Here is a 71,522-nt window from a genome sequence, read left to right as displayed (position 1 = left end):
TCACACATTCCAAGCACTTTGAAGAAATGAAAATCCTTTAAAATTATTTTTACAATTCCTGTCAGCTGCACGGCGATATAAATTATTCAGTAATTACAGTAAATATAAGCTTAATATATATCATTGTAATTCCTTGTCCAAATAACTAGTAGTAATGTATTTCTCTCTTAATTCTCTTTTGATTTCGTGGCTTCAAGAGTTGTTCTTTGCTTGAGTCCCTACACCTCTCTCACAGTAGACAGCACATGATGTTTAGGTGTTTAGGTGCTTAGATGTTTAGATGTTTAGAATTTTGATGTTTAGTTGTTTAGATGTTTAGTTGTTTAGTTGTTTAGAAGTTTAGGATTACTGTTGTGAGGGGTTTCAGTTCTGGCTGTAAAAGGAGCCTGAGTCTTTGAGTGCACAGTCAGCCAGTTTTGCTTGGCCTGTTCTGATACCTCAGTGCTACAGGCCTTATATCAGGTGTTTTCCCCCCAAATGTGGCTCACAGAGGGTCTGAGATGGTTCTGGAGCACAAAAAAACCCTTAACAAAGGGTCTGAGATGGTTCTGGAGCACAAAAAAACCCTTAACAAAGGGTCTGAGATGGTTCTGGAGCACTGTACTGTGCTGGGATGGTGGGTCTGTGTTGCCTTTGTGCCCAGTGTGAACAGAAGCAGTTGGAGAGCTTGGTGGTGAAGAACAGCATGAGATGCCATCTGCAGAGCAACCCAAACAAGAGGTATGACAGAAATGCCCACCAGGAAAAGGGAATTGCCAGCCCTCCACCTGTCTGGGCAGCATTCCCCAGCTCCAACCTGTCTGTCTGAGACAGCCCATATCAGCATAAACCTGTGTGTAACAGCAAAAAAATCGAGGTCATCAAACACCCCTTGGGCACACTGGTAATTAACTCTCATTCCTTGGTCTGTGTCAGCTGGGCTCAGTTTTTATTTTGCAGTGGGAAAAAATCACATGCATAGAGCTTGGGATTTCTATCTACCCTGCAAAGGGTGTGTTCTTGTCCCTCCCTTCCAATGTCCTCCTGTGGCTCTGTAAGGAAGCAGGATGGTAGTATGCTCTTTGCTTACCCTTTAAACTTCCCCTTTAATTGGAAGGAAGAGCATTTGGATGGTGACAGGACCACCCCCTCGGTTCTGGGAAAGTATTTCCTGAATTTTGCTGCCAGACAATACCAACTGTCCTCTGCTGGAACAAAGCACACCTTGGGAGCTTTGTGGTGTCCTGGGGATGGCTCGTGTGGGGTGCACGTGGTGTCTGTGGGGTCCACACTGGAGAACTCAAGGCTGGCTGTGAGCTGACAGTGGGGTCCTGCCTGGGAGCCCCAAAACACAAACCAGGATGGGAGGAATTTGCAGCCAGAACATAGAGGGGAGATGTTGGTGGGGCAGCACAAGTCCTGGGAGCACTGCAGAGTAGTGGAGATGTGTAAGAAAAACAATAATAATGTTAAATCCATCACAGGCTGCCAAGAGGTTTTGTTGGGTTTTTTTTAAATTTGATGGAAGAGGGAGGGAGAGGGGGCTTCTGATACTTTTATTCAACTGACTAAAGAGCTCATGTTAACATTCCCTTTTTAAAATACAGCGTCGGCCTGTGTGTAAAATGAGCTTTGAAGTGCAGAGCTGACAAAGCCCAGGGGAAAACATGTCTTTTATTAACAACTGCTGGTACACTGCAGGAACCACATTGGAATGTTTAGTGAAAACCTTTTCTGTGTGAGCAAGAGGAATCACTGGGCTGGGACATCCACTGGCCATGACAGGAGGTTTTGGTGACCATTTGCCACCCTTCTCCTCCTCTGTACAGTGCCTTGAACCCACAGGTGGGGTGGGAGAACCAGCCTGTGATGACAATCACTTCTGAGGCCCCATGAATGAGTCCCTGTGCATGGGAGCTCTTTGTCTTTTTAGACCAGTGACAAGGAAGTTGGTTTGGGTTTTTTTGTGTTTTGGTTTGTGGCTTTTTTTTTTTTTTAATTTTATTTTTATTTTTAGTTGTTTGGGGGGGGGGGTGGCTTTTTTGGGTGGTGTTGTTTTGGGTTTTGGTTTTCTTTTTAGTGCTGAGGTGCCTTAGGGCCCAAGGATGCCCTTGGGTTTCAGTGGCACGCCGAGTTCTGGTTCTTCAGAACGGGCTCAGGGGCTGTTAGAAAATATTTTAAAAAAGAAGCCACATTAGTGTGTTATACACATATACCTCTGCAGATTTACTATATATATATATATATATATATGAATGCAGGAGGTGGACCCATTCTTTCCTGTCTTTAGTCTGCCTTGCACAAATGGAGATTGACCTGGGAGATATGAGCCTGTAGCTCCCTTCTCCCTCTCTTTCCATCCTTGCTCCCACGTGCTTCCTTTGCTTCACAGAGCCCCAAAATACACCCCCATCCACGGATGAGCCTGTGCTGAGCACAGGTGGTTGGAGGAAAGCTCCCACCTCCTGCAGATGGTTATTCCTGCCAGTAGGGCTGGAAGCTGGGGACTGATAGAGAAGGGTCACAGACCTTAATGTTTTGGGCTTCAAATCCAATCCTGCTGAGGATGGCAGTGATATGACAGGGATGTCACATGTAAAAATCCTTCCCTGTGTGGGTGGTGGGGCCCAGAGAAGCTGTGGCTGCCCCATCCCTGGGAGTGTCCAAGGCCAGGCTGGATGGGGCTTGGAGCAACCTGGGCTAGTGGAAGGTGTCCCTGCCCATGGCAGGGGGTGGAATGAGATGAGCTTTAAGGTCCCTTCCAACCCAAACCATTCTATGATTCCCTTAGGGACATCCTTGTCTCAAAACCAGGTCCAGACTTGTCCAGGGCCAGAGGAAGATGTTGGTATTAGTGCTGCTTTTAGACATTTGCAGTTCTTGGCTTTGGGATTTGAGGATCTGAGACTGGCTGATACAGAATGAAATACGAGCATCCTGAATTTTTTATGTTGCAGTTCAAGTATATTTGGGCTGGATTCATCAAAGGAATAACCGGGAGAGATATTTTTCATTTGTAGAATCTTAATGAATACATGACACTGCTATTCATTATTTATCTGCTTTCGTATTTTAATTAATAGTTCTACTGGCCATTTCTGATTTATTTCCCCCCCCCATATTTATAGAAAGCCATCACTTAAAAAATATTGAACCGTGCTGCTGTTTGTTACCTTCCATAACTTTTCTGCACTATTAGGACAGAGTGAATTTTGCTATAACTTTTAAGTACATAAATGGAGGAGAAGAATGTCATTTATCTTCTGTTCCTTTGAGTCCTGTCAAAAGTTTGTGGGTTTTTTTCCCCCAGATGCTTTCACAATGCAGCTGAGATGATTTAGCTGGGGAAGGTGGTGTTTCTGGTGCAGGAAGGAACCACTAGAGGACACCACCAGACGGCACATGAAGCGAACAGGCACAGCTGTAAACAGAGAAACTGGGGGAAAAAATTAGTAGGGATAGGGAAATACTGGTTCCTGATGTTCCCTGGGGATGGATGGAGCTCATACAGCACCTCTTTTGTGCCAGCCAGCAGACACAGGCTGGGAATGCACAAATCCTTGCAGCACCTCTTCATTCTTGGTGTGCTCCCGTGCAGGGCCAGGAGCTGGACTTTGATGATCCTCGTGGGTCCCTTTCAGCTCAGGGTAATTTATGATTTTATTCTGTGAGCTTTATATCTCATGGTTCTAGAGCAGATCTGTTTGGAGGAGCCTCTCCCAGAAGCTCTGCAGAGCTGCTCTCACGGAGCTGGAGAAATTCCAGGACCCTACAGCAGGGCAGGGATGTGGGTGAGGTGACATTTCTCATCATGAAAACCCTTCAGTGATTTCTGCAGGACAGTCTTTCCAGAATGACCCACACAGGCCAGTAGAACAGCAGGGACATGATGCACAGAGAGTTTACCAGGGCAGGAAGGAGGAAAAACCTCTTGATGTGCTGGAGATGATGGCAAAGATGATGGAATACAAAACAGACCCCTCTTCAAGTTCCCCTTAGAAGAAGTTGCTTCAAGCACAATGAAAGGCTTAGAAAATTTTCAAATTACAGATTTAATGACAAACCCAACAAATAGCACAACAAACCCAAACATATTATTTGGTTATTGACTGCAAAATTTTGTCACAAAAATGTATCTACACAGGTTTTTTGTTGTTAAACTGCCAGGATTTTTCAGGCCAAAAGCTAAAAGTGTACTAGAAGATTTAAAAAATTGTCACACTTCCTTATTTCCAAGATGGAACTTTTCTACTCTCTCCTTTAATTCTTTCAAAAATTTGAAACTTTTCTTATTGGAATTAAGAGATTTTGGAGAACATTTAGGTGGATTCCTAATTAATCTGCTGGAATAATGTGGGATTTTTTGAAAAGTTGTCTATTCCTTTCCTTATTCTCAGTAGGTGAAATGATTTTTATTTTTCAAGTTGCATCAAGTTGACAAGGGGTCCCCTCAGTAAATCCTTCCTCCACTAATGTTCACATCTCCAGTGGGATTTATGTGGATTAAAAGATGGATTGGTCAAAAAAGATTCATATAAAACTTTCTTTAATGGAAAACAGAGGGGTTTACCTTTCCCTGGTATTTACTCTCAGTGAAAACATCCCTGCCTTTCTTTGGCTTGGATCAGGAGTGGGATAAAGCTCGTCCTGCAGATGAGGAGCAGCAGTAACTTCCCTTCAAGGCTGGTGAGTGGTGTCTTGCTCTGCAGGTACAAACCTTCATGGATACAGTTTGTCCCTGGAGGAGCAGAGCATCACCTGCTTCCCACGGGGATTTTCAGCCTGGGAGCAGCATCACTGTTTATGGTCCCCCTGGGAAATGGGCAAACCCAGCCTCGGAATGGCCCCTGCCCAAGGGGGTTACATGGCACTGAGCTGCTTTTTAAAATATTTTGCACTGAGTTTTCTCTTCTCTTCTCTTCTCTTCTCTTCTCTTCTCTTCTCTTCTCTTCTCTTCTCTTCTCTTCTCTTCTCTTCTCTTCTCTTCTCTTCTCTTCTCTTCTCTTCTCTTCTCTTCTCTTCTCTTCTCTTCTCTTCTCTTCTCTTCTCTTCTCCTTTTTCTCCTCTTTTCTCTTCTTCTCTTTTTTTTTCCTTTTCCCTTTTTCCCTTTTCCCATTTCTGTTTTCCCTTTTTTTCCTTTTCCCTTTTTCCCTTTTCCCTTTTTTTTCCTTTTTCCCTTTTTTTCCTTTTTCCCTTTTTTTCCTTTTTCCCTTTTTTTCCTTTTCCCCTTTTTTTCCTTTTTCCCTTTTTTTCCTTTTCCCCTTTTTTCCTTTCCCCCTTTTTTCCTTTTTCCCTTTTTTCCTTTTGTTTCCTTTTTTCCTTTTTTTTTTTGATTTTTTCTTTATTTCCCTTTGTTTACTTTTTTCCTTTTTCCCTTTTTCCTTTACTCTTTTTTCCTTTTCCCTTTTTCCTTTTCCCTTTTTCCTTTTCCCTTTTTCCTTTTCCCTTTTCCCTTTTTCCTTTTCCCTTTTTTCCTTTTTCCCTTTTTTCCCTTTTTTCCTTTTCCCCTTTTTTCCTTTTGTTTCCTTTTCCCCTTTTTTCCTTTTGTTTCCTTTTCCCCTTTTTTCCTTTTGTTTCCTTTTTTCCTTTTTTTATTTTTTTTCTTTATTTCCTTTTGTTTGCTTTTTTCCTTCCCCCCCCCCTTTTTTCCATTTTTTCCCTTTTTTCCCTTTTTTCCTTTTGTTTCCTTTTTTCCTTTTGTTTCCTTTTTTCCTTTTGTTTCCTTTTTTTCTTTTGTTTCCTTTTTTCCTTTTTTTTATTTTTATTTTTTCTTTATTTCCTTTTGTTTACCTTTTTCCTTTCTCCCCCCTTTTTTCCACCTTTTTTTCCCATTTTTCCTTTCTGTCTCCTTTTTCTCTTTTCTCTCCTGTTTTCCTCTCCTGTTTTCTTTCCCTTCTCCGTGCAGTGACCACGTCTCTCTCCTGCCTTGCCAGCCCAGCCCATCCCGGGGGGTGGCAGCCCCAGGTCCCCTCGGAGCCCCCCCGGCCGGCTCCGCTCTGTCCTTCCGTGCGCCGGTCACCAGAGGGGGACAGAGCCCCACGCACGGCACCTTAGGAGGGAACACTCCTTCCCCCACCCAAAAGCTCCTGCCAGGAGCGTGCCAGGCTGGGAGACGGGTTTTGGGGTGGCAGGTCCCCAACTGCACCCCTGGGTGCCCCAATCTCAGCGCCAGGGGTGACGCTGGTGGCAGGTGGATGCCTGGGGTCCCTTTGGCATCACATATCACCACTGTCCCTTTAGCCTGGCAAAGGTGTGTGTGCTTAAAAATAAACACCCCCCCAACCCTTAAAAGAGCTGTACATTTGCTGGGGGTTAAGTAGAAGGTAGAGCTGTGTTGTAAACTCGGAACTGCTGGTTTTTTCCTGCCTGTCGTTGTAACAAAAACGCTGTTTACAAATTACTGTTCCTGTGTTTAAAGGTACCTGTTGCCCCCCTAGTTTTGATCTGATTCACTGAAAACTGGAAAACACGGCTGATGCCCAAGTATTTTAGTTGACACCACCCCTCCAGGAGAAAAATTTGCAAGTGGCAGCATTGAAATGAGAGGAGAGGGAAATCTGATGAGTATTTGGCTTTTTCGATGGCTGGCTATGCCTGATTGGAACCCGTGGGGAAAACAAACACAATTATTTGCGTGAGATTGAATTTCATCTCCAGCAGAAAACACCAAATCTGTCACCTGCACTCTTGCTGTGTCTGGCTGTGGGCTGGAAGATGCTCCAGCAGCGGTGCTGTTGGGGACCAGCAGTAGCAGCCAGCCCTGAGCCAAGGCTCAGTGCTCAGGTGTCTGTGCCTTCCTGTCCCACTGCCCTTTGTGATGCCTAAAATGTGGGTCACCCACGTGGCAAGGCTCAGCTTCCTCCCAAAAATCATGCAGAAGGCAAAGCAGGTCCCCGGTATTGAGGACCAGGGGTATTTCCTTCAGGCTTCAGGCCTGGCTTTGGTTGCTTGGCCAGCCAAGCTTGACAGAGCAGAATGTGTGAGACCTAAAGACATATAAATAATGTTTGGCTTGAGTCCATTTCCTCAGCACAGACAGCTTGCTGCTGAAGGCATGTTTCCTCCTCCAGATCCTCAGTGTCAGACCCTCGCCCGAATCCAGCTGTCCCTGGTAATTAAATTTTAATGCCTCAGGCTGGGAGTTTGCGTTGGTGTTTGAAGTGAAGCATGTTAGTGACCCCAGCGTGGTCACCCCCAGGCTTTGAAGCCCCCTGTCTGCCACCAAGGAGGGTGGGGGATGCTCCTGTCTCACTGAGCTTGGTCCCAGCTGAACCTACACACCAGTTGTCCACTGATTTAGGGAATCAAGGAGCCTTCTCTTGTGCAGATGGGAGAGACTGGAAAGCTAATGAGAGTTTGTTCTGGTGGATCTGAAGAACTCACTAGATATTCTTGAGGCAGCCACGAAGGGCTGTTTGGGCAGCTGATGGCACCTTTGGAGCCTGTGGGGTGGCACCTGCAGATGTGGCCCTGGTGTCAGTGGTGGGGTGTGAGGCACTGAGCTCCCCACAGCCCATCCTGGGCAGTGACATCCCACAGACCTGGAGCCAGGTCCCCGTGGTCACAGGCAGGGGAAGTCACGAGCCCAAATGTCTCCTTTGCTGCAGAGGGAAGAGGAATTGAAGATGGAAGCAGTGACTAGAAAACCAGCCATGATGGTTTCTGAGACTTTCTTCCTCCCCCTTAAACTGTTTAATTGTAATTACTGTGCAAACAGAAGGCCTGGGTAATTATTACATGGAGTGATGGGTGTAAATTTAACATGTTGTTCCCATGCAGCCACACTGTGAAGGAAGATTTTTCCTTGGGTTTTTCCTCCTTAACTCCCTGCTTTCAGTTTTTCCCTGGACTCAGCATAGCCAGTCAATGGTCACCTGAGTGGGAAATAGCTCTGAACCCTGGTCAGCTGCAGGGGCTGGCACTGCCATCAGGCAAACCTGGCTGGCAGGAGGATACAGCAAATCTGGAGATGCAGGTTGTGATCCAGCCCAAAACCCAGGGAAAGGGATGCAAAGTGCAGTTGGTAGGTGTCACAAGGCTTCTGGGAGCCCCCTTGTCCCCACTCAAACCTTGGTGGAGGGCATAGCATGAAGCTGTGTCAGGGTAGGGTCAGGTTGGATCTCAGGCAAAGGTTCTTCCCCCAGAGGGTGGTTGGCACTGACCAGGCTCCCCAGGGCAGTGGGCACAGCACCAAGGCTGCCAGAGCTCCAGGAGTGTCTGGATAATGCTCTCAGGGACAGGATGGGATTGTTGGGGTGCCAGAGTTGATCTGGATGATCCTAGTGGGTCCCTTCCAGCCCAGGTTATTCTATGGTTCTCTGGTGATTAATGAGTTCCAACAGGACACTCGAGCTAACAAATCCCATGTTTAGGTGCTGGGATTTATTTAAGGGTGTTGGGAAATGGCAGCATTGTGTTTCACTTCTCCAGAGCTCTGGTGGCCAGAGCTTGTTGAGATGAAGCACCAGTGTCTCTCTCTCTCTCTCTCTCAAGTCAGCACAGAACAAAGGTGCAGATGTATCTCAGGGATGGTGTTTTGCATTTTTATTTCTGACTTTGCCATATTGCACAAAAAACCATGAATCTCAGCTCATATTATCATTTATTGTAAGAGAAATTTCCATGGGATTAGAGCAGTTTCCCCTTTCAGCTGGTCATAACAAAGTGAATTTTGTCACCATCTATGTTCAGCTCTAAGCACAAAACAAATCAGCACAAATGTGGCTTGTTGAAACATTCCCATAGCCCAGGATGAAAGAGGTGGCTGCAAACAACTGGGAATGTACGTGTGCTTTTGTGTCTGGGTGTGATATAGTCAGACAAACCTGCACTGCTGTCTGAGCTGCAGAACAGATGACTGGGAAAAGATTCTCAAGTAAGTTATAAATTGTTTCCTGTCACCCCTGCTGCTGTCTCAGTCTGCTGCTCCACACCTTCCTATTACATTTGTTTCCTTCCTCCTTCCCTTTCCCTACATGAAAACAAAGCAGAAAGTGCTGCTGCTGAAGGCACCCATGCTTGTGCCCTGCTCAGAGGATTTTTAGAAGAATCCCCTGGGTTTGGGTTGCCCAGCTCTCACAAATAAACTACTCAGTGAAGCCCATTGCTGAGCAGTTGGTTTTCTGCTGGTTGGCTAAAGATGCTGTTGGAAGCAGTTTCATCTTTTCAGTTTCTCTTTTATTTCCCACACATACATTCTGTAGCATGACACGTCCTGCTGGGAGCTAAACCTGTCTGTGCTTTTGGACTCACCTCCACTGCTTGTTCCAAGTCCCACAACACCCAAAATCTGTTGGGCTTGTCCTTCCTGTGCACAACCCCTCTGTGGTCCATGTGGAAAGCTGGGGGTCTATATTTGTTCCCACAAAGACCCAGGTGTCCTCCAGAGTGTCCAAGGGGCCCTGGCTTGCTCTTGGTGTGTGTGCAAGCACCATGGGAATAATGAGGTTGAGTAGGTTTGGGAACAACAAAGGTGAAAGGGGTTATACTTTCCTTCCTCCTCTTTTCCTTCTTGAAGAACACTGGATCCATTTTGCCTCCAGACTGTAAAGGAGACAAGTGGAAAATTAAGATATAGAAGAGAAAGAGCCAAACCTTCATGTTTCCAACATGAAAAGCCCTTTATTGTGCTGAAGTTTTCCATAGTATCCCCACAGGTCTTGGGGGTCCTTTGTGTACTTTGTCACTACAACACTCCTTCAGCTGCTGGTGCTTTGGCCACAGGAGAGGGGTGTTTTTAAGATGTGATGAATTCATGCCCAAACCTTGCCTTGTGGCAACAAGACCAAGGTGATTTCCTACTTTATGTAGGTACTTTTAGTCACTCCAGGCTGCTTTTCTAAGTATAAAGGGCTTCTTACTCACAGCTGAGAGAAGCACAGGGAACCTCTCTTACAGAAAACACAGATCAGGAAGAGCATCCTGAGGATTTGCTCTGCTGTCCACTTGTCACTCCCCTGGTGTGAGTGGAAAGGGAACATGTCAATTAATTTTGTTTAGTTGAATGGAATTAATGTTTTCCTGCATTTTTAAAAACATACTTCATCTAACTTTGAGCATTTTTTTATTTGAACTGTAAAAATAATTTTCTGACCTTTTTTTTTATCAAAAACAAGAGAACATATGAAAGGGAATCTTTCTTCTGATCAGCTTCCACTTAATAGATGTATATTTTTCAAAGGGATGTTTGCATCAAACTTTTCTAATGAGCTCCATAGACTGGACATGGCCAAGAAAAATGCCTGGCTTAAGGTGGTGCTTGTTTTGACTTCTCCCATCTGTGGAATAAGTGGAGAAGCAATTTTGTAGGTCACAGGATGGGATGGTGAAGAGAACAGATGAGATAAAAGTCCCTTATACCTGAATATTTTTTGACAAAGATCTAAATAAAGCTCTTGGTCTTGTACAACAGGGTTACATCCTGCCAGTGTGACCAGTCCTGGGTTTTGACCTGGCCTGATAAGTCTGGAAAATTACTTTGTGATGTTTAGATACTGCCATTATTTCTGTAGTTTTGGAGTTTCATTCTGGGTTTGCACTTCCCCAAGGTTGTCAGAAGTCTGGGCTGGGCTAATTCCCTGTGAAGGAAGCTGAAGGGCTCTGTTGTTTCTGTTTCTTTTAAATATAAATTCAGAGCTCTCTTGTTCAGTGCCTTGGAAAGTAACTGATGACAAAAGAGATTTGGAGTTTGGATAAGATAAGAATCAAATTGAATATTTATCCTGAACCAGCAGTGCACTCTATCTATTCAGGAGATGCCATGGGTTGCACTTGTTTTAAAATAGTTCTGTTTTCTTCATCCCCTAAAATTCTCTGTACTGGTGTTGGACTCAAGCACTAAATCTATCAACAGTCACAAACACCGCAGGGCAACGGTAAATTTGTCTCTTAAATTTGGTGATGGTGAACTTCCCCATCCCTTTTTTGTCCTGGCGAAGTACCACAGGAGTTAAAAATACCTGGAGATATTTTTATAATTTGTCAAGAAAAGGAGAACTCCCCAGAGCTGCTGATTTCAGAGACAGACCTGAGCTGACGTGCCTGTGTTGCCCCAGCTCCTAAAATCACTGCAGCTCAGCTTTAACATCTGCTTCCCTTTCCCAGATTGGGCAGGACACTTACAGTCAGGATAATTAACCATGTGCAAGAGCACCCTCGAGCAGGAATTCCACCCTGCAGCCCCCAGGCTGATATCTCTGAGCCTTCCTGCTTTGGTGAATTGCAGTTTATTCCTCTTGGACCGAGGCCTGGTGCCTCCCTCCTTGGAGACCATTCCCATAATTCCTGTGTAATTAGATTAGCTCTAACTAGACCTACCTACAACAGGCAGAATAAATTTTTCTGGCCTCCCCAGATCCTGTTGAAAATGATGCCTGTGGTCCCTCCCAGTAGGAGCTTGTGCTGAACAGAGACACAGTGAGGGAAAATAGCCTTTTAAAAGTGAAGATTTATCCAGCACTAATAGCAGGACTAATGAAGTTTAAGAAGTGTTAAGTGATGTTTCTGGTTTTGCTTTTATTATCTGAATCCAGTGAACTGGAGTCCAGGAACCAGGTGATATATCAGGAGGTTGATGTAGGCATTGAGATGGCTGGTCCTTCACTGCCTCTTGATATTTATTTAGAAGGCACTAGAAAAAACATTGCTTTTTCTGACAAACCTGCCAATAAATTTACTCAGTAGGCACAAATAATGAGCAGCATGGGGACATAGCTGGCAGATGATAGTCTTGACATGTTTGTAAGCAACTCAAAATCCATTACCATGTGATCAAAATTGCACAAGAGTCTAAGGCAACACTGAATCAGGGTCTAAAATCTAATATATCAATTGTGATGTGCTACCTAGTAATCAGCTACAAGAAAACTTATCTTGCTCAGGTTGTATTTCTAGCTAGCATAGAGACTGAAAATTAAAGAATTAGCATATTTGTGGCAAATAAAATATTATGCTTCCAAGCAAGTGACTGTCCTTATTTAATGCCCTGCTTTGTATTTAGAGTAGCTGCAGAGGCACATCCTATATGTGCTCAGTACAACCAGCTGAATTATGTGTTTGGAATAATTCAGCAGAGAAATTCATGTCCATGAATAATCTGCATTCAGATCATGACCTTTACCAAGCTGTGCTTTTTCCAGGGCTCGGGGCTTTCAGCTGACACTGGGAAGAGACAAGAACACAGAGGAAGTTTTCTCCCATCTCCTCCCCTCTGGTAGGATTCCTCATTTTGGGAGCGGGACAGGAAAGCCTCAGCCCAGGGGATGTTTCAAAGTGGGAAGAAGGATTTTCTGAGCTTGTTGCTGGAGCTGGGGAAGCAGGGATGTTTTAAGGACACATGAGGGGTTGGGACCTCAGGAGCTGAGGGATCAGAGCTGTGAGAACCGTGTGTGGCAGCAGCAAGTGCACCTTTGCTGTCACTAACCATGGACTGAGAGCAGGAGTGCAGTCTCCAGAGCTGAGCTGATGTGTAGCATCTTCCCGAGCCACAGTCACTGACTCCTCTGAGCCCTGGAGGGGTCAGATGGGTGGGAGCAGCTCCGGGTGCTGCCGGTGGCTCTCATCCCTCAGCCAGGGCTGCAGAGGGAATCCATGCAGGCAGTGGGCAGTGCTGGAGTGTGGTAACTCCTGTCTCATGGTTGTTGGACTCTGGGAAATGAGGCAGGGCAGTCTGTCCAGGTGATATGTTTATTCACTGAAACAGCTGGATGCACACCCCAGCACTAACCTGATGGGAAAACACTAGTGAAGCAGCTCTCACTGTGTGAGCTGAGCTCACTCTGCACACCTTAGTGCGTTAGAGAGAAGAGAACAAAATCAAAACAGCGTCAGCACCATGGACAGGCACTCCGAGAAGTGCAGGTTACAGCTCCGAGTGCTTGTAAGCCTTGGTAGGTTTTACTCAGCGTGCCAAAAACTAATAGGAAATAAAATAGCCAGAAAGCAACAGGGCAATAAAGTGTCAGGAGTGAAAACTGAGCCAGAGATTTCCACTTAGCAAATATTATGTCTTGATATTGGGTGATTCTGACTAGTGATTTTAGGAGTGAACTTTAGCATTTTTATTATGAAACATTTACATTCTCCCTCATTTGCTTTCAGCAGTTGAACAGAGCTTTGTGCTGCCCTCACACAGAAATGTCTCATGAATTCTGTGACGTTCTTTATTTGCTTCTTGCGCTTGAGAGGGTAAGTAAAGTTCTGTATAACCTGCTGCTGTGGGAGTGAGGCTCCCCTTTGGCATGTTCCTCACATCCTCTGGATTTTCTGGGTGAAGGAAAACATCACAGGCTACAAGTCCTGGTGTTGCTGTGGCAGGGGCACCGTGTTCAGCTCAGCAGACTTTGGTGGTTCGATACACCAGGTCACCCAAGGAGCTGGTTCTCCTGCAAAATGAGCAGGAAAACTCAGTCTTGGGGTTGGACCAGGTAGGCTGCAGTCCTGACTTTGCTGTTTCTGCCATGGATAAGAGCAGTGCCTCTTTTTCCCTGCCTGTAACACGGGGGACTGGTAATGCTGTCTCACCGTAAGGGTTTGGAGAGTGGCTGAGAAGCTCAAAGCAGATGATGCTGTTCCCTAGAAAATGTGCATGAAGCAAGATTGAAAGGGTTTGAGCATTCAGCACTCTGAAGTTTATTTGCTGTTTCAGCTTGTTTGTTGTTTCATCAGGCCATTGAACAATAGCTAATGAAAGGGGATGACATGATATTTTTTTTACAGGATATTACTGTTCCTGTGTCTTTGAACCAATTAACAAGCAGCAGCTTTGTGTGTGGAATGCAGCAGCATTGGGTTCTCCCTGTCAGGGCTTTGATGACTGCTGCAAAAGCAAAAACGTGACTGGATGGGGCTTTCATTATTTCATTATTCTCTAAATTTATCTTAGGCTGCTAAAGAATTAACGTGAATAATTTTCCCATTTCACCATCTGCTTTAGACTCCATCTCAAAGGGTTCCCAATGAGCATGGCATGCAAAACCCTTTAAAAATGATCCTCTCCATATTTCCTGCACTCAGCAGTCTGCTAATGTGGCCAATAGATCTGGGTGAAGGGCCTGCATGATTTAGAGGGGATCATTAGGGTTATGATGAGCTGTGCAACTGTCTTGTTTATTCACAGTTAGCAATTTCAGAGCAGTGCCTTTTGTCTCAGAAAAATTTTTGCATTCAAGCTTTTACAGAGAGAGAGTAGTGCCAGGATCTCTCAGCCAGAGACATCCACCTTGGGCTCAGGAGCACAAGCTGCTCCACTGCTTTCCATCTTATTTCCCTCATGGGTTGGGCTGGGAACGCTGAGGGGCTCTGGTGAGCTCTCCATAACTGACATGAGGGTAGGTGCTGGTCTTCCACTGGCATTCAAAGGGTTATTCACAAAGAGTTTACATTTCTTGACTGTTCAGTCTCTGTCTCTGTGCATTCCCCACTCCCATCTCTCGAGTCCAGGGTTTTATTCAGTCTTTGCCTACCAGGGTTGAACTGCACCAGAGCCTCTATCAAACATCCTCGCTGTGATGCCTCTCAGGGCAGCCCACAATGCCCTCCTTCCTTGCGAGGAGGAGGAGGAGGAGGATTAGGAAGCTAAAGCATTTAACCTGCCTGTCAAACAAAATTATTCGCGGCAGGTGAGCAGCCGAGCAACGTTTTGCGAGGTTCCCGTGAATAATACATGAGATGGCCACTCTTGGCACGGGAGTGTTGCTCCAACTTTGGAATAATTCACACGCCTGAAAGGAAAAAGGTGCACACCCCAGTGTTTTTTATTTTCTGTGGTAGGAGTGATGGGGCTGCAGCTCTGCCCTGTGGGGCTGTGGGTGCGCTGGGAGTGTGGGGCAGGGTAGGGGAGCACAGACACTCCTCTGTGTGGGTGTGCTGGGGGTGTGGGGCAGGGCAGGGGAGCACAGACACTCCTCTGTGTGGGTGTGCTGGGCTGGCTCTGAGGGCTCTGACTCATGCCAGAGCCCCGGCTGTGCCCGTGTCACCGTGTGACTGTGCCCACAGTGTGACTGTGCCCACAGTGTGACTGTGCCCACAGTGTGACTGTGCCCACAGTGTGACTGTGCCCACAGTGTGACTGTGCCCACAGTGTGACTGTGCCCACAGTGTGACTGTGCCCACAGTGTGACTGTGCCCACAGTGTGACTGTGCCCACAGAACAGGGCAAAAAGAGATTTATCACTGTGGGTAAAGCTGGCTCATAACGAGGTTACACAGCTCTGGGACTGCACCTAACTCAGCTCCTGCCATCCTTGGGCCAGGGGGAGAGAAATGTGCAGCCGCCCTCGTCTCTCCCCACTAGGTTTTGTTTGCAGTTCAGATTTCTCCCCAAAGTATGATGTCGTTCTGGTTTTTTTTTATTCAGTGAAAAATATTATAATGGCACCATTTCCTTCCTTCAAGTAAAAAAAAATTGTAGAGCAGATCCTCTATTCTTATGAAAAGCCTCTGAGTCCATTACTTTGCTGGGAATTGGATTTTTCTTTTATTCTTGAAAGGAACTCCTCTCCTCACCTAAAAAAATATTATATTTTGGCTGAAAAAAAATTTTTACCATGTTTTGTAATAGAATACATAAAGGACTGTCCTAGTTAGGACAGCTGAGATCAGTTCATCATGGTGGGTGTAACCCAAAACTGTATTCTATAGCCTTCCATGTCATTTCCCAGAAACTAGACTATTGTTGTCAATAGACTATTCGCACCCTCTGCCCATAGAGCATGGTGGGTGTAACCCAAAACTGTATTCTATAGCATTCCATGTCATTTCCCAGAAACTAGACTATTGTTGTCAATAGACTATTCGCACCCTCTACCCATAGAGCCTGACTCCTCAGGCTATAAACTAGGTGTTAAGAGGCCTGTGAGATAGAAGGATGTTTCTGTCCTCACACCCTTTGTGAACTCCCCGCCCTGAGGGGAGTACCAAGCATTCCTGCCTGAACTGGAGGATATATAATCTTGGAGTTTTGGAACATTTTTTGGAACCCACTCGTGGGATCCAGAGGACGGCTGCATCTCATCGCTCTCAACCAGACTTAGACCACCACTGGACTGCGATCACCAGTTCTGGCCAGACTGCAGCAGCTCTCCCACCAGCAGGTTCTTCCCCTCTCCCTTTACTTTGGACTCAAACAGGGCCCAAGGAACACCACTTTGTTCAGGCCCCAGGGTACTGGGTTATACATTTGGGTTTTTGTGGGTTGAGACCAATTGTTTGTTTGTATTATTGTACTTACTGTATTATTTTAATAAATTGTTATTCTGACTTATAATCTCTCCTTTGAGTTGGGTTCATTCCCCCTGCTGGTTAACTTTTAAACCAGCACAAGGACTCTGAATATTTTAATTTTTTATTATATACAGAAAATCTTAACTTTATATTTTGAAGTACTGCCACCGTATAAATTAAAACAAACAAACAGTAAAACCTCCAAATTGTTGGGTTTTTATAAACTTTTATTTTCTCTTACTCTTTCATCAGTTAACCTGTCTTGGCTTTTTATTCACCCTGTCAGTGCACGTGATAATAAAAGGGAATACAAATGTACTGGAAAACTGTGTTGTCCAGCACTTCACAAACACACACACATCCCTCTCGGTTTGAAAACTGTATTTTGATTACTGATTTGCCAGTGCCAACATAAACAAGTCAAAAAAATCTTGGTACAAACTCTGTAGGTCAAAGAGAGCCTGTGACTTATTGACTTTGGCTCAAGCGTTTGATGTACAGACACAAAAGAGATGGAGAGACGTGGCTGACCTGCAGAGATCCCATTTCCAGGAGCCATCCATGGGAGGGATCAGGAAGCTGTGGTGGACAGGGAGGTAAATAGGGTGGGTGTTACAGATTTAACATATGGCTGCAAGGGCACTGGAGTGAGGCCTTTAATTTCACATTGGGATTCTTCTCCTATTTGTTAGATAGAACAATATTAACCTTTTGAATTTATTTAGAAACTCATTAGTGCTTTTTTTCTATAGTCCATTCTTTTCCTGATTAGCTCTCCTCATTACAATTCAAATTTCTTTCTGCTACATTTACCACATTGTCCTGCTTTCTCTCATCTCTATTGTTGCTCAGCTTAATTTATGAAAGCAATGAAAAGGGAAGGGGGGGATCGGGTGACACAGCAGAGCCTTTGGTGCTCAGGGAGGGAGGGAGAAGAAGGGAGACACCCCTGAGTTTGCCTTTTCCCCAGGAAAAGGGGTGGGAGGACATGGCAGCAGCTTCTGTAGGAGCGTGGGATGCCAGCATGGCTCAGAGTGGCAGCAGCAGGAGATAAAAGACCTTCTGGATCTGCCTTAGCCGTGCCCAAAGCTGCCAGCCATGCACTGAGGTGCCAGGTGAAGGCAGCTGCCTTCCCACATTCCCACAGTGACCCTCCCCTGCTGTGCTGCTGCAGCCTTGGCTTTCCTGCTTTCTCCTTTCAGCTGTTGCTCAATCCCACAGTTTTTAAATGGAATTCACTCTGAAAGTTCAGTGTCCTCCTCGTGTCCTGGAAACAGATGGGACTGATGGCCCTGACTCTTCTGGCATCCTCTTTGTGAGGTTGTTTTCAAAACTCTGTGTGTGCCTTTAGTAGCATTTCTTTTGTGTACTTTTCCTTGATATCAAGATGGAAGTCTGGGAGCTGCTGTAATTGCTCTTGACTTCACACATCTCCAGTGGAATATGACTTGATGCTTTGATAAGGTTTCTTTTAATAAGAGCCTGTCCCTGTTTTGGGGGAACTGGAATGGGGAGATGCTAAGCTTCATTTATACAATTGCTGCCCTGATCTGCAAAATATTTTTTGTTGGGAACATGGAACTTTTGGCACTTTTTTTTGTTTTATTTTATTTTAGTACAGCGCTTATTTCTCAGCACTAATGCTGCTGTATCCTGTGTGCTCGTGATTAAAGATGCACACACTTCTGACAAGAGATGATTAAATACAGCCAGATGATTTTAACCATCCCAGGAATTGTGATTCTCTGATTATTGGTCTGTTTGAACATCTCACAAATGTGAATGAATGTGTTTATGCAGCAGCTATCATAAAACAGGGAAGTGCCAGAGTATTTTATTTGAGGCACAGAGGGATTAACTCAGCAAAGGTTACAGAGAGAGATTTTGGCAGGGCCACAAAAGGAATCTAAATTTTGGAGTTTCTACTCCAGTGCCTTAATCATAAAATCATCTTTTCTCTGAATTCTTTTCTATCTGTGGTAATTATAGTTTTGGCTGGGTTTATGTCCTTTATAAAAACCTGTCTTTCACACATCTTGTGAAACTGAAAGAAAAAAAAAAAAGAAGAGGATAGAACAATCATAATTTTCCAAGTGTGTAATTCTGGACTCCAACAGAGGCCTAAAACAAGTAAGGTAATTATTCCACTCAGTTCAGCACCATTTGGAGAATTAGGCTATTTCGTGAATTGTAGTTTTAGGATAAGACACACGAACTGGAAAAAGTTCAGTGATCAACATGTAAAATAAAACAAATGCTTGCAAATATCAGCTGAAAGAAAAGGAGCTGGCTGCAAGCCTGGGCTGTGAAGGTGGTTGGAGTAAGATGGGAAAGGTCAGTGATATTGAGGGAAGGTTAAAAAAAACAAACAAACAAAAATAAAGATTTTCTTTAAGTTATGGGGAAAATGCCAGGGAATACTACATTAATTCCTGGCGCAAACTAAGGGAAAAAAGACTTTCCCCAAGGATGAATTTGGCCCAAGGTCAGTCAGGGGGAGCTGCCAAGGGGAGGTGGAGCCATCTAGTTAAATTCTAGACCTGCATTTGTTAGTGCTGGTTAATTAACTTGTTCCTGGCAATCAGCCACCAGGGCAGGAGGTGGACTTGATTTGCAAGTTCTGATTGCCAAGAAAGTCACCCATAATTGCCTGTGATCTCGCAGCTTTCTGATTTTCACCTTGGTCATGTGTTCCCCTGGTTTCGTGGGGTTTTTTCGTTTGTTAGTTTTGTGTTTGTTTTTTTTTTTAATTCTCCCTCCACAGGTTCTTACCTTCCTGTAACACCATTTTCATACTTATTGCTACTGATGTGATTGAACCTTTGCCATGCTCTGATTTTGGGTTCAGTATCCACGGGGTCTGGAGAACATCAGCCATTCACATGGGTAAGAGGAGCAAAGTTCCCTCTTGGCTGCAGAGGGTATTTGGGATGGTTACCTGTGGCTGAGGAGAGCACAGTGTACTTTAATGGGGGCTGTAAGACACCCTTAAAGGATTTATTTCTAGTTCTAAGTAGCTTCTGGGTGCTCATAGCCCCACAGGACAGGTTTCTACCTCCTTTCCTCAGGCAAACCTTCATCCAGTTGCAGTTCCAGTTCATATTCTGTAATATCTGAACATGTCCCATTGTACAGTAACCAGGATTCCTGAGAGGCTGCTTGGTTGTCTGGGAATGACACAGGGGCTGCCAAACAGGACCAGTGTTGCTGAAGGGTCATAAAATTGCTCAGAAAATCCCCTTGCCCTTGGTGGGGTTTAAACTGCAGATGGGACAGAGCAGCAGGAATAATGTAGGCTTGGAGTCCTCCCATGGAAGGAACCAGCCAAGGGCTGAAATTATCTTCTGTTTAATGAGTATTGTAAAAGAATGCAGGTTGGCTGCACAATACATGTGTAATGCAGAGCCAGAAGCTGAAGAACAGGAGGAAAGAAAGTTTGAGCTTGTTCCTTTGTGTTCCTGGAGGGAGGAAGGTGATGGAAGTTGCCATGCTGCAAGTTTCCAGTTGACCAACCTTGGACTCTTTCTTACTTTTAAATGGAAGAAATGAGGAAGAAGGGGAAGTGCTAGAGTCTTAATTGACTTTTTTACTATATCCTGTGTCCAGAAGTGAAAGACAAGGCTGAGAAAGCACAAATGCCTCAGCAGATCCTTCTAGCAGCAGACTTACTGCTGGTAGGAAAGCAATTATATGAACAGGACCTTGGTTTATGGTCCAGCCTGTGGCACAGGCATGGGGAAGTCCTGGGGAGCTTAATACAGGGGAGACTTTCAGGGAAGGAGGTTGCTGGGTCCACGGTGAAGTTGTTGGGTTTGGGGCATTTTGGTGGGTGATGGTCTGCTGTCTAAAGAGAGAGTGGTACCAAATATGTGGGACAGGAGGGGTTGCACATGCACAAAGAGACTGAGGGGAGTGGGTTGTTGCTGAAGGGGAGGGGAATAAAAGCAAGAGAACAATATTAACATTTGATTTCTGGCAATTGATGCAGCACATAATAACTTCAATTTCAAAGGTTCTCATTTGTGCCTTATTAAGACTCCAACCTGTATTTAATGGTGGGAATATCAGTTTTTGCTTCTTTAATTATCTGCCTGCAATTGATCTACATAACCTGCTAAACCTCCACTTGGATCTCTGAAGCACATGAGGTTTCTCACTGTATCCTGAGAGATACAAAATTAGACTGGAAGCCTTTTCTTACAGCGTGTGTGTTATTGTGGTGTTTTGCCTCCTTGTGATATAAGCAGAATAAGAGTGAAAAATGGTGTTTTCAAATATCTGTGCCATGTTTCTAGGGCTGTTCCCAGAATGTCAGGCAGGTTTCTGCTCAAACCTCTCCATTTCTTTTCCTTAAATGGGATGTTCTGGGTCCAGACCTAAGGCCACCTTGCTGCAGGGGCTCAGGAGCTGGAGCACCCTGGCAGCCCAGCTGAGCAGACAGCTTTCACAGTGACTCCCTGGGGTTTTGGACACTCTAGGACTAGTCCCTGTGTCATTCCCAGACAACCAAGCAGCCTCTCAGGAATCCTGGTTACTGTACAACAGGGCACGTTCAGATATTACAGAATATGAACTGGAACTGCAACTGGATGAAGGTTTGCCTGAGGAAAGGAGGTAGAAACCTGTCCTGTGGGGCTATTAGCACCCAGAAGCTACTTAGAACTAGAAAGAAATCCTTTAAGGGTGCCTTACAGCCCCCATTAAAGTACACTGTGCTCTCCTCAGCCACAGGTAAGGATCCCAAATCCCCTCTGTTAGAACCCTAGTTCTGACTCCAGGTTGGCAAGACTTTCCCACTGGTTAGTATCTTTTGAGCTCATAGGTTGTGTTAGGACAGTGCCTAGTCCTAAGACAGCTCAGTTAGTCCAGCTATGTGTACAACCATCTCGAGGAGTTATGCTCCTGGTGAGCTTAATTCTCTGTGGATTTCACTTTAAGCAGAAAAAGAAAAGTATATATTTTATGTTTTAAAAAGGTGCTTATCCAGTCAAATGTTTTATGAAACAATTTTTCATAAATATTGGATTTGGGGAAATGCCTCTTTGGCAAATTTTCTTTGAATCTGTGGGTTACTCACATTTCACATAGTCTGGACTCGGTGCATTGTTTAGCTGCAATTTCTCCTTTCATTTTCCCATCTGTAATTGTGCTGTAGACCTTTTCCAGAATATTTCATTTCGGTGTGACTCATCCAGCTTCCTAAGACAAAGTGCAGCTTATTCAAACTATTCTAAATCTATTTATCCAGGCAAATATTTGGACATGTAAAACAGTAGTAAAGTGCTACGACGTCTATCAGGGCAGCAGAGCACACAAAATCTGTGCTATTGGAAGTCACTCCCTGGTGTGCTTTATCTGGAGGTATTAATTGGCAAAGAGCAGTGCAGGAATTTGATTCATACCCAGACCCAGGCAGTGAGTGAAAGCTTTGCGTGTGTTTGAGCTCCATTTTCTCAGCACTAAATTTAGTTTGCACAGGCTCAGTGCTTTATCAGAGATGCCTCAGCTCCAGGGGGCTCTGAGGTTTGGGGGCTGCCTGGAGATCTCTCCTCTGTGTCACTGGTTCAGTCTTTAAAAGCCAAGAGTTGTCATGAGCTGATGGCTGTGTAATGGATTCCTCAAAAGCAGCTGGTATCACTGTCGAATTTATCAGGTTCTCACGTTTTATCTGGGATAGATTGGGTATCTGAACCTCACCCTCGAGGATTTCCCAGGCAGCTGCTGCCTGGTTTTGCTCCTTGGCGTGACTGAAAAGCCCTTAGAGCGGGTGCTGGCACCGAGTGTGAGCCCTCCCTGCAGCAGGGCAGGCATCGTGCCAGCAGGGGAACCGTCTGGGAAGAAATGGGGAGGATTTCTGGACTGCTCAGAAAATCCACTTCAAGTTTTCTGCAAGTCCAGTTCGATGGGGTTTGGCAATTTCACGTTCTCATCATGGAAGAGACTTCAAGAGAGACTCTTCCTGTCCCCAGATTAAACTGCCTCCTTTTTTTTTTTTTTGGTGGAATCTTGTTCTCTGAATTGTTTAGAGAGGCTACTAGAGCCCATGTGGGATGATGGGAGGTATAAATTGCCATATATGTGGTTAGTAATTTGGCAACATTTCCCTGCAGCCAGGGCTACAGATGTGATAGACTGGTGTTTGTTCTCCTTTTTATTTTGGCTTGCTTTAAACTTTTGGCTGCCTGAATTAATGCATTTCCTATTGATTCTGTAACGAAGACAGAGGCCTGAATTCATATGTTGCTTTTTTTATTTGCATTTTTACTACAGTCAGTCTCATTTCCTCGTTGCTGAAGGCCATCAGTGAGGAGCTGGATGACTTGTCTGTGCTTCTGCTTTTTGTAGTTTTCCAAAGCTCTGTACATAATAAATCAGGCACCCTTTTTTGCTTCTGCAATTAACTAATCCACGATGTAAAAGGAGCAGTAGAATTGATTGAATATGTCAAGTTTTAAGCCTTAAGAAAAAAAATGCAACAAAATAATGAAACACTTCCATGGCGATGATTTTCAAAATTGTTGTCCTTGTTCTTACAGAGATTTAGCCATGAAATTAGAATGAATAACTGATTTTGCTACCATGTCTCCCTCCAGTCAATCCTGACCTGTGCTTGAAATGAACTTTTGATGTGACACCTTCATCTCTGCAGCAGATAGGGCTTCATCTTTCTGTTTGTCCCACCTACAGACAACTCTTCTCTGCTTTCTTTAAGGTGAGTAGTCCAGCAGCAAACCAGCAGACAGGCTGCCTGGCATGGATAGCTTGGCTGTAACAGTTCCATGGCTTGTGATTTTTTTCCTTTATGGAGGCATCTCAGTCTTGTTGCTTTACCTTCCTTCCCTGAACAAGGAAGATTGAAGCAAAGGAAGGTTGAAGGACGTTTCTCAGCAATGTCTCTGAAGTTGCTGACTGGCACTGAGCCATGATAGTCACTCAAATCCACATTAAGCTGCATTTCAACAAGAAAGCATTTGAGCTCAGTCTGACCTATTTTCTGAAATAAGAATTTGAAAGTCCTCTCTTGCATAATGGGCTGTGTTGGCACAGCATCACGAAAGCAAAGTTGGATCCTGTGTTCCCTCTGTACCAGCAAAGTACTCCTCGGTCAAACTACTTCTGCTAAACTAAAACCCATTTTCTTTAAAATATGCCTGTCATTTATATGGTTAAAATAGTTTCCTTCCCTGTGATATTGTACCCTATGAACTTCCCTTTTTTTTCTACAGAGAGCCACGGGCCATTTATCGTGCCCTTCTTGCTCTCAGGTAATTCTGTTCCTGGCTGACACGAATTCCTTTTGCAGTTCTGCTTTGCACAGTTCTGCTAGGGAGGCACTCTGCTCACACCCTCCAGCGTGCAGAACTCCTTGAAACCAACCCTTGCCAGGAGGGAAAGCCTGGGATGGGAAGAATGATGTTCCCATCAGAATGATGTTCCACATTCCTTTTTTCACAGGAGCCCTTCAGTGGATGTTGCCTCTCACCTCAGCTCCTCCAAGGGGGAAGTTCCCCTCCAGGATTAGGTGCTGGAGGCAGGTCCTGTAGTGCTCCTGCACACTGGGCAGGCTGTATGGATGGGACAGGGGATTTTATATTTCTGTAAAAGGAGCTTATTTAAGTTCATATTGGCAAAATACACAATAGGAACTGCACTACCTGCAGTTATTTCTGTGCAACATCCCTCCACCAAGTGCTGGAATTTCCTCCAAACAGAAGAAGAGCGTTGGCAGTTCCAGCTCTGTGTAATTTTTTCCCAGCATCCAAGTACACCTACAAAACATTGCCTGCAGCACAACACTGGAGATGATTAAAAGAATGTTGGGTTTTTTTTTTTTGCAAGGATAAAAGATTTTATAGCTCTTTGGTAAATGTAAAAATATTAATTGAACGAAGTATTAATTGTCAGTGGAAGAACAAATGTAGCTTAAATGTATGTAAAGATGTTGGAATTTACAAATGAGCTGGTAATGTAGGAAGTATAAAACACTAAAAATACTTAATTAAAACATACACATTTGAAGAGGAAAAGAATCAGTAATTTCAAGTAGTCTTCATTTTAATAGATATTTCCTGAACTTCATTGAGCCTGATTGTTTCATGTTGCAAATAATTCCTGTTCACCCTATTTTTTTATTTATTAAGCAATGCCATTTTTGCTGCTTGTTTGCCTCTCTCAGAACCTTCTTTCTAATGTCAAGTGAAAGAACAGCTTCCACGGAAAGTGTGTATAGAATTTGGGGATCATTTCACACCTCTGAATGTGATGGACGTCACTGTAAGGACTAAACACATTCTAGTGATCAAACCCAAAGTAGGAAACAACTACTCAGGGAAAGTGAAGGTGAGTTTTGCTTGGTTGTGACAATGAAAACTGGCCAATTACTTCAGCATTTAACAGCTCGGGAGGTTAGGACAAAAGTCACAGTAATTTTTTCCTCTGGACTGCCCTGGGTTAATCCCTTGGTGCACTGTGGCAGGTCTGCAGAGCCTTGACACTGCCCTGGCCCTGCTGGCCCTGCAGATGTAACACAGAGGGAGAGCTGCCCTCTCTAATCTCTGATGAGGAAAGCATTTATTTTTACTGGTAAGAGCGAGCTCTCTCTTAAACTGTCACAGCCTGGGTCAGGAAAGCATTAGGCCCTGTTTCCTTGGGAGCTGCTTTGCCCCTCCTCTGGGGATTAGCTAGGCATTAGTCATGGCTTTGCTGGGACCTCTCTTTGCCCTTTCCAAATAAATGGCTTTGGAAGAGGAGGGCAGGGCTGTGAGTCTTGGAAGGGATGAGGCACCTTCTGGCCAAGCTCTGCTTGGGCTGGCTGATTTACAGAGCTGGGAGGAAGCTCTGGGGAGCCCATCTCCCATGGCTGAGCAGGAGGGCAGCTGATCTCATTTTGCCCTGGGACTGCTGGGTGATGGTGGGGCTGAGGCTTGGTCCCTGTGGAGGCTGTGTCAGAGGGGAGAACAGGCACAGCCTCATGTGCAGGGCAGAGAGACATTGTTCCCTCCATGCCATCTCATCAACTTGTTAGGAAGTATTCATTAAAAACCATCATATTTACGAGGCAGTTTTTATGCTCCTCTCCTCATTCTGAAACAAATGCCAGAAATCCTGCCTAGCCAGGAGAGGAAAAGGCCCTATTCCTCATCTTACAACCAGTGGAGAAGGTCCAAGGGCTGTAGTCACCTCCACATCAGAGCAGTGCTGCTGGCAGGATGGGGGACCTTACCTGATCTCTTCCCATCCCATGGTGATGCCACTGCAGAAGGCCTGATGGACAGTGTGAGCAAAATCCTGCATGGTGAATTTTTCTGTACTTGTCAGCATGTTTTACTAATGAAAGAAGAACTTATATAAGATATGGAAACCAGTGGGAGTGTTTTGACACTGACTTAGAAAGACCAGGATTTCACCCCATGGTTCTTCAGTTACTTTTCTGAGTTTTTGCTGGGTTTTTTCCCCTGTTTTCACTGTCTTCTCCATGCACTTTTTTCATTTTGAATAGGAAATATTTGCTGCTGTCAGGCCCAGGGCAGCCAGGGACTCCTCCAAGGTACTCTGCCCATCAGAATGGTTTATTTCAGAGATGGGACGTGCTGAGATACTTGGATAATGGAATCTCAAGGTATTTGTTCCCCTCTCTTTACCAACATGTGCTGGGTTCCTGAGTTAGTCACGTGGAGCTGATGGATGTTTGGCTTTTATTCCTGTGCAGATCTGTTTTTGAAAACTGCACTGGAACAGCCTCTACAATGGCAATACTGTGTTTTGTTCTCAGAATAATTGAGGTTCTAGTGCCATTGCTCAGACCCAGGGCTGGGCTGACCTCTCCTTAGGGAGTGGGGATGAGGCTTCCACTGCCAGTCCATCTCCCATTTGGCCCTACACCTCTGGAAAAGGGGAGTGAGCATATTGAAAAGGAACAACACAATAACATCTTCCCAGCGACCTGCCATTACCCTCTGTGTCTTTTGTAGCTTAAAGCAATGTTGCACATGAACAAAGATCAGCAAATACTTTTCCAAAGGCAGCCAGAAACTGTTGTTCTTTATCAGCTCAGATCTTTGCTACCTGGGGCTATCTGAATCATTCTTGCTAAAGTCTAAGGGTGATTTCCTTTCTCTCACTGTGAAAAGTTTACACTTAAAAGGCTCATGCATGAAGGACCAAAAGACATTTAGTTTGGCTGCAGAGTAAAATAGTTTAGTGTTCTCATTGCTTCATTACTTTGTGCTGGTTGTTACAAACCAGCTTCCTCACAGCTACTGCTGCTGCTGAAACCTGTGCTGGGTCCCTGCACATGACACGTGCTGCAAAATGTTCAGTTTGCACCAGTTGTTGCCTGTGCTGGAACAGCCAGCATACAAAAAAAAAAAAAATCTCTCTCTTCTCCAATTCACGTTGCTAAATTTGTGTTGTGTGGGTGTTTGTCTGTATTTTCCTATTCTAGTGTCTCTGAAGACATCTGACAGGGCAAGAGGAAGCACCAGGGATGCAAGGAGAGGTGAGGGAGACCGTGAGGAGGGATGAGATGCTTGGGGAGCACGGTCAGAGGCACAGCAAAATAAACCTCAGAGAGGAAAGGGATGGAGAAATGGGTCCCTTTTTCTGACCCAGGCAAGGTGCATTCCTGGCATCCTGGTGCACTGGCTCTGTATGTCCCAGTCCTCCCTCCTCTGGTTATTCTGAATGTGTGTTGCCAGTGAGGGTTAAGTGTCACATTAACACAAGATTTGTAGAGAGAGATAAAACATTTTATTAGACAGAGACATGGTCGAGGAAAAAAAAAAAAAAGGCATTTTATTGGGGTGTATAAGCCTGTCCTTGCTGTAAGCATCAGGCTCCAGGACATGGTTATCCTTCACATGGCAGCTCTGGGAGATTGACAGGCAACAACAGCAGCCAGGTTGGTAAAACTTTCTGCAGCTTTAGTGTCCATAGCATCTCGCTTGCTTTCCTTGAAAATGTTTTTCCTTAACTCTTCTTTTTCATTTCAGCCTTAAAAATGGTTGGAAAATTAGATTTTATTGATGGGAGAATTGCACGTAAGCCTTTGCTTTCAGAATTGCACATAAGCCTTTTCTTTCACCTGTGTTTTCAGTGGAAATAAGTCTACTGCAACCAGACTTCTTTTTCTGGTGGTTTGGGTCTTTTTGGATTGGTTATTCAGTGCAAACTGAAAAATAATAACAATTTCATTAAAGCTGGGGGTGTCCCTGAACATGTGCTTTTGTAGAAAATACCACTTTTCTTGGGGGGGAGAAAAACATTTCACTGGAAAACTTCCAGCCTGTCTCGATTTGATTTTTGCTCTTTCTACATTTTGGCTCTGGTTCTCCATCAAATCATTTGGCTTTGTGTGTGCCCCCTTCCTCCCCATCTGCTGCACTCTAATGGGAAATAAATCTCCAAGCTCTTTTCTATTCCTTGCCATCCCATAGTCTTCTGCTCTCCCTGAGTCACTGAGATCATACATCTCCATTTATAAAACACTAAAAGTATCATTTATATTTTTTTTCCCAGAATCCCTCTTGACCAGTGTCAGATACAGAAACACTGAGAAAATAAACCTCAAGGATAAAAAATATCCTTGTGCCTCTGTCTGCTGTAAGGATAAGATCCTTTTTCAATGAAGATGGATGCTCTGGCTTCCCTCCCTGCTCCAGCCACTTTTTTGTCTCCCTCCCAAGCCAGTCTTGGGAGTGTTGGATGGGAGAGATGTGGTCTCTTGTGTGAACAGTGCTGTGCTTTCCAGTCCAAACCTCTCCCTAGCAATTGGATCTGGGTAGCTTAAGTTCCACACTCCAGGATATGCCTTGGACCGTGGCTGTCTTCTGCCCTGTTTTGTGTCAGCCTGACAGGTACCCCTGAGTCATGCTGGTGCTCTCCAGCAACCAGCAGGGTCAACATCATCCTGGATTCAGCAACATCCAGACATCCTGTTGCCTACTGGGACCAGTGTGATCTGCTTAAGCCACCAGTTGATGTGCTCTGAGTTGCTGGTTTGGAAAGCTTGAGTTCCTGATTGTTGAGGTGCTGAAGGTGCCCATACCTGAGCTAAGTGTTTAATGCAGGTTAAACCTTGGGCTGTGATGTTCTTCCTCTTCCCAGTGAGTGTGTCTCCTGTTGGCACATTCCATGGAAGCCATGCCAGCTTTGTGGTGGGGCATGTCGGGGTCACAGGGAACAGCTCTCCTGTGAGGAGAGGCTGAGAGAATTTGGATTGTTCAGCTTGGGGAAGAGAAGGCTCTGAGGTTACCTTTGGGACCTGAAGGAGCTCCAAGAGAGGTGGAGAGGGACTTTTGTCAATGCCATGGAGTGACAGACAAGGGGGAATGGCTTCAAACTGACAGAGAGCAGGGTTAGGTTGGGTATTGGGAAGAAATTCTTCCCTGTGTGCGTGGGGAGGCCCTGGCACAGGTTGCCCAGAGAAGCTGTGGCTGCCCCTGGATCCCTGGAAGTGTCCAAGGCCAGGTTGGACGGGGCTTGGAGCAACCTGGGCTGGTAGAAGGTGTCCCTGCCCATGGCACAGGGTGGAACTGGATGATCTTTAAGGCCCCTTCCAACCCAAACCATTCTATGAACCAGACCCAGTTTCAGTGTCCAGCACAGCCTGGGGGAGTCAGGGAGCTGTCAGCATCCAAAGGCTGCTGAGAGATTCTTCCCCTAAGGAAAGGCACCACAACTTTCAGAGCTACCATTTGGCAGCACCCACTCTCCTGGCATTCCAGTGGATCTGGTTCATTTTCACCTGTCCCAAGCACATCCAGCTGCTACCAGAGGCACTGAGCTGCACTGAAGTGCAAAGGGAAGAGAGCATTCAATTCCTATCAGGTAGGTGAAAATTTGGTTTTCCTCCTGCTCTCTCCTGCCTCCTGGAGAACAGACTGTATGTAGAAGGTGACCTTTTGTCTCCTCCCTCCCCACCCCAGCCGAGGGCGATTAGGCTGACACATCTGATGACAGATAGATACCAGCATGAGCAAATTGTGCTTGAACTTGCTCCAGAGAAAATTGTTCCAGGGCAGGCACAGGCTGGGGCTGCATTAGGGAGAGCACAGATCACAGGCAAATGTTTGTGTCATTTGCAAACGCCACTGCGAGGGGATGTGGATGAACAGATGAGCATTTTGAACTCTAAATGTTACAGGAGAGAACATGAAATAGTGCTCTGTGTTTGACTTTAGAAGGCTACTCTTTGGGGGAAGTCTGGATGAAATCAGATCAATCCCTACCACCTGGATTTTTTTTTTCCCTTTCATCTTCTGTTTTACTTTTTTTTAAAATCTTTTTTTTCTGAAGTTGACTTCTTGCTTGTTTGGTTTTGATGGGTTTTTTATTTGTCCCACAAGAAATTTCTGAATTCTTGATATTCACCAAAATTTTAGTTAATGTATATGCTGAGTCTTCATAGTATGAGTGGAAATTAGGAAGGATAGATATGGAAGAATTTTAAAGCTGTAGAAACTGTTTATGAAAATAAAACTCTGATCACAAGTCCTACATGAAAAAAAAAAAAAAAATTAAATGCAAGAACTTTGAAAGTATATCCTTGCCTGTCCAAATAGCATTTCCAGGCTGATCTGCAGGAAAGCCCCAGTAACTCATTAACTCCCCACAATTTAATGAAGAACTGTGTGTTCTGGTCACACCCATCATTCTGCTACTCTGGTCTGAACAAACTCAGCGTCTTGTGAGGAGGCACAAACCTGAACCCTGCAAAGTCTGCTCTCAGGGCAGTGGAAACTTCCTTCCTGGCATCTAATTTGAGGATATGAGGAATATTTTGGAATTAAATGAGTACCATACTGACGGTCTCCCAGCCATGCCAACACCGTGCCTCTCCATCCTCTGACCTCAGAAAGGCAACCACAGTCCCGATGACAGCTCTGTCCCTGAGGCTGCAGACAGAACACTGCAAATATCCGACTTCTCCACGATAAGTTTGGCAAGCCAGGTAATTGCATGCCAGTCCCACAGGTTTCATTAGTCTGTCTGTGTCCATGGCAGGCTGATCCTGCCTCTCTCCCCAGCAGTGGCTGCACTCCAGCACCATCCATCTCTCGCTGTCCCCTTGGCTGCAGAGCCCAGGTTTTTAATAGACGTGGCCTCCACAGGTTCAACAGGTGCCTGGTGGAAGAAGCAAAACTGCATCTCTGAACATCCTGGACAGCTCTGAACATCCTGGAGGATGGATGGGCATTTGGCAGCCTCAGAAATTATTGTCTTTCCAAGGTCAGAGGATGGAGGGGTCTTGTGTTGCCACGACAGAGGAGAGAGACAGGTCGTTAATGTGGTACGTGCTTGATCCCAAAATATTCCTCATGCCTTAAAATAAGATACCTGGAAGGAAGTTCCCTTCCTGCAGGCCTCCCCTGGTGTCGCTGCAGCAGCTCCAGCTGCTCACAGCACCCTCAGCCAGGTCACCCCAGGGTGGTGTGGGCTCACCCCCATCCCCTTGGGTGGGTGGGAGGCAGGACTTCAGTGCCTGTGGCAGCCTGGCCCTGGTGAGGGGAGCTCTGACGGTGATGTGGGAGGACTTGTTTTATTTGCAACAGCTCAGGATTGCCATTGTTGAGATGGTCCCAGCCACTGCTTGTTCCCAGTGCCCAGAGAGCAGCCTGGAGCCTGTGCCAGCAGCCTGGGGAGCTGTGTTGGAAACAGCAAAATGCCCAGAAATGTATGTTATGACTGGGAAGGTTTGTGTGTAGGCCTTGTCCCACTGATGGGCTGTTATGGGAAATAACACCTTGATGTTGAAAGCCTTAAATGCTCCTCAGGCATTTTGACAGTGCTGCATGGCTTCTCCTTAGGCTGCTGAAGCAACAGGGGAGAGAACATTTGCTTTCAGCTCCTAAACCCCAATTTATTTGGTATTGGTTTGTTTTCTTTGGGCATTGATGCTGTTGTGGAAAAACAACCCATCCTCCTGGAGTGCCTTAGTGGGCTGCAGGAAAGTTTCCTATTGTTTCATGGTCTCTTCAAGGTCTTTCCTGGATGCATCCTACCTCTGGAACCAGGTTCTTGCCTGGTGTTTGTGTATTCAGTGTCCTGGGGGGTCTGGGCTGGGGCAGAGGAAGGGTTTCAAATGGCTTATGAGTTCTGTGGCAGCTGCAAACAGCTTATGGAAGATGGTGGCAAGACAATATCCTGCAGTTTAGTTCACTTCTGCCTTCTCAAACTCCAACTTACATTTAAAACCAATCTAACAGCTCATCCAAGCAAGTATCCAGCCTCTTGCCTTTGTTCCTTCCACACCTCCTCCTCTTGTTCATCTCATTTCATCCTCCCTCACCTGTTTTCTCTGCACCTGGTTCTGTCTGAGCTGCTCCAGGCCATGATGAGCCACCACACATTCCTGTCAGCAATTTCAAAGGATTTTTTGGATGTCAGTGCTTTTGGGGTGCTTTTCTCCAAAAATAACCTTTGCTCCAGTAGGAGTCCTGTGAGTTGGGAGGCACTGGTGACATTTTCAAAAGGACCTGTGTAGTGTAGGAGCTCAATGAACAGCAGTAAAGAGATGTGCTTTGATCCCTTATATGGTATTTAAAATCACTGCCTGCTGTCTTGATGCAATCCAGGCAGATGATTAAACATCTATATATGAGGATTTGCATTTATCTTCTGTAGTCCAAAGCAGAAAATGATCTGTTTGTGGAGACAGTGAGGTTACTGTGTTTGTGGTTGCTGAATGAGTTTTCTGTTGGATTGGAAATGTAGTTTGGTGAGAAGTACTCAGGGGATAGAGATTTGGGGTGGAGTAAAAGTGTGGTTTTCCATCTGTTTGATGAGAAGATCAACATGAGTGTTTTCAGGAAATAACTTTCCTCCCCAGAAGAAGCAAAACTTTGAAGCAGATTCTAAAAGCCATGATTTCTCTCCAGAACTGCCATGGACCAAGCTGTAGACCAGGGGTTATGTGAATGTGAAGCTTCTCTAGAACTGCTGTATGACTGACTAAACCAGCTAAAACCCTCTCCCTGGAGGCAATCACACTCCACTGATGAACCACAGCACTGAGGGTTGTGAGCCAGGGAGAGGGTTGCTGGGATGTCTGAACAGGTGGAGCAGAGGACGGTTAGAAACCATCCAGTTATGGGAAATCTGAGTCATGAAATCCATTGGATAAATTTAAATACATTATTCTAGCTTGGAGGAGGAGACCATCTGGGTAAGTAGAAGGATGTGTGTCTTGCTGAGGGGAGAGTTATTTCAAATGACAAAAGAACTGTCCTGAGCCTGAAAGACCTGCCAGACCCAAGATAAAAAAAATATCTTAGAATGACACTGATTCAATGTTTGCATATCAAGAATCCAGCTAAGGGGCATAATGTTAAAGTATTTTTAAAAGACTTCTGCTGGTATTCACCAGCTGTATAAAGCAGGAAGTCGAGGAACTTTCATCAGAACTTTCATCAGGGATATTATAATATCCCTTTTAGAGATTGTTAAAGAAATCTTGTATTTGAACTCCAAATTCCACGATGGCCCTGCTTTAAACAAAAAGCTGGGAAAGAAATGGGAGGCTCTCCCTTCAGCCATATTGCAGTGGGCTCAGACAGGCTGGTAAAACAACCTGACTTTTAACTTGGTTTTGAGAGCTAAGGCTCTGGTTTGCCACTTGGCTCATCCCTGAGGGTCAGGGTTAGTGGTTGGGTAGCCAGGTGGCCTCCTGATGAATGTCCCCCATCTGTGTTTGCCCAGGACCTGCTGCCACAGGGCACAGAGCACACACAGCCTGGTGTTCTGGCTCTGCCTCCTGGCACTCACACTGGCTTCCAGCAGCAGGCACCCTGTGTGCTGCACTGTGCTCAGGGAGACTCCAGTCCAGCTCTATCCATTTTCACAAAGAGCAGCAGGTCCTCATGGCAGAATGGGACACATCTGGGAAATGGGAGAGGCAGAAGGAGAGAGGAGATGTGCTGGTTGACCCACGTAAGGATGGGAAGTAGGGTGAGTAGCTCATGATTTGCCCGACACTGAGCTGTGGTTGAGACTGAGGAAATGAAGGCAGTGTGAGGGAGACAAGCTGAAAACAATGGCTCAATCCCTCTGGTCATGCTGATGGACTGATCATCTCCTGTCATCCTGTCAGGAATGACCTGCAGAGCTTGCTGGCACCACCACTTCTGGAAATCCTGGGACAACAGCAGCCCCCAGAGATCTGCCCCCGTGCCAAGCATGGAGCAGAGACTGCCAAGGTCTGCAGGGGGGATCCAGGTCTGGTGCCATGGCAGAACAGGACTTGTAAAAAACAACCATGCAGGTACTGCTGCAAAGGCCCCTGGGGCTTCCTCTCCACCCTTGCTTTAGACAGCCATGATAATTCTGAGTTTTATTATATTTTTTACAAGCATAGATCTCAAAACCCTATGGTACAGGCTCATCATTACCATCTTACAGATGGGGTTGCTGAAGCATAAAGAAGGGAAATGACTTCCCTGGAACCATTAACTGGGCAAATGACAGGGCTAAAAATAGAGACCAACCTTTCATACGACACAACTGCCATTCCCATCTCAGAGAAGAGATGCCAAGGAAGTTGGTTAAAGCAGGTAACAACTATTTAACCCATGCAGAACCTGGATGCTCTTGGTAAGATGTTTTCATGAGATGCTCCACCCAGAACACTCCAATGAGCTAACACTTTTTTGGAGAAAAACTGGTTGTCAGAAAGGACAGCAAGCCACATATGGCTGTAGTGCATGTCAATCACACAAACCCTAATGTGTTCAGAAGTTCCAAATGCCTTTTAAAGCTAATGGTCTGTGCACTAATAGCTCCTGGCCCTGGCATCCAGGCTGGCAGCTGGTGCCCCTAATTGGTAGCCCCGAGGAGGAGCACGTGGGCAGGCAACTGGATTTCAGGAGCAGCAAATGGATTGGGATCCCTGCCTTGCTAATTCCATCCTTCAGCGTGGTCTTTAATCAAGATGAAAAGTCAAAGGACCGCGAGGGGGTAACGAACAGCAGCTCTGCCCGGTTACCGGCGTCCAGCTCGCTCAGACCTGACAGGCATTGCCAGGAACAGCCAGGACAGCAACAGCTCATCAAACTGCCTGAGCTGCAGCTGTTCTTCTTCCCTGTGGTGCCTGCTGGACAATCTGGAAATAGCATCAGAGCATGACACGCCCGTCTCCGGCCTTTTTGGGGATGCAGCGTCGATTATTTGAGGGGTGGATGTCAAGTCGTATAAAAGCTTCCAAACACCTCCAGCTAAGCCCAGCAGAAGCAAACAGCCTGTCTGACATGGGCTTGTAACACCTACTAATGATGGCATTAGCACCCCTCCTCCTTTTCTCCTTCCTGGTCTCTCCCTGGTGGAGTGTGGAGGAGAATCACCCTGTAAGGAAGGGCCAGGGCAGAGAGAGCAAGAGCACTGAAGTGGCTGAGGAAGGTTGTCAGGGAGCTGAAGCCGTTCAAGGAGGTGTCAGGTATTGGTGAAGGCAGTGTGGAGTGATCCAGCCTGCAGCCAGAGGGTGGCTTGAAAGCTGGTGTGTTGCCTCAGCTTAACAGAGCAATGGGTACCACCTGTTTCTGTGACAAGGCATCCTCTGGTGCCTGTTTCTAACACAACAGCTAAAGTTCTGATGTTCCCTGAGAAGATTAACACAATTAAAGTTAACCCATTCCAACACCCTTCGCCTCTGTCCCCTCAAGAGCTGGGCTGGCTTAGACATGGGAGTTGCAAAGTCCCTGCAGCTGCTGAGAATCTCCTGCTGATGCTCTGCACATATCTAGCACCAGCTCCAGTCTTCTGGATGAACTGGGATAATTTCAGATTGCAATCTTTTCAGGAGACTCTTCCTGCCTTGCTGACTGAGGTTCTGCATTCCCCAGTTCCTGTCAGATCTCAGAACTCCTGTTATCTTCCCAGGAGCTTCTACTTATTTGTTCCAGATTGTGCAGTGGAGACTGGAGTGTCACAGTGAGATGCAGAAAGAGATCAGCAGCTCTAAGCATACTCATCATTAACCTTCCCACCATTCTCCAGAAATATCCTTTCCCACTCGGCTTGTGACTGAGTCTGAACCTTGCTCCAGATGGCAGTGGGCTGAGGAGAGGAAATTTTCCTGCAGTCAGAGCTCAGAGATACACAAAAGAGGGAAATTGTGAAATTGCAATGACAGGGTTGTTTGGGTAGCTTGTGATGTTCTGGCTTTAGAGAAATCCATGCCTAATGTGCCTGCATGGCAAGGTAAACTAAAGACCATATAATTCTATTTAAGCTTAACATAACGGGAAGAAACCCATGTCTCCCTGACTCCTGGCTGTCTGCAGGCATTACAGCTGGTTTCTACACGTGCTGCTCAGTCACTCCATGTTAAAGAGCTTAGGATAAAGAATTTCTGGGATTTGGTTACTACAGGGCTTAAGGCCTGGCTCTGCCAGACTCACACTTTCTTTGGATGACCAGGCACAGTGTGATCATTCAGGGTTCATGGAGGGGAGTGTCTCCATGGTCCTTGCACCATCCCATCCTTTCTCCCTGCTCCTCTGCTGCTGTAAAGATGAATTTTCCTGCTTCTTTTTTGCTGGTTGTCACAAAGCTGAGCCTGAGATGAGGGAGGAAACCCCTCCCAGAAGCCAGACTGGAGCTGTGAACGGAGTTTGTTTCATGCAGTGAAAGGATAAGAACCTGGGATTTGGAGAGCTGGGGTGAACTGCTTGTTAGGCAAGACAGGCACAAGGGGCTGGTGCCTTACAGAGCTGGAGGCTCAACAAGGAGTAAGGAAGCAGTTCCCAACACTGTGAGATGTGATGCTGCATTGCTCTATCATGATCTGGGTGTCCCATAGGAGAGGCTGAATTCCTTGGAGCTGGTGGACACCAGGCACACCTTGAACTCTCTCCAACCTCTACTTCTCTCTTCATTTCTCCTGTTACTTCTCATCCATTGCATTTGTCACTGCATTTTGTCTCCCCACCTTCCCACTTTTTCTCCTGATCTTTGCAGTCCTGTTTCCAAGCCTGGAACATTCAGGAATATTTGAGCTCAGCAAATATTTTCTCTTTTGTTCTGTGTGGGACTTCTTAAAAGGTTAGCTGTGTTTTAATGCAGCATCATGAGTAGCAGTGTGTTAAAGTTAGAGCATCGTATATTAAACATGCAAACAGATACTTTTCACAAAAGCTACCTCATCTTTCACTGTATATTAATAATGCAGGGAGTTCTAGATCATCTGTCCCTGTCAGTGCTGCTGCATTTTGATACACTCACAAGGACTGGCTGTTAGAGAGCAAAATACACGAGGATGTTCCCTGACCTTTTCTCTCCTCTGCACCTGTAAATTACAGAGATCCTGTACAGGCACCCCAGACAGCAATATTTTGGTAATGTCCACGTGTGGAGTCTGGATATAACCTAGCATGGAGTGAATGCTATTCTGAAAGGTTATGTTAGTGCAGACCTCGGTGATCCTCTGAATTACTTATAGGATCCTCTTCTGTGCCAAACAGTGAAACCTAATTCCCATTCACACTTCTGATCTCTGTCTCACATCCCTGCAGGCATCCATCACTGGACACAGTCCTACCTGGAAAACTGTAGGACAGTAGAAAGGAGGCAGCAGCGAACTGGGGAGTTTATTTAGTCCCTGAGGTTGCAGTGGGCTTCCACAGGATGATGTGGATTTTAGAAGCCTGACTCTGTGAAGTGGTGTATGTCTCCCATAACAACACTTTTTGTTGAAAAGGTAGGAAGGAGCTGCACTTCTGAGTTCCAAAAGTGGGCAGAGGCTGCACAGATGGGGTGGGTTGGCAGCCTACAGCTCCCAGCTACTGCTGGGACCCCCCCAGGGAGGGTGTCTCTCCTGTCTCTACAGAAGTGACTCAGGCCCTAAGAACTTGGGCACTCTCCCTATGCCCTGCAATGTGTTTTCCTTCATGAAATTCAGCTCCCCTCATTTGGGAACCTGCAGGTGGCAGGACTGAAGTGGATGTGGCACCCCTTTTCACCATCATCCACGCAAACAGGGCTGGCCTTGGTGAGTGTTTGCAGGCTAACAGCGTGGAAATGTGGGGTCCCAGGGTCTCCCCTCCTGCTGGCAGGCACAGCTACCACCTGCCTGTGTGGGCAAACACTGGCAGCTGCCGTTGAAATGCTCAGTTTCCCTTGCTCCAAAAGCCACAGTGTTATTCCAAATGCCACAGTGACAAACACTCCTCCTTTAGCCTCTGTTATACTCCCGGAGTTGATGGAGGCACCAGGAGCTCAGCTCAGGGAGGGGTTTTCCCTCGTTCCCAGCTGGAGCTGTGCCCAGCCTGTGTGGGGTGAGCACGAGGAGAGAGCTGTGTCCTCAGGGGGCAGCTCATGGGAGAGGTGACATTGCTGGAGAAGTGCCCAGCACCCATGGGCAGAGTCACAGCCAGGGCACCAGGAGCCAGACCCCCAGCAACAGCCTGGGTGGGGCGAGGGGTGACTGTCTGCAGGGAAACACTCTCTGGAACAACCAGGACAAGGACTGAGTCTCCCAGAGCCCTCCCAGGCACTGGTACATTATAGCCCCCAGACTGATGTAATTAATGAGACATCCTGCTTTATGTAATAATGTGTTTTGTGTGACTCACCCTAATGAACAAAAACAATACGATGTGCCGCCTAATGGGACTCCTGGTCTTTATGTCCCAGTGCTTGCTATGAATTATTTAAGACATCTGGAGGGATTTGTGAGTAATGAAATCTCTGCTGATTCTGTCTCACCTCAGATGGCCTCAAAGGTCTGGTTCAGCAGCTTTGGTTCTGTTTCAGACTCGCCCTTCACCTGCACGATGTGCAGCTTGAAAATTTCCCCACGTTCTTGTCCTCTACTTTCACTTGGCTCTTGGCTGTGTTTCCCTTGCCCTTCCTCAGCTTAAAAAATAAGATATGCCTTTCCATGTCCCACGTCTGCCTTGGGTGAGCTAAATCTAGGTCTGTCAGAAAGGAAGGGGATCTCACCCAGGGCAGTGTGTGCAAGGTGTGCTTAAACACTGTCTAATATTCAACCTCTTGGGTCTCACGGCCCCTCTTCCTCTTCCCTCTTCCAGGTGAGATCCTCAGAGCCAGAGAACCACAGGAGCAGTCAGAGCTCTGAGTGCCCTTTGCTTTGCTCTTGGCCAAACTTCAGGCAGCCAAATGCACCTGGAGATCCTTTGAAAACATGGATATATAAAGTCTGTCATGGGTAAGCCAATATGTGTCAGTCGAACCCATCAGCAGGCTCAAGGTAGGAAAAGTGGATGGGATGTACCAGCTACTAAACAGATTATATGATCTGTTGTAAATCAGAGGTTTGGTGGGTCCATGGTTGGTGCTTCTGTTGCAATAAAAATGTTTGTTGAAGGAAAAAAAGGGATGAAGAGAGGAGGAAGTACAGGACTTAGTGGTTTTGGTGTTCAAAGGAATGAGCAGATAAAGCATCTTCATGAAGGAGGAAGCTGGCAACCACGTTAATGGTAGGGGTTTTTGTTTAATTTTTGTTTTGTTTGGGGTTTTATCATTAAAAAAAACCAAAAATAAAAAAAATAAAACCCCAAACCAACAAAATGAACAAACAAACAAAAAAACCAAAACAAAATTCCCATTCACTTATTCACTTTTTCACCCTTGTCATGGAGGTTGCACTGCACTCCTAGAATTTGAGGCTGTGTAAACACATTCTGCAGCCTTGGAACGAAGAGCCTGAAGGGAACGTTGGGAGGATTAAAGATTGCTTCCAGAGGATGGATGTGAGCAGACAGCTGGGATTTCCCAGGGCTGGGAGCTGGTGCAGAGCCTCAGCACTTTGTAGCAGCTCTGGATCTGCCAATGGCCAAAGGGAACAAACCCAAACATCTGCCACCCATGGCTTCTGACCAGAGAGGGGCAATCCTCCTCACTCCAGAGATGAGAGGCTGATGCAAAGCACTTCGTGCCCTGCTTTTGCGGACATGAGAAGGGCACAGATGTGAGGGAAGTGTTTCTCTTTTTAGGAGCCTGCCCAAGATTACAAGCCCACGACAGAGCAATGGAGAGGGAACGAGTCTCCTTTGAAGGAAGTGACTTTAGAGGTTTTTGTGGAAGCCAAAGTGAGGGTGGGTGTTGCAGTGGTGCCACGAATGGGGTGCTGGCACAAACTGCAGTGCCACTGGACACAAATGCCCTGAGCTCTTGGCCCTTTCTCTCATTGGGTGCATGTTGCCTAATCCTAAAATATCTAACCTGTCATGCTCAAAAAAAGCAGTTTAGGGGGCAATCTTGAAATACCTGTCCTTAAAGAGCAGTGGCTGTTAGAAGTACACAAGTTAAGCAGGTGTGGTGGGATATTTTTATCCCCTTTCCATGAGTAGGAGGATTTAAGAACACTTGAAAAACAGAACCAATATTAGTTTTAAGTACAACGATTTAAATAGCTCATAATTTTTCTACAGCCATCAGGGACCAGATTTTTGTAGGGTCCAAACCTTTGTCTCACATTTAAGGTCACAGAAAGGACTTTAAAGGAGGAGCCAAGGGGGTGTGAGTGGTCAAGGTGGGTGGTGGGAGCATGTCCTGGATGGTGGCTTGGCCTTTCGCAGTGGTTATCTATCACTATTAGTTAAAGAAGTCTGAAGTGTTTTTAATTCCAGCAGAATCCATATCAAGAAGGGTGGTAAAATCTACATCTCAGCTTTCCTGATGTTCCTGAGCCAGCACTGTAAAGGATTGAAGGAATGACTCCATACAAATGGTCCTAATCAGACATCCTCCTATGATCACCTTCTCACTCCTCCTCTCATCAAACAACCCTCACGAAAATTAACCTATCCTTGCATGCATAGTTAAAAAGAATGCAAATAATCATGTTAACAAGATTTATGTTTATTCTTGGTATAAATTTCCCCACTAGGGAAGTTTGTCTTAATCTCTACAACAGACTGCAAATGCTTTGGCCAGTAGATTGATGGGCTCTGTGAATTACCAGGCCTTAGTCAGAGGATGACTTGGCTCTTCTGCTCCCCCGAAAGCAATAGAAACATATGGGATATTATGGGAAGAAAATTTTCTTAAGAAAACTCCCAAGGCTCTGAGAACACCATGATTGCTAATTCTTCCCAAGATGCAAAGTTTAAAAACAATTAGATGGAGGCACAAACTGTGCTGGCAAATCCAACTCCATGTGCACAGTTTTCTCTTTGCAATTGCAAATTGAACGGTGAGTTGAAACTCTCCCCTGTGGAAAAGGGGAAAGCACAAAGGCTTCTGCCCCTCTAAAATCTTGTTTGTCTCCGTGGTGCTTACAGAGCCCTCATTAACGAAGTGTTTAAGCATGTTACAAGCTTACTGCAGCCCAGGAGAGCAGCATTCATTTTGCAGGCACAAATTGGAGTTACAGGAGCTGTGTTAACACTTACCTTGGCTCAGCTGTCCTGGGAGCAGCCGCCTGCAGCATCCCAAAACTCCAACCTTATGGGCAGGCTGTGCTGCAAACCCCATCTGCTGCTGGGGAAGGTAACAAGGATCCCTTGGAAAGATCCTTCTAAGATCCTTGGGCCATTTTATCTCCCCAGCCTCAGTCATTAGGAAACCCTTACACAGCAGATACGTGGGGGACAGGCACAGCCCTGGAGGCCCATCTGCCTGGGCAGAGACAAATATGTTCTTTCTGGGGGCTCTTAATCTTTCTCCATAACTATTTTTACACCCATTTTGTGCCTCTAAGTAACAGGGAGTAAAAGGATATAAAGTGACTTTAATATAATTGAGAATAAAGTCCTGTGGCTCCCAAGAGGTCTTAGCAAACTCATCAACATGTGCTAATTAGAGGTGCTAAAGTGTTTGTGTGTATGGATAATGCAGTTTCTGTAAAAAGATAATTTTCTATCAAAAAAAAATTAAATCAAATCAATGCATTTTGTCAAGAAGATTTAAGTGAAACATATCATTCCAGTCCAGTGGATCCAGATTGAACTACCTTGGCATATTAAGTCAAATCAAAACATGTCATTTGCAGTGAATTCAATATCTCTTTGTGTTTGCAGAGCTGGTTCAGTGCCTGCAGGAGCTGTAGGTCAGATCTTGTGTGACATCCTACTGCTGCCTGAGAGTGTGGTGGCTCGTGTCCCTCCCCAGGCTTCGTCTGGCCAGGCAGAAGAGAGGGACAGACAGTCCCCCCAAGGATCTGGGAGATGCTGTGTGGTTTTTTGAAGGCTCAGGTGGAGGTAAAGCTGCTCAGCAAGGCAAAACTTTTTGATTTATGTAGGTAGAAATGTTTCTAAACAAAACACGTTCAGGTAATCAGATTTTCTGATGGATGGGAGCTCCAGTTTGCAATATTCTCTAACCACAGTTGCCTATGACTCATACTTGATTTGCTTTTTCTTTAGGCAAAACTCCCTCTGTGCTACACCTTGCTGTGTTCTGGGCTGAACCAGCCCAGGCCAGCTCAGGAGAGATGTGTTAGAACCCCCTTTTTTTTTTCCAAATCCCAAAATATTTTCAGATTCAGCCATATCTGAACTCCTTTCCTTTCTTCATCTCCTAATTTTCACGGGCACTTCTGCAGCTGTAGACTTGCACAGATACTTGAAACCACACCATTTACAGCACCACTAATAACAGGTGTCTGCCAGACTCAGAATGAACAGTCTGTGTGCATCTTATGGACTGACAGTCAGATCTACCTCTAAGCTACCTTCTTTAAGTCCATGAAATCCTCTGGATCTCTGTGAATTTGCCTAAATATAAATCTGAAGCTCACTGGGCATGAATCAAGTTGAACCAGTCCATCTAATTAAGCAAGGGCTTCTCCCACCCACAAAGTTTGCAAACACTGGTCGTGTCCAAGTGAAATGACAACTGATTTTAATCCAGCAAAGCTCCAAGGGCTTTGGTTCTCCACAGGTTCTGGTTCTGCTCCCCAAACCACGGCATTAAAGCTGTGAGGGGTTGGGATGGCTGACAACCACTGGGTTTGCCTGAGCAAATGAGTGATGCTGACTTTCTCTCCCAGGCCCACTGGGTGTTATTAAAGACAAGCCAAGAAGGACTGTGTGCTATTAATTCTATCGAGGAAATCTCCTGTGTTATGCATTAGATGTATGTGGCTTATTCTGGGGGGAGAGGAAATAGAAAAGCACCTTTGGTTGTGTTGTAACATCTGTGAGTACAGCTGGCTCTTTTTCTCTGTGTTCCACTTATTATGTGCAATTTGGATGTTTTCTTCTCCAAACTCAGATAACCAAAAAACACAACACAGCTCTAAAGAGGAGAAACTTGCAGTGCTTGTTATTACCAGGGCAAAACTCCCACTCCTGTAGCAGAGACAGGAATGGCCAAGCTCTTGTTCAGCCTTGGCTGTAATATCTGCTGTTATTTGTCAGCCTGCACATAATCAGGTAATTTAATGTAATTCCTACGCTTTCAATCAGGTCTGGTGAGCAGCTGGCAGAATTCAAGCCTACAGATTTTGTCTAATGGCACAGTCTGATTCCAGACCCAAAGCTGGCTGACAGTGCTGTCTCTGTGTCCACAGCAGAGCCCAGCTCTGCTTCTGCCACTGCAGCCTGGACTTGGGAATGGGGAGACTCCAGGCTGGGATGGGATCACCTCCATCCTCCAGGCAGCCTCACCTGGATGGAAATGAGATTTAACACCTTCTCTCTTGTTAAATGGCTTGAACTGTGTCTTGCTGAGGAGAAGGAGCAAATACATGGGGATGAAGGAGCACAGATGTCTGGGGTTTGTATGAACTTTGCTCTATCTTGATTCCTAAGTTTGATCAAGAAATGTGATGCTCCATGTCTTATTTCTCCTGTCACTGAAAAGCAGCAACACGCCCCTTCCATGCTGAAGAAGATGTAAAGCTTAACCCCCAAATGACCATGAAATGGTTTCATGAAAAATAGTGAGGAAATTTGAAATGTTCATTATTGAGCATCCTTTTCCAGACAGCTGCTCCAAATTCAGGTTTTGCCTTTAAAGCAGGGGAAGCCTTGTGTGTGTGCTGCCTGTGTGCAGAGAGGAAGGCAGACCAGCTCCCCCTGAGAAGTGTGGCTCCACCAGCCTCCTTGGGGAAGCACAGCCTGGCCCATCTGCTGCTCCAGAGCTGGGCTTTAATAGCTGGATCTCAGAACAGATGAGGTCTCCTTCCAGCCCTGCCTGGCTCACTGCTGCCTGAGCCCTCCTGTTTGCCCCTGGCTTTCCTCCTTGCCTGACTGGTGGGTCCAGCTCCAAGTTCAGGTGCCTGTCAGAGTGACAGGCAGCAGCACACACATGTCTGTGTTTGCACACACTGCTGGGGCCTTCAGGGCTTCAGGCAATGACGAGTCAGAAGGACTTGCTGCTCAGGGCTGTTTAATTAAGCAACAACTAAAGATGTATAATATTTTCACGCCCTCTCCCAGGGGAGGGCAGGAGGTGGTTTCTTGGTGTGTTGCATCAACATTACTTTTCTGAGTTGCAAAACACCCCAAGAAACAACCTCAGAGTTACCTTGAAGAAGGAAAACCTGGATGTATCAATGTTGCACAAACACCAGTGACACCCCAGGAGAATTGCACTGTGCATGAGATTAATGCACAGAATGTGGAAAGTTTCAGTCTTTCCTCCAATTTCCTTGAGAATTTCTCTGTTTGGTGCTGTGGCAGCTCTGGAAACACGGCCACTGCCAGAGCACTGGTGCTTCTGGGGAGCAGGAGAAAGGGGAGAGGGGCTGGGGGCTTCTGAGCATTGCAGGGCTGTCCTGGAGATAGCAGGGTCCTGCCCCACAGCAAGGCAGTGGTGGGACAAACAATTAATTACTCACTCACGACCCTCCCTGAGGCAGGCTGGTCATTGCTCCAGCAAAGCTGTGCTGAGGCACTTTGGGCCAAGCAGGGGTGTGTGAATGATTGAAGGTTTCTGCTCAATTAGGACTGAAAGAGGCTTTAAAGGTCTCCTTGAAGAACTCACAGCTCCTGCACAAGTGGTCATGGTTTCAGAGTGACTAGAGCTGGCAAAGGAAAGGCACAGAGATACAGAGACAGAAATAGATGTGCTCTGGGTGCTCGGCTGCTGTGATGACATTTGTGCAGACACTCCCCAGGTGTCTGGCTGAACCAAGGCAGAAGGGGAGCTGTTCTCTGCACACGTGGCCTCTGAGCTTGTGGGCTTTGTGGGCAAACCTTAACCCAGGGAGAGGGAGAGATGCATTTTGCCTGGTGGGAAAAATGACAGAAACAAGAAGGGAGACAAGTGTGTTTCTCTGTTGCTTTTGTTGCATGTGCTCATGTTTTGACAGACGGTCCTTGTGCTCCCTGGTGCTGTCCTGACACGTGTGGTTGGAGGACTGGCAGTGACCACTAACACCTTTCTTCCCCCTCCCTCCTCCAGCTGTGGAGATGAGAGATTAATTCTCAGCTGTGATGGTCATTGTCTGCCTGTGCAGGTTCATCAGGTGCAACACGAACTCAAGCTTGTCTGAACCTTGATGATAAGCTCTCCTTGTTAAAAGCCATTATATTTGCTACTAGCTGAGTATAATTCTGACTGACTACAGCAGTTCTGCTCTGCATGTAATTGAATTCATATTCATCATAAAGCAATGAAAAATAAATTGTGTGTGTGTTTTTTTCCCCCTCATAAAGCAAGGCATGCTGCTGGCTCTGCCTTCCCTCTAATCTTCCCCTTTGCAAGGTATTGTAATGGAATTCATGGGAACAGAGCAGCCAAAATAGATTGTGTGGTTTTGACCCACCCAGCAGAAAGTGAGTTTATTTCAGTGCCAAGCAGGAATTGATTAATTCAGTTGGCTTCAGGGGAAAGCTAAAGTCTTGGTTTGAGGTGCTTCAATACCAAAGGACAGTGCTGGCTCAGCTGGAGGCTGACTTTGGTGGTGTGGCAGAGCCCCTTGGCCTCAGGTTGTGGTGGGGGTTTCCAAAATACACCACTGATTTGTTGGTTTGAGTCTAAATTCTTAAAGTCTTAGTGTCTCCAAGCAAGGTTATCTATTATTCCATGGTGCTTGCTGTCCCTGGGGCAATGGCATGAGCTTGGTGCAGAAGAGGAGGAGGACTGGTCTGGGGCTGTGGGCACCAAAGCTGAAGGCACAGGGCACTGCTGTGCAAGCTGCTCATTCCCTGCTCCTCATCCTGCCCTGCAGCTGGTACTTCCATCCCACTGATCTACTGTAGAGATGTCCTCGAAGCAAATATCAAAACATTGATCCTCTCTAAATTCTTTTAGAAACCCTTTCATCTGGACATCTCACAAATGGCAGATAGTTGATGGGGAGCTGGTCAGCTGAGCCCATTGCCTCCTCCCCATCTGTGCTTACCTTTTCCTTTTGTTCCCCTGTCTTTGATAGGATCCAGAAACCAGGAGCTGATGGTGCCTGTGAGCAGAGCTGCTACTGTGCTGCAGAGGTCTGTCAGAAATGCTCTGACAGGCAAAAATTCATGTTTTCTGCAGCCCCTGGCTTCCTGCCAGCTGTGGGATAGCTGCTTCAGAGGCAGAGCAGACCAGACAGTCCTAATGCATCAGAAAATGAGTGAGTTTTGTTCAACAAGGGACCTAAACATCTTTCGAGTTAATCATTAATTCCATTATGGCGAAATCATTAATTACATTTTAATACTGAAAAATGTTACTTCTGCAACTCATGAAATGAACATTAGGAAAAGAAATAGAGAGGAACTTGTTGGTTAAGGGGGGCCTGGGAGTTGTGTGAGTGAGCAGCAGGAGCTGGGGATGTTGGGGTCCTCTGTGAGGAAGATATTCCTCTCTGATCAGTCCAAACGACAGAACCTGACCATGCAGTGGGATGAGGAGGGTTGATACACAACTGTGTTGCAAGACAAGACAAGCAACACCCTCCTTTGGGGACCAGGGCTGGGTCACCTTCGCACTGGGTGCTTTGCTCTGGTGGCTGTGTGGTATCTGAGGGACAAGATGAGGCTGTGAGGAAACAATTACTGCTTGCAACTGTTAATTCATCTGTTTTCTGCCTTATGAGGGAACTCAAGAATTAAAGCAAAAGGGAATTTTGATGCATGATGCAGTAACTCTGCTGGGCATTTGACAGTCCTCTCCAAGTTAGAAGTCTGTTTTGATGGCTGTTCCTTGGAGTACCATATTGTGCATAAATACTCTTTCTGTTTTCACCCTTGTAGTTCTGATATTTTCTATAGCTCAGTAAATATTTGCTGCTGGAAATTGGAGTTGTCATATGAGACCAGAAAAGTTGTTTCCTTAGGTCAGAATGTTTTCCAGGCCTATAGAGACAGTTCAGGTGCCATAAAGTGTAATCTAGAGGAGCATGTTCAGTTTATTTGTGATATGAGTCTGATCCCACGGATCCCATTGCGAGCATCTTTTAGTTTTCTGCTCATACCTTTCCTTTCTCCCTGGAAATGGGGCACTTACAGCACTGTTAAGAAAAAGAGAGTGACCAAGAAGGAAAGCCAAGGTGAATCAGTGGAAAAAGAAGCAGGAACCCACCTCCTCCAGAGCATTGCAGGAGAGGGAATTACCACTAAGCCCTGCTTGGACTGTGGCCCTCTGAAGTTTAATGTTCAGGAGATGGAGACTTAGCACCTGGATCTTCCCCTGAAACCACCAGAGGGGGGAAGTAAAAAAAAAAGGAGGAATAGGCAAACTCCTGCTCCCAGGATGTGTATCCTCACCTAGTGGGTGACTGGATCTCTCCTCCCTCTGAGCTACAGAGCTGCTTAAGAAAAAAAAACCAGCGCTTATTCGCAGATGCTTAAGCTGATTGCATCCATGACCCGCCTGGTCAGCCCGTGAATATCACTTCCCTCCCCTCCCCATTTAATCACCGCTGCCAATCAGCGCTATTGAAGAGAGCAACAATACCTTTTAAAGCTCAATCACCTTCATAATCGTCTCACTGTCAGCACATATGTCTCCCTGGAGGGTGGAATTGCTGACAGATGAGACGCGGGGTGGTTTTGCAATGGAAATGCTCACTCCTGTGCCTGTGGGTCTTGTGAGCCCACATATGACAATGTATATACATGAGTGTGTGTGTTTTGCTCCTGAAAAGTAGGCTAAGTGTTGGGAGCAGCGTGTGTGCACACAGCAAACTATGCATTTAAACAGAATTCAGCTTCTTAAATGTTCAACCAGCTGGGAAATATGCTTAAAAACAACAGTCATTTTGCTGGTCAGCATTTAAATGCACGCTGTGGATGGAAGGGCTCGTGTGGGGTGGGTGCCTTGTAGTCCTTGTGCTGGAAGGTCTTCCTGGTGCTAAATCTCACTGTTACCAAGTTGTGCAAGCTGCTCATTTTTGGTTTTTTGTTTTCTTTTTTTTTTTTTTCTTTAAATTGAAAGGGATTGGAGTTTCTGAGAACTTGCCCAGTTTTTTGTGGCTGGTTAGTCATGGGACAGTCTATTCCAGTTCGGGTAGATGCTCCAGGGAGGCAGAGAAGTCCCACTGCCCAGCCTCCATCTCCTCCCTCTGTCCCAGCAAAAAAGTCCTGTGACAGTTTGTATTCCCCCATAGAAACTTTCAGTCTCAAGAGATGGCTGTTTCCCTGAAAAGTCCTCTTCAGCTGAAAAATTTCCTACTCTAATAGCTATCCACTCATTCTTTTCCAGCTTTCTCTCTGCTTCATCCCTCTTGATGTGCAGCAGCCAGAGATGAACTTTCTTAGTCTCCATGTTCTGGAGTGGCCCATCTGGCACTTGTCACAAGTCCTACCCTCAGTTTTGGGGGGAGCACAAGAAGCCATGTCCCCTGGCAGCTCTGAGAGGTGAGCACAGGCCTCCAGTCCTGCACTGCTGGGGCTGGATATTGCTCCTTGGATCATGAACTTCTGACCTGCCCCACAGTGCAAGACTGATGGTGTACAGTGCCCTGTTGTGATTCATCACCCCACAGTTCAGATGCTAATTATAATCTGCCTCTTGTCTATGCCCCTGGGCTATAATTTTAATCCCAAACATTTGGGTGTGTAATGAAGCTTTTCTGGCTTACATCCTGGTGTAACCTGTGATTTATAACCTGCTGGAAATACAAAGTCACATAAGAGGGAATAAAAATAAAACAACAGCAAACTTTTGCCCTTTGACATGTGAAAAACGTTGTGATGGCTTTAAAGTTTGCAAGGAAAACAACTGAAAGTGAAATCTGCATCTGTGTGTTTCTGGTTTCATACATCTGTAGAAAGGTAATTTTCGAGGACCAGGTTTTCTTCCCTGATGTTCAACAAGGCAAATCCTGATATCCACTGACCCAGAGGGAATGCTGTGAGCAGGATCAAATCACAGTAATTTCATGCCTTTGACTTATCAAGACAGGGTGTGAGCACAGCTCACTGCACACCGAGCTGCTTCCCACAGGCCAGATGCTGTTCCTGGAGGCTCTGGGCAAAGATTTTACTGGCCCTGCCAGTGACTTCTAGGCTGACACACAACCTGTGCTGGGACTCAGACTGTGGGTTGTGAGGGCTCAGTCCTGAACTGGGTGGTGCTTTTATTTGCTGCACACATAACTTTTAGGATACAGATGCTGGCTCTGCTTTGTTATTACCACCTTGAACAGTGTGATTCCCACAACAGATGTGCCAGGGCCTGATGGCTCTGGGAGATTATGGACTGGGGGATGTATCATAAAATCACAGAATGGTTTGGCTTGGAAGGGACCTTCGACATCATCCAGTTCCAACCCCCTACCATGGGCAGGGACACCTTCCACTAGCCCAGGTTGCTCCAAGCCCTGTCCAACATGGATGTGAACACTTGCAGGGATGGGGCAGCCACAGCTTCTCTGGGCAACCTGTGCCCACCCTCACAGCCAAGAATTTCTTCCTAATAGCCAATCTACACCTACTCTCTGTCAGTTTGAAGCCATTCCTCCTTGTCCTGTCACTAAATGCTCTCTCTACATTTCTTGTAGCTCCCTTTGAGGCTGGGGAAGAGTAAAGAAAAATGGGAGCTATTGGAAAATGTGATGGTATTAATCAGCACCAAATCAGGAAAGTGCCCCACAGGGAGGAAGATCATTAGGAAGAATGTGGAAATTCCAGGCACCTTTCCAACAAGGAACAGTAGAGAATCTGGACCAGGCAGTCTGGCTGAGACCTGGATGCCAACACCAGTGAGCTCAAGGGCAAACATGTGGCCCTATAAACTGTGTCCTAGAATGTTTTTGTGCCATAAGGCACGTGCCACACACCTGGAAGAGCTGAGGGGCTGGAGAGCTTTAGGAACAGCTTTTGGGAGACCCTGGTCCCCGGGTGTGGCTGATGCTTTGTGACTGACCTGGTGTGAGCTGCCTCAGCCCCTGCCAGCCCGTGCCATCTCCTCTGGGGCTTGGGCTCCCCCAGTGCCCCAGCAGAGCTGCTGATGTCTCCCAGCATCAGCCCTGGGGTGGTCAAGGTTGATGGACCAATCCTTGAGGATTGGCAAAGGGGAACCAGGGGCTTGAAGTGTTATCCTGTGCTCTCCTGATGACTCTAAATTTGGGGCAAATATCCCAGTTTGTCATGGGCAACATGGTTTAGCAGGCTTGTGAACTAGGTAAAGATGTGAGCAGGGAGAGGTGTGTCATTTTTTGGTATGTTTTTCCTAAAGAATATATATGATTAAAAGTTGAGATGCTATGACAGTGAGCAGCCAGTGAAGAACACAAAATATTGGGATTTAAGCACTGGAATAAGCCAGCTTTCCTTGGAGAATGACACTGGGAAGGAAAAGTGAAGGTACCAAGCTGGAAACAATGAAAGTTACATATTTTAAACTAGCAGGAAAAGCAATAAGCTATTCCTTTTGGCTGCTTCTTCAAGCAAGCCACTTTGGATGAAGGGTTTTCGCTGTAATGCAAATTATATGATATCATCTTGGAGATTGGAGTGATGTAATAACCATAGAGGGACTATTTTAACATCCTGCATGGGTCATTGAAAAACTGCCTGGCAAATTGGATCATGGACTATGGGGAACACTCGTGCCACAGCGGGAAAATGGTCTGGATATAACAAGTAATCAAAAGGTTTTGAAAAATCCCACCACATGTAGTAATAGTTTCTAGTTACGGCCATAGAAATATATCTTTTATTTTCTCTTTCTCATTTTTTGTTGTCTTTTAATACAGCCTTTCCTTCTCATTCAATAACCCTTCTTATACCTTCATTGTCCCCCTGCATTAAGACCTGACAATCCATTAAGGCAAATCCTATATTCCGAATTGCATCTAAATTGATAGTGGAACATGGACTGCCTGCCTTAAACCCACTTCCATTCTCTTCTGCTGGAGATTAGATGGATTTTCTTTCTGAAAACAAATGAAAATTTTGATTGTGTGTGTCATTCAAACTGCAATTCCATCTTATTAAGTGGTTCCAGGCAGTTGGTGCTGGGAACGTTGTAATAAGGACTCAAACATCTGAGACTGTTTGGCTGAATGTGTTGGCCCATTCCACACTCTTCATCAGGAAATTCTGGCTGTAGCCAAGTGTGCAAACTGAAAAACCATATGAAACAAGCAAAGCAAGTGTTTTATTATGTGACTGATGCCTAAAGTGGTTTAGGATGGCTGTTATTTCTGTGTATTTCAATGCCTTAAGGAAAAATGCTCTCAAACTTCTTTAGTGTACCTTGGTCTTACACCACCATTCATCTTCCCCTCTAATATCCCAGATATCCCTAAAGCCATTGACAAAAGAAACCACACATGAACTAAATGCTGGCTTAGACTAAAAGTTTACATTTCAAGTGTGCACTATTTTTTTTTGTTGTTGTTGTTTTTTTTGTCCCCAAAACAGGTGCTGGTTTGTCAGCCACAGCTGAGGAAGGATGTGAGATTTGCAGGCTTCATTTCTAGGCTTTGAGGCCCTTCAAGAGAGACCCAGCATCCTGGGAAGGTCCTGGGTCTATACAACACCAAGGAAAGGTCCACCTGGGACTAGAGGGAGCCTTTCTCAGACCTGCTTTTCTCCATGGAAGGTCCATAGCCTGTAAGAGTTTCCTGAGGAAGGTACTTCCATCTCCATATTTAAAATAGCTCCAGCCAGACTTTTATTAATTTACACATAGATGCACATCACTAATCAATCCCCAAAGTGGGGTGGCATTAAGGTGAGTCCTTGCTAAACAAAAGTTACTGTTGTAGAGAGGCAAAAAATCCATGGAGAAAGAGGAAGAATGAAAGCAAACAGGCATCAAAGCTTCACCGTAGGTTTGTGGGGGTCAGATTAAAAAAAATAGTACAGATTATACTAATTTCCATGAACTGCCCTTGCCTTTTAGTTGGTTGATGCAGCTGGAAGGGAGGGAGATGTTTTTTGTCATCGTTGGGTATTTTTTAAAAATCTAATTCTCTGTTGAACGTGAAATACAACTGCTGCTGCTTCTGAGGGATACAAACAGTTGTGTAACAAAGATGGGCAGCACCCCATCCTGATTTAGGAATCTGGAGCCACCAAGAGCACAAAATCCATGACATGAGCAACCTGGTCTAGTGGGAGGTGTCCCTGCCCACGGCAGGGGGTTGGAATGAGGTGAATTTTAAGGTCCCTCCCAACCCAAACCATTCCATGATTCTATGATTTTACATTGTCGCCTTGATGGCTCCTGCCTGGAACCTGCCCAACAGCTTTCCAGGTCAAGGCAAAGTGTTTTTTCCCTCCCTCCATCAGCACTGCCCCCACCCCAAAGCCCCTGCAGGGCAGTTCTCTCCCAGAGCAGCATCGACTGGCGGGGAGGTGAATGTGCCTGCTGCAGAAAGGAGCTCAGAAACACCTGCTGTGCCTCAGTCCATCTCTCCCTGCCCTAGGCAAGGAATGATTTTTAGGAGCCTTTTTATGTGGTTTGAGTAAAATCCCACCAAGAGGCCACCAGAGGGGGCAGCTGCCGCTGCTGCGCAGCCCCAGCCCGGCGCACGGCACTGTTATTATTTATGGCTCTCTACCTATACTTATGTAAGTGGGGCTAATTAGTAGATGGAATTAGCCTACTGCTCTCGGCAGCATAATTGTAAATAATTTCCTAACGTTTCACTCACTGAGTAATGAGCTTCTCCTGGAAATACAAAAGATGAACTAATGATAATCTGGCAGTTTACAGCAAGATGACAAACATTAATTATATGGGATTACGATGTGATCCTCCAATTTAAGTCAGTTTGGCATTTCTAGGCAGAGTTGGATCTTAAGAGTTCAGTTGAGTCTCTTGTCTGCAGCATTTTATGCTCTTTTTTTCCTTTTTGTCTGTTTTCAAGCTGCCTTTTAGCTTTATCTTTTATCCACAGATCTAACCACCATCAGCTACTTTGCAGGCAGAGCTGCTAGGCCAGATTTTTTTGTAAGATACTGGTATAATTGTACATGAAAAATATGTACAGTATTAAGCTTGATTTTCATTTAACAATGATCGTGCCAGCAGACCAAATCACTGCATGAACAGGGAGGTGGCTCAGCTTTGATTGCATTTTATCATAGAATTATTTAGGTTGCAAAAGACCTTTAAGATGATTGATAAGCTGTAGGCTTAAATATGGGATGTGGGATTTACTAAGGTCAGAGCCGGAAGAGTGGTGCAAATAGTGCTGGGATTATAAAATATTCACTGAATAAGGTCATATCAGCAAACTGGGCTGTATATCTGGTGTTTGCCAAGGGACTCCTCTAACTGCTGATGGTCCAGGGGAGATTCCTTTTAGCCAAGGTGCAAATCCTGGAGTTTTCAAACTTCAGGGAAGTTTCTCTCTGCCTGATCACAAAGAGAAGCTCAGTCTGCTGTCACAGACCTATTTCTTCCTGATCCAGGAAGTTTTTCTCAGGCTTTTCTTATCCTAGCACTCAGTAAATCCATCCTGCTTCTTTGGGAAGACTGGAGTTATCACCCATAGGGAAAGAAATACAGGTATGAAACTGGGTGTAATGATGCAACTCAAGCTGAATTTTTTAAATTTTTTAACTGAGATCTGACCATCTCTATGTATTCTGTATCAGACTTTGGAGAATTATAGCCTCCATATATGTAGAAAAATGAGAAGAGTTCAGGCAAAAGGATTTTGATTTTCCAAGAAAGAGGATAAAGAGAAATGTTGTTTCACTCACCCCAATGGAAAAAAACCTCTAGCAGTCTCTCCTTTCAGAAGGTACCCCTTGCCTTAGAGCTGAGATTTCAAACCCCTGTTGGGAATTTTCCTGTCTTGAAACTACACCAAGTATATCCCTTTGTGCATTTGGATTTTCCAGGCGTTTCCAGTGCATGGAAAATGAAGATTTGCAGGGGTTTTGTTGCTGAAAATGCTGTGTTCTTGTTTCATTTGCACCAAAGGTACTCACTTATCAGAGGTGGGTCCCGAAGGGGCTGGGAGTGTGAGATGCTGTGAACCTGCAGAATCCAAAGGCACATCTGGAGAAAAGAGCTTTGCCAGGATTTAGGGCCTCTTGCTGATGCTCAGGCAGGGGCACATGAGGAGTTAATAGTTCTCTTTCACATGAAATAATAACTAGACCTGTGGAAAGGGCATGGTCAGACTGGGCTGAGATAAGGGCTGTGGGGAATATGACCAAGTTTAGGCCTTGGTCCAAGAAGGAATAAAACATATGTTAACCCCTCAGGGTCTTAATTTTTATTTTTGCCCATTGGCATTTTCTGTTACCCCCTACCTTCTTCCCTTTGCATTTCCTTTCATCCTGAAAGTACCACAAGACAAGGAATCCTTAACAAACAAATCGATTGAGTTCTTAACCTGGATCCAAATGAGAACAGTCCAATCTCAGAAGCTGAGCTGTGAGTTCCTTATATATATATATCTCCTTTAATTGTGTTTATTTGGAATTAGAGAGCCAAATTCCCTACTGGCAGAAGCTATTGTCACTAGAAGGGCTTTTGGCCATCAAAATCATGTACATTTTAGTGTTGTGTATTATTTATTAGCTTGTACAGCACCGTTAACAAATGCCCACTGCACAGTGATGGATCCCCATTAATTTTGCATTGATGCACATCCCTTCAAATATATTCTGGCACTGGGATCTCTGGGCTGTTTTGCCTCAGATACCAACTTGTGCAGTCGTTGGGTGTGTCAGGTGATCACCCCGTGCCTTAAAGGAGCACTGTGAAGTGAGTGGGTTAATGATACCTCCCTGAAATGGTGCTGTGAGACCACACCAGTTCACACCTCTGCAGCAGCACTCAGAGGTCTTTCAGAGCAAGCAGGGTATGAAAACAGTATTTAGGTCTGGGTGGACTCATATGACAGCCTCTGGTATTCTGGATTTGTAAGGGGGGACAAAACAATCTACAGATATTTATTTATGCTTTTAAAAGCCCTTGGGACACACCTGCATTGTAAACTGCTGCATTAAATAGCCAAACAGGGCTGACAGAGGCAGAGCACACACTGGTTAGGGAGGAGGTTTGGATAACTTTGAGGTGGGTCCAAGACTAGGGCAAAAGCTTGTGTTGCATGATGGAGAGGCAGTCCTTCCCCTCTCAGGTTTGACCCCTTTCTGCAGGTATCTGGGCAGTCCAGGGTTTCTTTCCAGAGCTGCCCACACAAAATAAAGTTGAGACTCCTGAACAGATAAGAATTTTAAGATTATCTAATTCACATCCAGCCAGGGGGGCTGAAGAAAGGGTCCCATTTGGGTGACTGCACTGTAACACCATGCAAGAGTAACACTACTGGGGAGTTCATGGTGAGTCAGAGAGCAGAGGAAATTCATAGCAAAGAGCAGAGATGGGGCAACAAACAGGCATGGTGTGTTCATTGACATTTGGGAGCTGATGGAGTCTCAGCTGGCTGAATGCTTATGGGTTGTCTGCGTGCCTAAGGGAAAATCAGTATTTATTTCACTTTTGTTGATGGTCAGTATCCACTAAGATCCATTTTCTGGCTGTTGTTACTTGTATGCTGTGGTGTTTGTACCACAGAAGTAATGAGACAGTATTTCACACCCTGGAAATACAGCATGCAATCCTGGCACTGTGTAAAGATGCCATTAACCCTCGAGGAGCCAGAATTCATCCTCCACCCCTTCACTGAATGTCTCATCTTTACTGACCCTGGAAAGCTTTCTGAAAGTGGTATTGTGAACTCAATATTGTCACAAGAGAAAGTTTGTGCAAACAAGGAATATAATAGCTCTCACCAGCCATTAAAGAGAACATAGTAGAGGGCAAGACCAGGTTGGCCTCTGTACCTGCCACAAAGAAGATCTTTTACCCTGCTGTTGGCTGCAAACCAATAGGCATGGGGAGTGGAGGCACATGTCATACTGGACCTCTGCTTACTATAATAGTATTACAGCTGATGATTATTACAGTTAAGAGTGACTGTCCAAAATGTTACCACAATGCTTATTATAAAGAAGCTTTACAACAATTAGAATAAAGTGTTTGCAAAAATAGGAACCCCTTTTTCACCATCAGTTGGGAATACCCCCCATAAAAGAATCTTAACTACAAACTCAATTACTGATAAATATGTTCCCCGAGCACATGGGCATATGATGGGAGCTGGGGTTATCCAACTCCTATTTATATACTTAATGGAATAATATGATGGCAAGCAGTAATTGAGGTAATTACTAATCAAATTACATAAAGTTTAGAGTTACTGGCTTGTATCTTGTTCTCACAGTATGTTTCTGAATCAGTGATCAAGGGGTCAGAATGATTTTTTGACTCCTATTTGGAGGAGTCAGGGGTTTTTCTGGTAATCTCTGAGCTGGAGCACCTGAGATGTTGGTGGTAGGAGCTTTGGGGGGCAGTGCTGTGGCCCCATAGTTCAGTCCCAGTTCTCTGTTACTGAGGCTGCAATGGGCTGGTCCCAGTTAGAACCTTGAGCTGGGCTCTGCAGTCCACCACTGTCCCCTTCTGGCTGTGTCTCTGCTGGTTCAGTAAATGCCTTTAGCAGTGCCCTCTCGGAGTGAAGTGCTGCCTACCTTGCACAGAATGGGCACCTATGGCCGTGATGGCCCGTGGATTTGTGCCAGGGGTAATATTTTTAAATAAACTGGCTGCTGGGAAAAGAGGAACACTTTCTGAAGAGGGCTTGTGTGCCACCAGCTCTCTCCAAGCAGAGGTCAGGGCTCCTGGCAAGTTTTACACTGAGTATAATTACTGTTCCCTCTCACTGTTGGTGCATCCACAGCTCTAGACATCCCTGATATGTTGTTTTCACCTCTCCCTTTCTCCACTTCTACAAAACATCTCACTTCAAACAGGGAAATGGATCTCCACAGGTGTGCAAGGACACCCAGGTTCTCCCATGGATGCCTGACTTAATGAAACCAACACAGACCTCCAAAGCTGACCCACTTCTCATCTCATTTCCCTCCTCCTTCCCTGTCCCTTCCTGCTCTTCCACCTGCCTGTGTGCAATTGTTGGGATCAGCAGGTGCCCCGTGGCACTGCTGGGAGGTGGTTGCACATTGGATCAAGCGCTCCATGAAGCCACGGAGCATCCTGGCAGATCCCAGCCCACCTCCCCTCCTCTTGCCAGCATCTTTCACTCATTTGACACCTCTCAGGCTGCTGCTGCTCTGGATCTCTCAGCTCCTGGTGTGTTCTCCTTCCCTCTCATTTCCATGGACTGTCACATCCACAAGCATGAAGTACTGGCCTCAGCAGAGGGGAGATTTTGGAAAGTCCCTTTTTTCGAAGCGCTGCTGCTGAGATGAGCCTGTTTCCTGTGGTTTCTTTAGACTCACCTCTTTCCCACACCTTACTCTGCCTCTCACCTTCTTTTCTAAAAGTGTTATTGACTTTTCAACCTCATACCTTCCTGAGGTTTCAGCGTTGTCTTGGTCCCACCAAGGCATATTTGTAGGGAGAGATGGGGTAGAAGAGGAAGAAACCTGGGAAAGACACAAACCTACTCTGTAAGTCCTGTCCCAGCTGTGCTTTGCTCATGAGGGTGAGCATGGCCTGGGAAGGAACCTTTGCTTACATCAACCCCAGGCTGCTCTGAGACATACTGAGCACTTTATTCTTGGAGCCATGTCTGCAGGCAGCATAATAATGGGATGGATCCTGATTGTGCAGACATTCATCCAGCTTCTGTGCTGGTGGGCACGTGGAAAGAACGAGCTCAGGATGGATGAGACTGGGCTGGAGTAGACTAGCAGTCAGATCCACTGTAGGCACAGATTTATACCAGCTAAGGATCCAGCCTGTGCAATCTGGTTGAACCTTAATTTCTGCTCAGATTCCACCTTCCATTAGCACTCTGTGAGCATTTACTTGACAGCAGAGATTTTTCACCATCCCAGGAAAGGCAGTCACGTTTCAGGGCGAGCTGCTGCCTTCGGTTCGTCTCCACACCCGCCTGCACTCCCAGACATGCACAGAGCTGTACTTTGCATAATCACATTGGTTCTTAACCATGGCAATATATTCAGATCTTCAGACACCTGGCAGTCAGACCCAGCTCTCCAGCAGCCTCCCTGCTGCAAAAGCAATTATATTTGTGCAAAGGCATTGCTGGAGAGTTTAAAGGAAACTCTCTCTCTAGAGGGAACAGAGAGGTTTTCAGGGTAACCACTGCAAAGGGGGCATTGCACCCAAACTTGTTATCAAGTGATCAAGAATAATTGTAAGCTGCATCCAGCATAGAAAAATAAATGTTAAATCACTAATAAGTGTGTTGATGTGTCTTCCACTTTGTGGTGATGAAACTGCTTGGTGAGACACCTCAACATCAAGGGATGAATTCTTTGACAAGCCAAAGGGAAGGCAGAACCACTTTATCTGAGTCAAGGTGTAAAAAAATGTTTAAAAAAGGCAAAAGTAGCCAGTTCCTACCTCTCTTGTCTGGTTTCTCTTCTGTAGAAACCAGACTGCAGTAACACTCCCAAGCTTTCCCCACTTCTGCTCACTCGGGCTGTGATCAGTGATCAGTGGTCACTAGTGATCATTCTGTCTGTATCCTTAGGCAGATAAAAGAAAAACCCTGCTACGTGACAGAGATGGGATTGCCACAAAGCTGAGAAAACAGACTTCTTTGGTAGAAATTAAGTAGAAAATGCAACTGTCTCCAGTTCTTTGTGGGCACTAGAAGGCAGTTTCCCTTCTTTCATCCTGTGATCCAAGACCTTAAGTGACTTAAATGAGAAATTTACCTTAAAAGAGAAAATATTTTGCCTGTTTTTCCTTTTTTTTGAACAGAAATGTCATTTGGATACAATAGATATGAAGAGTTGTAACGCTGCCTTTCCCTCTCATCTACATTGGCAAAAAGGAAAACACTGAGGGATGGAGCCAGAGTATGATCTTGTTTTATGTATCCAGATGTAAAGCTGAAGTGAATCTCATGCTATAAATCCAAGTGTTTCAGATTCCCACTTGTGTAACAGAGATAAAAGTCTAACACAGAGGTTCCAAAAAATTCTCCCCAACCTTCCAAGGCTCAGTCAGACCCACATGCAAAGTCCAAAATAAATTGAATATACTGGAATATCTCCAAGATTATGTCTCAAGTGATTCCAAGGCTTTTCTTTTTTCCAATTCAAATGAGCCCTATTGCACATCATGAATGTCTGGAGGAGAAATCCAGCCTATTTCGTAAAGCCTTATTATGTATTTTAATGCACACAAGGTAAACATGAAAATGTCTCTTGGGCATTTTTGTGTTTCAGTTTTATAATTTCATTGTCCTCTTTGGTTGCTTACAAAAAGTCTTCAGGAAAAAACCCCTTTTGTGATGTTTATATTCCCTCCACAAGGGTCACAGCTGCTGTGTCAGACTCTGTGCTTCCTGGGGGTTTTCAGTCACTGGGGTAAGTCTGATTGATTGATTGATTGATTGATTGACAAAAGTGTAACAAGTGCCCATGAGACAAGTAATACCATTAAGGAAACAACCCCCAGACCCACCTGTAGCAGGTAAAAATGATGTTATTCTTTCCTGGCTTCCTATGAGCTCCAGCCTCAGTCAGAGGTTTCACTTTGATCCCCAGTGGATGTTAAAAGCTGTGTATGGCTTAACATCCCCAAACATCCCAGATCACCCTAAAGACAACCCCTTCTGCTCTGTGCTGTCTGATCCACGCTGGTGGCATGGAATGCCTGTCTGGGATGGGATACCTGTTTCCAAAGGTCCTGTTGGGGACTTCCACACCAGCTACAAATTGGAGAACTGGGTACAATACCCCCTTCTGCCAGTGGGATGAGGCACTTCTGGGTTGTCTTTTTAACCTTGCCTCCATCACCTCCCTGCAGCTCTTTGCTGTGTGCCACACAGCGTGGTAAAAACAAAGGGCAACACAGAGAGAAGGACTGTCCTTGGAGGAAACAGTGATGGGTGTGCTACAGACCTGTGATCTGTGGCTTGTGGGTCAATTCTGGGCTACAGAAACAGGGAATTTCAATTTTTTCCAGGATTGGACAAAGACATGAAGAATGAAACACAAGTGGTTTTGGTTGGAACAAGCAGCCTTGTAGCAGGATCCATGTCATGCTGAGCCAGGGGGCCAGGCTGGCCCTGGTGAGCCATAAACAAGGCAGTGGTGTCTGTGCACCAGCACAGGTCTTATACCTAAAATGGGCAGTGCACACAGAAAATCCTACTGTAGAGATCTATGCCCTGGTGGCCCAGAGTTTCCTTCACACAGTCCAGAGAAAAATTTTCATCCTCCAGAGAGATACAGAAACAAAATGCAAATTACTCCAGCACTAGGACTGTGATACCAAAGAAAGGCAAATGATTGTCAGGGCTCTAACAGGCTCTAATTGTCCTGCTGAGCCTCACCTGGGCCTCCAGCCCCTGACTGGAGGCTGCATTTAAGCTCAGACTGTTGATCCAGCTTGTTCCATGAGCAGGGCTGTGTGTGTGCTAAGCCTGGCCTTGCTGTCTCTGCCCAGCCTTGACTCTTCCTCACCTCTTCTGAGCTCTCCTGGGCTGTTTGCTGGACCTACCTGTGTATCCTTGCTCCTGGGGCCCTGTGCCTCCACTTCAGCCTCTTCTGCAGAGCAGCCTGTTTGTGCTGCACCCCTCAGGTATCTCCTGTGGTGTTCCCTGGCCCTCCTTTTGAGTCACAGAATGGTTTAGGGTGGAAGGGACCTTAAATACCCTCCTGTTCCAGCCCCCTGCCATGGCAGGGACACCTTCCTCTAGCCCAGGTTGCTCCAAACCCTGTCCAACCTGGCCCTGAACACTTCTAGGATGGGGCAGCCACAGCTTCTCTGGGCAACCTGTTCCAGCACTTTCCAGGACAGAAAATGTGTGTGTGTGTTAGAGGGGCAGATATGACAACCTGTGGACACTCCAACACCAGGTAGGAAGACACCCCAACCCTCAGCACTCTGTCCCGTTTCCACACACAAGGAGAGAGGTTCCCCTGGGTGAGGATCTCCACAAAGCCAGGGTGAAAAGCAGGGATGAGCTGTAGCTGTCCTCTAAGCTCCAGCTGAGCAAGTGGCATTTCAGCTGAGCTGTGACAGGGATGTTCACACGTCTCTGGCTCTGAGCTGAGTGCTGGGTGACGCTGCCACGTCTCGATACCACTGAAGGCTGGTGACCTTTAAGCAGGTTCCCTATTTAGTAGCAATCACATTGCACAGACAGGTCTTAAATGCAGACTGCTGCCTTTTCCTTTGAGGTGCAGGGAGTTACAGTTCCAGGGCTCTGACAAACATCTGTTTCACTTTGCATTTTCAATTCTGGCTCAGATAATGGGAACTCTTGTACAGGAAAGAGGAAAACAGCAAGAGTTCACGTTATTTACCAGTCTAGAGGTATAAATCTCAGAGCCAGAGCCTTGTTCCTGCCATTTCAGTTTTATGGGTCATTACTGTAACCAGTTTGTGCTGCTCTTCTTTAAACATACAAATGGCACCACTTTATTACCTGAGGGGGGGATTGATTCCACTCCCAAGGGGTTCCCATTGAACCCAGCATTATTTACACTGAGCATGGAAAGAGGTGTTATTTCTTTGGTTGTGGAAACCCTTCTTTAAGGTTTAGCTCTGTTTTCTCCATCACTGAGCCCCCTCAGAGGCTGGTAGCTATTGTGGCACTGTGAGTTCCAGCAGGAGCTTAAAGGTTTGTGGAGGCAAGAAAGCTAAATATCACTGTCCATGTGTCTTGTTTAGTGAGGAACTCTCAGGCCATATTGGCAATGTAAAGAATAACCGTTATAAAAAGCAAGTTACCTCATTTCTTTTAGCCCCTGCAAAAAATTCCGAGCAAGTTCAAGCCCTGCAGCTTGAATTCAAGTAACTGGCAACCTCTGGCTCTGCTTCTGCTGCCAGGGAATGGCTGTGCCATGGCATTATGGGGATGCAGCTCATCTGATCAACAGGTCCTGGGGTGTTTTCAGATGCAGCATGAAATACAGTGCTGCTGTTTGGTATGTTCCTGCAGAGATTGCACCTGGACGTGCAGACTGCCAACTCAGATACTCGAGGGAAGGTGCTGTTACAGCTTTGCAGAGTCCTTTGGTTGGTATTTTTGTTTTATTTTGCTCCTTCAGCTTAGTACAGTGCAGGACACTTGGTGTTCTTGGGTCTATAGGAGGAATATATGTGTATATATATATATATGTATGGCACCAGATTCCTAAGTGATTGGTTACTTATTGAACCTGTGCAGGTGTTCACCATATGAATTTCCCCTCTGTATTTCTAGAAAGAGATAGATTGAACACTTTCCAAAATCCTGTACTGCAAATTTTGTGTCTCACTTTTAGAAGTCAGATCTAAAGAGTAGAACTGTGTCAGTAGTGCCCTGTACAGTGGAGCTCAGCTGGAAATGATTAAAGGCCTTCCCAGATAACTTTTTCTGTGCAAAACACTGGCAGATGAGATAAATAAGAAGATAAGTTACAGGAGGAGTGAGAGGGGCAGGAGAGGAAAGAGGGATGGTTTGCTCTGCAGCTGAGTCAGTTCTGATGCAACTTTTATGCTTTTCTACTACCCCACAAGTGGATTGACAAGTGCTGCAAATACAAATATTCATTTTTCTTCCTGTAATAAAACTGTCACAGAAGAAAACAAAGCACCTCTGTTGCTTCCAGACAGGGAAGGAGCTCTGTGGGATGAGCTTTGATCTAAGAATGAAGTACGGAAGACGAGGTTTGGGGGGCTCAGGGATTTTTGGATTTGTTGTTGGTTTTTCTTTTGTTTGTGAGGGGGGTTTTTGCCCATACACGGAGGGGAATGACTGCAATGTGATGCTGCATGAAAATAAGTGAAGCTGGAAAAGCTGGTGATCTAACTAGCAGACAACAAAACAAACTGAGGGCATTGGGGGCATAAAGTTGCCAAATAATTGCAATGTTGGAATGTTGCATAGCAACAATAAAGATCCTCTGTGTTTTTATAGTCAGAGTGGGCATTATATACAAACCCGATCTGCTGTTCCATCAGTGAAAAATTGCATCCAAAAACCTGGAGCCAGTGGGCACAATAGAGCCAAACACAGTTAATGTTGTTTACTTGCTGTGGTCTTCTGTGTTTGCAGTCAATGTCTTCAACTGATCCCGCTTAAAAGCCTGTCCTTGATAAAGGTGTTAAATTAAACCACTTCTCTCTAGTTATTCTCTCTGAATTGTATTTACCCTCTTTGGCAAGGGGGTGAGTCTTCCCACACGTCCCTCCCTGGCTCAGGACAGCACCAATGCCTTGTTTCTGAGATGTAGGTTCATGTGCCCACGACAGCACCTCCTTCACCCCATGTTTTGTTTGGATTTCCTCCTGTCTTTTGCTGTGATCCTTGGCAAGTAGCGAATCTCTCTTCCTTCTGCCAGGTCAGTTCTGCAAGAGCAGTGATCAGCAATAAATTGCTAAACAGTTAAAATCACAAGAACAGTGAAACAGTTCCCACACTCACTTTTCTGCCCCTCCAAGTTCTCTGTCCCATGTTTGCCATGGCAAATATTGACTGTTTTGATTGTTATTTAACCACAAGGCTGTGCTTTGGCAAGAATTGTCTTGCATCCTGCTGACTAGCCTCAAATTGCAGGGGTTCAAAGCCATTTTCAGTGGCCTTTTCCTCCATTGCAATTAGAGGGGCAAGGTCAAACAATCACACAACAGAATCGCTCTCTGCTTCTTTGAGGTGATTTTTTTTTTTCTGCATCAGCTGGAGATGGCTTTCATGTCACCTGGGACTACTCCAGAGCTCAAAAACTAAATATTAACACCCCCCTCCAGCAAACCAAACTCCAAGAAAGAAACTCCAAACAGCAAAAAAGCCCAGCTTTAAAAGTATTGCACATTGTTTCGTTGGACATAATGTAAAGGTCGAAAAGCAGAAGCTCTTTTTTTTTTCCCCTCCCCGAGTGTCGCGCTAACAAAAGCGAACACCAGCAGCCTTGGAAATGAAAGCTCAGCTCATATGGCCCAGGCACTGTCAGTCTGGGCTTTCTCAAGTGTGCACACCTTGGCTGAGAGCCCTGACTCAGCCTGGAATGTGCCTCCCGTGGGAGCGGGTGATCCCGGCGGGAGCACATCCCTCAACATCCCTCAACATCCCTCAGCTTCTGGCTGCTGGTGGCGGCTGCAGGTCACACCACGAGCTGAGTTATGCAGCCACCTGCCCACAAAGGGCTCTTTGGAGACCTCCCTCAGCTCATTTGATGAGTCCACACATTGAGATTTGGAGTCACGAGCAGCTCATCTGGGCTCGCAGCTTTCGGCCCAGGTTTCTGCAGCCCGCCGCAAATCTTTTTAGTGTGGGACCAGGTGAAGTTAATGACACACAGGGCAAAACCAACTGGGCTTTTTTATTCTTCCTCCTCCCAGCTGGAGGATGCTCAAATACTTCATTCCCTTTACTGCTCGGATCCTTCTAATTTCCAGCCTAAACTTATTCTCCCCCAAGGCATCGTTTCTCATTTGTTCTTGTGTCATGGTTATATTTTATATCTCCAGCAAGGACAAATTGCAGATTTAAATAGCATGGATGCTGCAAAGTTTTGCCCTAGTACAGATGAAACAACTTTCTTGCAATAATTACATTGTAGTTCCTGTTTTCATCTGATTAGCTGGAAATACACTGATTTTTCTCCTTCTGTATTTCCCATAAAAGTTCCTTTCTATCAACAGTTTATACAAATGTTACTCTAGAGGGGGTTGCTGTAGTTACCCTAGATTAAAAAATATAATATCTTGTCTTAAAATATGTCTGATCATTTGAATCACTGTTACTCCCTTTATGACATCCTGGAAAAGAAACAGCAGAAAAGGACATGGAGATCCATAAAACTGTAGGAGGGAGGCAGAGGGAGGGTGGATTGAGATTGATTTCTTACTATTTCCACCCATTCTGTGAGTTCTTGGAAATTATTCTGAGGTTTCTAAGTATGTCAAATATCTCTCCAGTCGAGGAAGGCCCTGAGCTGGGAGGGGGAACTCGTCACACGAGTTTTCCATGTTGTCCCTCTGTCCTGGTCACACCCCAGGTGAGTTCTGTTACCTTGGGCAGGAGCACAGCAGAGCTGCTCCACAAAATGGACACAGGATGTTCCCCCTCCAAATATTCAGTGAGCATCTGTGCTTTATTGCAGGAATGAATTTTCTCTCTCACACTTTTCCCATTTAAGTTGCCTATAAGTGGAGCAATGCCCCCATTTTAAGTCACATTGTAACACCTTAAGACTTACAGAGGTGGATGAGAGAATTTTGAATGCACCAGAGCCCCTCCATTGATTTCAGTAGCAGTGAGCTTTGTACAGGTACTCAAATTTACAACTGTAAATAAATAATTTCAACAGTGGGAATCACTGCAGTAACATGTATTGAAATTCCAACTATACCAGCTTCTTTTTCTCTCTAACCACTTAAAACCATTTAAAAGTACCAGAGAGCTATTGCTTGTGCTATCACAGTAAAAAAATTGAAGAAAATGGAGTTTGCTGAACCTACTCTAAGGTTAACTCTCCCCAGCAGTATGCAATTGTTCCAACAATGTTTCTGAATACTCTTGATTTGAAAATGTCAGGAAATCGCTTTTCTTCCCAGTAAAAGTCTGTTCCAGGTTTCTGCTGTCAGGCAGAGCCCTGTGCAAATGCCATCCCTCATATTCCACATTTGATGTCAGTATGTTGCTGCTGGGTGCAGTTCATCACTGCCTGATGTTACCTTGAATTTGAGCAGAAAGTCCAGAAGAATTCAAGGAGAGAAGTGTTATTTTTTCAGTCAAACACATGGAAAAGGATGGAAATGACTGTCTCAGGTACATCTGTTTAGTTTGGTGTTCAGGAGTGGGAAAAGGAAGGTAAAAACAAGGTTTGTATATTGATGGGGTTTCACAAATGGACTTTCTCACAGCCTTGCTTCTTTAGCCAAGTCTTCCTCCCTGAAGCAGTGAAAAGGGAAAGTGATTCATTTTTTTTTACTCTCTATGCACAAAATAAGATAAAATGACGTAGAATTAACACACATGCTCAGAAGTGAATCAGTGTAATTGAGGGATTAAGGCTGGGGAAGCTCAGATGAGTGAGGAAATGGGTTTGTCCACTCTGTCCAGGCCAGGTAATTTCAATTATTGGAAAATGAAGAGTCTAACTCTGGAAGCTCTTGGGCAGGTTCAGCTCTCATTGAAAGGGTGGAGAATAATTTCAGAAAAATCCTTTGGGAATCTAGAACTGGTATTTTCAGGGCAACATAATGACTTTTCAGCTAGTATCCATGGCAGATTGGTGATGCAGCAAAAAAAGGAAAAAGTGATAGCAGAGTGTAGCAGGAGGGGTTTTCTCTGGGAGGTTTATGGATTCAGTTAAGGAGGTATTGATCTACTCAGTAAATGCTGAAATCTCTGAGTTTCTTCCTGCAGGCAGGAGATCTGGTATCTAAAATTGTACTTTTTTCCCCCTGATATGTGCAATATATTTTATAGCTCTTAGAACTATTTGCATGTTAAGGAGTTCTTCCCTGAGCCTCGATATTGGCCAGCTTGAATATGTACCAACACCACAATACACAGTTGTGCTGGCCCAGCACTTCCCATTGTAAGACCTTTTTATCTTCCTTTAAACAAACAGCTTAAGCTGAAATTTTCTGTGCTGGGTGCCTGTCTCTGGTTTGAAGGACTCAGCAAAAGTGTCTGAGCTGTTTCTGTGAGCTGGGCTATGGAAAATGATTATTTTAGGAGTGCTAAGCATGTCTTCTATTGTCTGAATGAGGAAGAGAGCTTGTGCACTGGTCTTGAAGTTTTAGAATGGGTTTGCTCTTCTGAGGTGGTGTTGACCAAGCTGGCCACATGTTTATCTGTCTGTCCACAGTCACCACTACTCTGCCACAACTTGTGCCAATGGAGCAACAACCACGTTAGGGATCTCCATGTATTAACCCTGACTCTCAGGACAGCTGGGACAGAGGGCAGGATGAAGGTTTTCCACAGCACACACTTGGGAAGATGCACTGGGAAGGTGACCCATGGCAAGGGGACACCTTGGGGCAGAACTCCACAGAGATGGAAGATTTCATGTGGGGGGAATGGGCAGTGGAAACAAGAGGTTTATTCTTAGCATTTCTGCTGGGCTGAATCCAGAGAGCCAGATGATGCTCCTTCTGATAAGCAACTGTGTTTTAACTGGCTTCAGCAAACCCATATGTACAGCTGAGGAGTTATGTTTCCCTTAAGTAAATTCTCCTGATGTGAACTTGCAGGCTGAAAAAATGGTTTAGCTGCAGGACCTTCTTAGTGAGCACATCTGCTCAACGAATTTGTGCAGCATCGCATCTGTCACTGGATTTAACAGAACTGCAGAGCTCTGGGAGGACAAAAAAAAAAAAAAAAGGATGGGTCAAAGGCTTGGACAATGAACTCAGGAAAAGTTGGGGGCTTGAAACTACCTAAAAGACCAACACTTTCATCATTGTGCAGCTGGCTGGTTTGGCTGAGCAGCACATTGTGGGGAGGGGAACTGCCAGCAGAGAGATTTAAGCCAGGATCTGAGCCTTAGGGACACTGCTGGAGGAAGATCCTGCAGCTTTTGAGCAAGGGAGCAGTCTGCTTCCACCTTACCCCATTGGTCATGTGAAGTTGTCAGGGGTTTTTTTTTTAAAGAAACTTTTTAAAGATATGAAAACAACACAAACCTAACAAATTTCAATTAAGAAACCTCCTTGTGTTGCTGACTCAGCTACTACCAGCACTCAAATTTTGTGCCCTCTTGCCAACTTCTTGCTCATTTCTTGCAGCAAATCACAGTCCTACTCTTTTTAGTATCATCTGGGTTTTTAATATTTCCTTTCAATATTCTTCATTATTTTGTGTCTTGTGGCAGCAGTCACTGATCTGCCAAGGCCAGAGGATTATTAACAGGTAGTGAGGACTTGTCTGGCAGCAGGGCCCTCATCTTCTGCAGGTCACTGACATCCCAGCCTCACAACAGTGCTCATCTCTGGCATCATCTCCTGTATTTCATTTGTGGTTTTGCTCTTTCCTTTCTACACTTATCTTCCAATTCCATGGTTTGTCACCTTCAGCTTCGTTCCTACACCTCCTGTTTTCGCTGTCCCTTCTGTCCAGTTGGTGACTAGACTTCTTGTGCATGCTCCTTATCCCAGCCTGTCTGTCCTTCTGCCTCTCCACATCTGTCTGTGGTGCCATCCTGCTCTGCCAGTGTCCCCTGTCTGCTGTCACACTGCAATGAGAGCCTGTGTCACAGCTTTGTGGCAGTGCCCTCAACTTTCTTGTGCAATGATTTCCATGATTTCTGCTCCCACAGAAACCCACAGCGTGGTCTGCAGCCCACACCAGGAGCTGAGGTGGTAACCAGCTGCACAATGTTCTGCATGCTCCAGAAAGTGCAGAAATTACCCCTATCTGTGACCCCGACCCATCTCCACTCTCCTGGGACACCCACCTACCTCAGCAGATGTTCCTTCACTGCACCACAGCAGTGATGCCACCTTGGCTCTCCAGCTCACCAGCATCCCTGGGCTCTTCCTCATGGTCCCCTTGCTCTCTGACCTCTTTTCCAGCACAATTGGGGAGCAGACACCACAGGAGGGAGGTGAAAAGTGCCACCACGAGAGCTGCAGGGCGATCCTTGGGGCAGAGCTGGTGGCAGTGAGGGCAGCAGAAGGGTGGTCTGTGCAGAGGTCTCAGGGGGTTTCTCGTGGAGCTGTTCCCTCCTGTCTTCTCCCAGTTGTGCACACACCAGCATGGAAGTGCTGCCATGTCATTGTTTACTACTTAGCCAGGGATAGGGCAGTATTTCTCTCCTCTTAGGCTACAAGTGCTGACAGCCAGCCCTCAGTGACATAATGACCAGCCAGTGTGAAACTGTTAAAATCACCTCATAAATAACTCTTAATGCACACAGGACTAGGAGTTGCTGTTGCTCACAGATAAATTATTCACTGCCATTACAGAGCGTTAAACCATGGTTAATATGGAGGTCTCCATAGAGGTTTCATTAGACACCAGAGGTTTCCTATAGATTTAACCATCAGGGAGCTACACATCTCTTGCTGCTTGTCAGCTCTACCCTGTTAGAGGTAATGCACTTCTGTACAGGAGTACTGGGATGCTAATGGCCAGGAAAATGCCTCTTAATGGGAAAAAAAAATAACAATCTCAACGTTGTTAACATTCAGTGGCAGAATGCAGTTTGTAGGGAGATTTTTGATCACATAGTTGGGAAGTTGTTTGTTTTTGCATGAAGATATTAAGGGAGTGTAGTTGGAAACGTCCCTCTTGCAGTCAGGAACTGGGGAAAGGGCAACACTTCAGACTGGCCTGCCATGCCAAGGCAGTGGAGATTTCCAGACCTCTGTAGTTGGCTGGGCTGGGACAGATGTGCTGCTGCATGTTGAGATGGACTTGGCAGTGCTGGGTTAGTGGCTGGACTTAAGGTCCAGCATTAAGATCTTTCCCTACCTTGGTGATTCTGTGCTCTCCTGTTGCCTGTGACAGAGCAGAGCTACCACAGGCCTGTCTGCCTGTGCTGCCATCCCAGCCCCACCCTGCCTGGAACAAGCCCCCTCTGTCAGGACCCATCCTCATCCCCATCACTGTGTGACTCAGGGTTTCAGCCAGACAGACCCTTCCACCCAGCCACAGCCACCAAACAATGCTACAAGTGCACCCAAGCTCCCTGTGATCAGGGGAGAGAGTGACTGAGCCCATGCATGCTCTAAATTACCCTTTGGAGACTCTCCACTTTGGAGACTTTTCCATTTTTTTTTTGGTCATCTTTTCTATTGCTACCATAATACAATCCATTTTAATATTCAAGTATTTAAATCACTATGTCAAAGGCATGTCCTTTTTGGCACTCCAGTGAAATTGTACTTATTCTCCAAGCTGTTGGAGCTGCCATTCACATGCAATTAATGTGACTGCACCTCTGATGACTCCACTGACAGTAATTAGAGGTGTGAATAGGAAATCACACCCAGCAATGTTCCCTGTTGGGTCTCCTTTTCTGCCATTCCAACCTGCTGTTTCAGCTTAACAGTGGGTGGACAACTGCAAAGTAGCCACATAAAAGTGGGCTCACTGTGGCTCAGCTGCATTCATGGGAAAATTATTAGGACTTCTTCTGTACCTGATGGAAGTGGCACTGATGGGATGGACTGACAGACTGTGCTCTGCCTGGAAAACTCAGTGTGAAAAGGAGAGAGCTCTTGTGGTTGCCAACACAACCAAAAGGATTCAGCCACATCTGGTTTTCTGTGCACGTGTGGGAGGACTGTGCAAGGACAAGGTGGAGTTCTGGTTGGCAGCACCACTGCTACACTGGATTACTGCAAACCCTGTCACTGTCTCCTTCAGAGACCTCAGAATCCAAGCCATTGAGGGGATGAGGGGATTTTAAGTTTTTGTAGACCAAATGAGGGGTCTTCTGACAGTTATTCAGGGCTTCTATGCCATAGCTCCAGTCACTGCTGATCTCAAAGGAGCTGGAAGAGCCTGTGTGTCAGGGTGGGTGTGCTCAGTGAGGCACATTTGTCTCTGCCTGCTGCCTGTCCTGCCTGAAACGGGCCCCATCTCCCTCCTGGAAAGCAGAAAGGAAGATGAACCATAGTGGGAAAAGAGCAAAAATTTGAATAAGACAAGGATGGGCTTATAAGTTTTGTGGTTGAAGCACAGCTTGAGTCTCCCTCTGGAATCATCACTTTGTTTCACTGATTATCTAGAGAAATGCAGCTTCTGACATAAAGAGACTAAATTAGGTGATGTGATTACTCCTTTAAACTCAAATCAGGTACTAATCCTTCAGGCACCCTGATCTTTCTGGCTTCTCTTCCATTCCATCCTCAAAGTACAAATTAAAAAGGTGAACTATTACTACTTAAATAGTTTTCAGAACTCTGATTATTTTTCTGACCCCCATTTCTCCCTCAGCAGGATAGAAATCATGCTCACCGAGGCTGCAGCAAACCCAACCCTTTACCAGGGAAAACAAAAATCTGAGATCTGAAGGGAGAAGATAGAGGGGAAAAAAATAATTAGCTGTGCTACTGAATGATCGAGAATTTTAATCCTTACCTGCAGCTGGGCTGTGTTTTGCTGATATGGGGAGGAGAATATGATGTAGTTTAGCCAGTCCCAGAGCCTCCCAAAATGTCCTGCTGAGTTCTGCTGAGTTCTTGTCCTCTGGGTCCATTTCCCTGTGCTGGTGTGGGCAGGATCTGGCTTGGTGCTACCCCTTCTAGGTAATTTTTTTTCCTGCTGTGACACACTCATGTATAGAACAGGCAAAGAGAGGGTGTAGAAATGTTGCAAGTCTTCAAAAATGTTTTATTCTGGTACCTGCATAACTCTGAGTCTGCCCTGGTGAGGTTGTTGCCATGAATACCTGATGAAACAGCATTCAGTGATCAGGTATTTTAAAGTGCCCCCAGTCTCGTCGGGTTGTGATAAAGAGGATAAATAGAGGAACTCACTCCTCATGTGAAAGCCAAAATCACGTGACAGAGGTAGTCAGAAACAATGAAATCCAAGACTGAAGAATGAAAGAGAAGGATAAAGGCTCGTGGTTTAATATGAAGGGAAATATGTGACAGAATCTTTCATCTCTGACCACGTTTGCTGCAAAGTAATAAGATGCATTGGCTCTGAGTGGAGAAGATAAGAGACTGGAATAAAAACCCAGTTTCGGTGCAACAATCATGGGAGTTAAATTATTACCTTGTTTTTATTACCACAGGCACAGAAATATAGTGGAAAGATGCAGCTACAGGGGAAAACTCCAACAGCCAACAGGATGAACTGCAAACACTTGGGGTTCACTTTTGAAAAGGTGAATGCTTGAGGTACTTTCCTCTCATGAAAGTATCAGAATAACACTGCCTGTGGATGGCTTGAATGCCTTAAAATTGTGTCTGTAGCTCCCAGGTTTAAGTGAAACTTGGGAAATAGGGGTCTCCTAAAGCAAAGCAGTGGCACCAGTCAGTTTGTGCCAGAACTGAGGTTGTGTAAAATCACAGACTGAAAGGTGCTCACAAGGTGACCCCTCCTCTGCCACCAC

At 45.6% G+C, this 71,522-nt stretch overlaps 1 long non-coding RNA gene across 2 annotated transcripts; it reads left to right on the top strand.

Moving 5' to 3' along the window:
- Nucleotides 1-36,708: 36,708 nt before the first annotated feature.
- LOC127477837 (uncharacterized) lies at nucleotides 36,709-45,649 on the top strand. 2 transcript variants are annotated; one of them, XR_007907041.1, is made up of 4 exons: nucleotides 36,709-36,889; nucleotides 38,223-38,401; nucleotides 41,175-41,354; nucleotides 45,479-45,649. It is a non-coding gene; the product is annotated as an uncharacterized LOC127477837 (long non-coding RNA). The 2 variants fall into 2 exon arrangements; XR_007907040.1 differs by lacking the exon at nucleotides 45,479-45,649 and having other exon boundaries at nucleotides 41,175-41,922.
- Nucleotides 45,650-71,522: the final 25,873 nt, after the last annotated feature.

This window comes from Manacus candei, unplaced genomic scaffold, assembly GCF_025592945.1.
Source record: "Manacus candei isolate 608988 ecotype Guabito, Panama unplaced genomic scaffold, ASM2559294v1 h1tg000057l, whole genome shotgun sequence".
Taxonomy (NCBI): Eukaryota; Metazoa; Chordata; class Aves; order Passeriformes; family Pipridae; genus Manacus; species Manacus candei.
This window is presented reverse-complemented; position numbering and strand designations above follow the sequence as displayed.